This window comes from Crotalus tigris, unplaced genomic scaffold, assembly GCF_016545835.1.
Source record: "Crotalus tigris isolate CLP2741 ecotype Arizona unplaced genomic scaffold, ASM1654583v1 scf7180000018708.195815, whole genome shotgun sequence".
In the NCBI taxonomy this organism is placed as follows: Eukaryota; Metazoa; Chordata; class Lepidosauria; order Squamata; family Viperidae; genus Crotalus; species Crotalus tigris.
In genome coordinates this window covers 97,766-169,854 of record NW_024097159.1, presented here as the reverse complement: position 1 = coordinate 169,854, position 72,089 = coordinate 97,766, and the positions used below count along the sequence as shown (strand labels likewise).

The 72,089-nt window shown below is 38.7% G+C and overlaps 1 protein-coding gene across 2 annotated transcripts; it reads right to left on the bottom strand.

The window, feature by feature from the left end:
- Positions 1-18,496: 18,496 nt before the first annotated feature.
- LOC120313580 (cAMP-specific 3',5'-cyclic phosphodiesterase 4A-like) lies at positions 18,497-71,466 on the bottom strand. Of its 2 annotated transcripts, XM_039355637.1 has the most exons (3): positions 70,851-71,466; positions 57,679-57,731; positions 18,497-19,371 (listed from the first exon to the last, which is right to left on the bottom strand). In XM_039355637.1, exons 1-3 carry the CDS (start codon positions 71,147-71,149, stop codon positions 19,169-19,171), a joined length of 555 nt encoding a protein of 184 aa, XP_039211571.1. In that variant the 5' UTR covers positions 71,150-71,466; the 3' UTR covers positions 18,497-19,168. The 2 variants fall into 2 exon arrangements, 1 of the variants encoding a protein (XP_039211571.1); XR_005558181.1 differs by lacking the exons at positions 18,497-19,371; positions 57,679-57,731 and adding an exon at positions 37,884-40,285.
- Positions 71,467-72,089: the final 623 nt, after the last annotated feature.

Sequence of the window (72,089 nt, the reverse complement as noted above, 5' to 3'; positions counted from 1 at the left end):
CAATTTGATAATGCTGGAGATACCTCTCTTGTTAACTTCTTTAAAAAAAAGAGAGAGAAAACTTTTTTTTTCTTTAACTTTATTAATTTGGAAAAAAGACTTTATAATCCACTGAGGACATCTGGTGGTGAAAAGTAAAATTGTAACTGTACTTCTCCCTGTTATTTGAAGAGGGATTGGATTTTCATATGATAATAGAAAAGATAATTTGACAGCTGGGTGGTGAAGCTGGCTATTAGACCTTTAGAGGCGGACATTTGTAGATCTTTTTCAAATACAGTCTCTAATAAAGGAATAGGCTAGTCTACCACCAAAATGGATGAGAGTTATCCATATCTTGACTATGATTTAATACTGGAAAAAATATTAGAACTTACAGAAGATTTCAAAACTTATTGGAAATCTTGGAGAAAACCCAAAGATGCTACCTTGGAATCTTATATTGACCCTCCAATGATGAATCAAGTTATGGAGCAAGGAATAATAGAAGATGAACAGAGTAATCCCGAACAAGCCTCTACACATCAAGACATACAATTCAAAGAGACAGAGACACTATGCTTACAATCCAATTGTGAATCTATACTGGGAGAAAATGTGGAAACCACTGAGCCAACTAATTCTACACAACTTTACCTACAACTGATGGATAACTTTGATGACCAAGAAGTAACTGTAATTGACTTAGTAATTGACTTAGTTCAATTACCAAAAATAACAAAGATTGATATTCAGATACAACCCTCTGGAAAATACAAGAAAGCGGACAATTTACTTATAACCATAACATCGAGTAAAAGTCAATATAATACTCAGATGATATTGGCAGAAAGGGAAGGAAATTTTGTTCAGTTCGAATTGGTTAGAAATTTTTGTAATCAAATCTTGAGGTTTGATAACCGAAAAACTTTAATATGGGAACCAAGTTGGCATAGAAAGAAAGCTAGAGTCAGGTTTAAATGTGATACAAAATGTTACTTGGTGGGTTAAAAAGGCTTTAGAGATTTTGTCTGATTTAGTAATGAATGAAGGATGTGAATTTACTGTTATTATAGTTGATAATTATTTGAGGAAGTAAACCTTTTCAGGGGGTAAAAAGACTTTATAGCTGTAGATTGATGAAATGATAGAATATATTTTTAAAAATAGAAATGTATTATTTGGACTTACATTATTATTTTAAATATGATAATTATGTTGTAATAGAGTTTGTTTGATTTAATTATGAATGAAGGATGGGAATTTCCTGATATTATACTTGATAAGTATTTGAAGGGGTAAACTTTTTCAAGGGCTTAAAAAGATTTTCTATAGATGTAGATTGATGAAATGATAGAATATATTTTTAAAAAGAGAACTGTATCTGTTATATTATTATTTTAAATATGATAACTATGTTGTAATAGAGAGAGAGGAAGAGCTATTTGTGATGGAGAAAAAATCAGTTTCAATGGATGACCTATTATTAAGGATACCTGAAATCTCAACTATATGTTTACTAAAACATAATTGGAGTATGACAACTATAATTAGTAAAGCTTAAAAACAAGATATAAATTATTATAATTGCATGTGATTGATGATTTTTGTTTCATAGAACTTTATCTAAAACTGTATTAATTTTAATAAGCAATATTATATTTAGGAAACAGAGAGGAAATTTTTGATAATTAATTTGAGCTATACTTATATGACTTTGTTTTTGAATGATTTGACACCCTGACCACCACGTTGTGTCCTAAGCTGGAAAAAAAAATGGAAAAAACCAATAAAACTTTTTATTAAAAAAAAAATTACAAATGTAACTGCTTTAAGATGATTGGAAACCATTTCTTCTTTATACATTTTCTTTTTCTAATTTTTCTTTTCTACTTCTTCCTTTGCACTTTTTTCACTTACTTATTATGCTACTTTACTTTCCTTATCTTTTTCTTTAAGAATTTGTACTGTTTTTATTCTGTTAACAATTTCTTTTATACACACACGCACACACACACACAAATAGGAAAAGGGCACTTAAGGAATATAAAAATTCTAATAAACAAATGAACAAATATAAGGATATGTTATAAAGCAAGTAGAGAGAGACTCAAATATGTGTCACATGTTAAGCACATAATTAAGTGAAGAAATTCAGTGAAGAATAGTAGCAAATATGGTCTACAATGAGTAAAATATCAACCACTTTTTTCAACAAGAAATGAACATATCTCAATCGGTGCTAAACAAAGATTTGGATCCTAGGCCTGCTAGATATACATGCATATAGATTTACACTTTGCAGTTTTTCTTTTTTTATGCATTATTAATGCATTTTCTAGAATCTGCAATAAAATTATTTTATCAAGAGTTTTGTTTTTGTTCCTCTGGTTGCACCCTTCCTAGCTTAAAAATTGGTCTGGGTAAAGCCTCACGGAGAGAATGAATTGAGGGCTGAACTTCAAAACAAATATAAGAGGAAAGGGTGAAAACAAAGAAATAATGATTACCATATTTTCTGGCGTATAAGACGACTTGGCGTATAAGATGACCCCCGACTTCGGAGCCGATTTGCATGCTTAGAAAGTCGTCTTATACGCTGGAAATTACTATAATTTCTGGTGTATAAGACAACTCAGCATATAAGACAACCCCCGACTTTGGAGCCGATTTGCATGCTTTAGAAAGTTGTCTTATACTCCGGAAAATACGGTAGATAGATTTGATGAAATCCTGAAAGACAGCAAGGTGAAGCTTAAAGAACAGAATGCATTGTACGAAGCTGCACAGGGACATAACAGAAGCAAAAATAGCTTGTTAGGAAAGATGTGGAGAGATGTAGAGCTGGTATAAATTAGCCATAGTTATATTTCCTTATCTATCTATTTGTTCCATTTGTATGGCGCATATTTCAACAAGTGACTTTTTCTTATCTTGTGTCTCTAATCTCTTTGGCTTACTACAGTATTTTTTAACTCTCTACAGCCATGTTTCTCAATCTCAGTGGCTTGAAGATATGTGGACTGCAACTCCCAGAATTTCCCAGCCAGCACAGAATTCTGGGAATTGAGTCAACACATCTTCAAGCCACCAAGGTTGAGAAACACTGCTGTATTAAATATTGCCTACCCTGAAAAGGAATAGTGTGATGGCTATGCATGTTATGCGGTAAAGCTGATTTCAGTCACCTTCTGAATAGCGAGGCTTATTTGCAAATAAAACTTCCAACTCTGGAAGATCCATCATTTTATCTTCTATCAATCCCTCTTGTGTCTATAGAAATTCAGATTGTTCTTGGAACTGACATTTTGCTTTGTAGCCTGCTGATTTCCAAATATATACATTAGTTAGCAGCATGTATGTTTCTTACATTGCACTGCAAAAGTACTGCTCCTGGGAAACTAAATTGAGTCAAATGAAACATGCTTGCTCCATACTTGTTGTTTTTATGGAAGGAAAATATGAAGATGAAGAAATCCTAACCACTCAGTGATTTGGTCTTCCACAAATTGGAATGGCTTGGGCCTACAATATGTACTGAACATTCACTTCATTTCTGTTGGTCCCCTTTGAACTCTCATCTGCCTTTTCTTGACAGATGTTTCTTTGGCCACACTGTCAGTATTAATGAGATTTCTAGAATGCAATTTCCTTTCTCTGACTCAGACTCAGCATTTAATAAGTTCCTTATTACTCTAAATGTCAATGATTAGAGATAGCAAATTAACCCCAGACAGGATTGCCTGTCATGCTACATTTTAAAACTATTTTCTTCAATTAATGGATAGAATCTTCTAAATGAAGATTAAATAATTGCTTCTCAATTCTACAAACTTCCATGGAGCTAAGCAGCACTAACCAGTAATGTTAGACAGTAATGTACACAAAGCCAAAATTGGTGCATTGATTTCTGGGTTAAAAAGAAAAAAAAAGTGATGCTAACGTACACTATGGGGCACAAATATGGTTTATTTCAATAAAAAAATGCCTATTTATTGCATTGTTTACTGCTTTTCCTGGATTTGTTCAATATCCAAATATTCCTCACAGTCAACAGGCTATTATAACATAAAAAGACATCTTTCTTAGCTGAGGTTCCTGTATTCTGTACTCCATGTACATTTTATTGAGGTGCCAGGTGCTTAATACTTCAAGGTAGGTGCTTCTTTGTGGTGGCACTAATAACTTTTAATGTCTTCCCAAAGGAAACTTAGAAGAAGTCTGACACTGACACATTATCAAGCCTTTTCTTTTCTAGCAGTGTTTTAAATTTTATTTGGAGGAAAAACATTTATGGCTGATTAAATAATCCTTATAGATTTTTTGCATGAAACAGAAAAAAATGCACTTATAATTTGTGGATTTAATTATTAGAAAAAAACTTGGATAATAAAAAATTGAGCTTTACTTTTTGCAATCATAGAACAAGAGACCCTTTTGTAATTGTACTTATATTTGCTACAAAGAAAATCAGAAACTCCTCTGCTCTCCCTCTCCCCTTCCACCTCCATGTCCCCTTCCCTTTTGAAACTAGCTCAGCGGTTCTCAACCTATAGGTCGCGACCCCATTTGGGGTTGATCAACCATTTTGCGGGGGTCGCCAAAGGTGGCGATCCGCCATTTTCTCCCCTCCAGGGGCGCGCCGCGCATGCACGCTGCGCATGGGGGGGCGCCGCGCCTCTGGGGGCGCCGCCGCGCATGCGCGTCGCACATGGGGCCCCGCCCCCATGCGCGGCGCGCCACGCATGCGCATAACGGGGGTCGCCGTCACACAAACGTTGAGAACCGCTGAACTAGCTACTCTTGTTTTGTTTCTGATAGTCACATGATTTTCCACTTAGCAACTGTTTTGCTTAGTGACAGAGTTCCGGATCCCAATTAGGGTCATTAAGAGAGGCCTATAGTAATAGTTCATATCATATCATCAAATATCATATCACATCATATCCTATCCATACAAAAATCACAATACAGAAATAGTTTTAATATCTGAGTAAATTCAAGGTTTTTGTACTGCAATGTATTGCATTTGGAGTAGCATTTGAAGACTTCTAAGCTGAGAAAATAACTGCTGGACTGAAAATGTAAAATGACTCCAATGATAGTAACTTCTTATTCTTAAGCAATTGCACTGTTTTACTGGCCTACTGTACATAATTCCAAGCACTGGTATTTCAGTTTAAATTGATTAATTGATTCTGTGCCATCAAATCATTATTGACTTCTAGAGCTTTCTCTAGGGAGTTAGGTCTTCACACAATGTGCCTGAAATAGGAAAATTTGAGCCTTGCCCTTTGTTCCTCAAGTGAGTTGATTCGTTTGATGACCCATTTGTTTGCTTTATTGGTTGTCCATGGTATGCTCAGGAGTCTTCACCAACACCAAAGTTCAAAAATATCAATACTTTATTTATTTCTGAACCACCTATCTCCTTCAAAGAGGGACTCTGGGCATTGTACAATAAAATGTTAAAATATAAAACAGTATATAAAAAAGTTACAAATTTAGGAGGAAGCAAGAGTGGTTAAATACCGTTAAAATTAGTTAAAAGGCAGCGGGAGGGTTTTCTGAGAACTAATCAGCCCCATGGCTATATGTGCTCCTCTGGGATCCCCTTTCCTTCAAAAACCTTGACATCTGTTCTCCTAGGTATAGGTTCTGCACACTCACCCCTGCCTTCTTCAACATCAGAGGCGTTTGGGTTGGGGTCAGTACATTGTTTTTGAATGTCTTCTGCAGGAAGCTTCAGTTAGTATTGAGCTTGATGAATTTTTCTGTCTTTAGTTCCTATCAGACGATGCCAACAGGAGTTGGATAAACTGTAGAGATACTTCAGAATGTTTTTGTTGTATCCTTAAATAGAATATGTACAATACAAGCAACTATGGAACGAAACCTCTCTTCCTCTTGTATTTTTGAAGGGCACACATTATACATTTCAAAAGACAGAGGGGTACATGATTTTTAAAATGGATATATAAGCAGTATAGCTTCACCTTATAAAGTATGCTTATTTATTCCCTGTAAACTGAGTTCCATACTGTTCACTTGACTCAAGAGGCTATTATGCATGGAATAAAATGATAAATGTAAGCATTAACTGCTTGACTGAATAAGGTCTTCAAATATCCCCTAAAGATACTTATGTACCAGCTTCCCTCCTCCACTTGCACCAAAACTTGCATTAAAATAATAGAATTAAATTTATTCAATTATTTAATCATTAGGGCAGCACCTGAATGTAGCTTCTCCATTGTGCCTCAGAATTTCAATCAATAACAAATCCATTTACCATAGTCAAGATCTGGATTAATGCCACATTGTAACATCTGTTATAAAAAAAATTGATAGATGCAGAACACAGAAGATTTTGTATCTCCAGAAAGGCAACCCAACTATACACAGAATCGCAGAACAACCTGTCTTGGCACTTGCTTCAGTAAAGCAGATGGCTACTCAAATGTGAGTGCCTCTGCAAATGCCAGGACTAAGCTCAACATCTCCAACCTGGAAGCTTGAGAACCACTAGATCAGACATGTCAAACTCGTGACGTCACGTGATGTCGCACAACGTATCAGAGCTTTTTCGCCATTGCCGGCAATGGGGTGGGCGTGGCTCCGGTATGATGAAACTGGCCCGCGGGCCAGCAGTTTGACACTCCTGCACTAGATCACTTCCCAATCCACTCAGCTGATTCACATTAGTTATTTAAAAGAATCTTTTCATACATATATAGATATCCATCATGCTATTTCCCTATGAGACATGCACCATTATGAAAAGTGTGGAAAAGGAATAAAAAATAGGAAGTAGAAACAAGTATCTGTAGTTCAAGGCTGAACTGTAGAGTCCTTGGCTATATACTTGCAGATGTTTCGTTACCCCACTAGGTAGCATCACCAATGCAGCACTGATGATGTTACTTAGTTGGGTAATGAAACATCTTCAAACAGACAATCAATCTCAGCAAACATCAAGAACTCCTCAAAAAGGAAACAAGGCATGATTTTTTTTTAAAAAAAATGATTTCACTATACCCCTCCATATTTTCTTATCCTTGCTAACAAGTGTTGCTTTCACCACATCTATAAACTATTTCAAACATTTCCTTCTACTTTTAAAGCTTTCCACCATTCTCTTTTTCACTAACTCCATCCATACACTACTTTTTCAGTTTTCTCCTTCCTTATTACTCATTCCTTTTTCTTTCAAATATTTGTTTTGCAATCTGATCCTTCTTTGATTCTCTCTATATGAATAATCCTACTTTCAGTGTACTTTTTTGTACTGGTTACTCTTGTGTGCCACCCACATTCATTTAGCATCTATTCATTCTTGGCTGTATCTCTCTTTGCTTTACAGCATACACAACTTAAGGACCCTAATATTGCTGCATTCAACTTACTTTTATGTGTCTCCTGACATATTCAAATCCCACTTCCACACAACAATATAGGCAGAAGAATGCACTTATGTATAGCCATTTTTACTTCCTTCAACAAGCATTCATTCCTGAAACAGACCATAAACTATGCATTACCTTTTTACCACCATTATTCAATTACTCAATCCACTTTCCCATCTTCATTAAATATTCTACCAAAGAAAAAGATGCATCTTCTTGCTTTAGTTTTTCCTTATTTATGTATAATACATTGTTTCCCCTTTATGGATTACTGCCTTGTCGTGGCGAAGGGGCTTGCGTAACTCAATGAAGCTATAAGCTATGCCATGCAGGGCCACCCAAGACGGACAGGTTATAGCAGAGAGTTCTGACAAAATGTGATCCACTGGAGAAGGAAATGGCAAACCACTCCAGTATCTTTGCCATGAAAACCCCATGGACAGTACTAAAAGGCAAAAAGATATGACGCTGGAAGATGAGCCCCTCAGGTCGGAAGGTGTCCAATATGCTACTGGGGAAGAGCAGAGGGCTAGTACTAGTAGCGCCAGAAAGAATGAAGCGACTGGGCCAAAGCCGAAAGGACGCTCAGCTGTGGATATATCTGGTGGTGAAAGGAAAGTCCGATGCTGTAAAGATTTTTTCTCCATAGGAACCTGGAATGTAAGATCCATGAATCAAGGCAAGCTAGACGTAGTCAAAAAAGAGATGACAAGATGAACATCGACATCTTAGGAATCAGCGAACTAAAATGGACAGGAATGGGTGAATTTAACTCAGATGACCATCAGGTATACTACTGTGGGCAAGAATCCCTCAGAAGAAATGGAGTAGCCTTCATAGTCAATAAAAGAATAGGAAAAGCAATACTGGGATACAATCCCCAAAATGACAGAATGATCTCAATTCGAATCCAAGGCAAACCATTCAATATCACAGTAGTCCAAATCTATGCCCCAACCACTGGTGCTGAAGAGGATGAAATTGACCAGTTCTATGAAGCCCTACAGCACCTTATAGAATTAACACCAAAAAATGATGTCCTTATCATCATGGGGGACTGGAATGCTAAGGTAGGAAGCCAAAAGATAACCGGAATAACAGGCAAGTTTGGCCTTGGAGAACAAAATGAAGCAGGGCACAGGCTAATAGAATTTTGTCAAGAGAATACGATGGTCATAACAAACACTCTTTTCCAACAACCCAAGAGACGGCTCTACACATGGACATCACCAGACGGTCAACATAGAAATCAGATTGACTATGTACTCTGCAGCCAAAGATGGAGAAGCTCTATACAGTCAGTAAAAACAAGACCAGGAGCTGACTGTGGCTCAGATCATGAGCTTCTCGTTGCAAAATTTAGGCTTAAATTGAAAAAAGTAGGGAAAAGCACTAGGCCACTCAGGTATGAACTAAATCATATTCCTGATGAATATACAGTAGAGGTGACAAATAGATTTAAGGAACTGGATCTGATAGACAGAGTGCCTGAAGAACTATGGATGGAAGTTCGCAACATTGTACAAGAGGTAGCAACTAAAACCATCCCAAAGAAAAAGAAATGCAAGAAAGCAAAATGGCTGTCTGAGGAAGCTTTGCAAATAGCTGAGGAAAGAAGGGAAGCGAAAGGCAAAGGAGAAAGAGAAAGATACACCCAATTGAATGCAGAATTCCAGAGAGTAGCTAGAAGAGATAAGAATGCCTTCTTAAATGAACAGTGCAAAGAAATAGAAGAAAACAACAGAATAGGGAGGACCAGAGATCTCTTCAAGAAAATTGGAGATATGAAGGGAACGTTTCATGCAAAGATGGGCATGATAAAGGACCAAAATGGCAGAGACCTAACAGAGGCAGAAGAGATTAAGAAGAGATGGCAAAACTACACAGAAGAACTATACAAGAATGAGCTTAACATCCCAGATAACCACAATGAGATGGTCATTGACCTCGAACCAGACATCCTAGAATGTGAAGTGAAATGGGCCTTAGAAAATCTGAGCAACAACAAAGCTAGTGGAGGTGACAGTATTCCAGCTGAACTATTCAAAATCTTAAAAGAAGATGCAGTAAAAGTGCTACACTCAATTTACCAGCAAATTTGGAAAACTCAACAGTGGCCACAGGATTGGAAAAGGTCAGTTTACATTCCAATTCCAAAGAAAGGCAATGCCAAAGAATGTTCAAACTATCGCACCATTGCACTCATTTCACATGCTAGTAAAGTTATGCTTAAAATCCTACAAGCTAGACTCCAGCAGTATGTGGATCGAGAACTACCAGAAGTACAGGCAGGATTTCGAAGAGGCAGAGGAACTAGAGATCAAATTGCCAACATACGCTGGATCATGGAGAAAGCTAGGGAGTTCCAGAAAAACATCTACTTCTGCTTCATTGACTATGCAAAAGCCTTTGATTGTGTGGATCACAACAAATTGTGGCAAGTTCTTAAAGAGATGGGAGTACCAGACCATCTCATTTGTCTCTTGAGAAACCTATATGCGGGTCAAGAAGCAACAGTGAGAACCGAACACGGAACCACTGATTGGTTCAAAATTGGAAAAGGAGTCCGGCAAGGCTGTATACTGTCGCCCTGCCTATTTAACTTATATGCAGAGCACATCATGAGAAAGGCAGGGCTAGATGAATCAAAAGTTGGAATTAAGATTGCCGGGAGAAATATCAACAACCTAAGATATGCAGATGATACCACTCTAATGGCAGAAAGTGAAGAGGAACTAAAGAGCCTCTTGATGCGGGTGAAGAAGGAGAGTGCAAAAGTTGGCTTGAAACTCAACATTAAGAAAACCAAAATCATGGCATCCGGCCCTCTCAATTCCTGGCAAATAGATGGGGAAGAAATGGAGGTAGTGACAGATTTTATTTTTCTGGGCTCCAAGATCACCTCAGATGGGGACTGCAGCCAAGAAATTAAAAGACGCTTGCTCCTGGGGAGGAAAGCTATGGCAAATCTAGACAGCATACTAAAAAGCAGAGACATCACCCTGCCAACAAAAGTGCGTATAGTCCAGGCCATGGTTTTCCCAGTTGCAATGTATGGCTGTGAAAGTTGGACCATAAGAAAGGCTGAGCGCCAAAGAATTGAGGCCTTTGAACTATGGTGCTGGAGAAGACTCCTGCGAGTCCCTTGGACTGCAAGGCGTTCAAACCGGTCAGTCCTAGAAGAGATCAACCCCGACTGCTCTTTAGAAGGCCAGATCCTGAAGTTGAAACTCAAATACTTTGGCCACCTAATGAGAAGGAAGGACTCACTGGAGAAGAGCCTAATGCTGGGAAAGATTGAGGGCAATAGAAGAAGGGGACGACAGAGAATGAGATGGCTGGATGGAGTCACTGAAGCAGTAGGTGTGAATTTAAATGGACTCCAGAAGATGGTAGAGGACAGGAAGACCTGGAGGAATGTTGTCCATGGGGTCGCGATGGGTCGGACACGACTTCGCAATTAACAACAACAACAACAACACATTGTTTACTTCCTTGTTAAGCACAACTACTTTGGATATTGATATATTTAACTTTCCAATCCATACTCTTCATTGCATCATATAACCCAACATTTTCTGTAAATCATTTGTATTCTCTAACAACACAGCATCATCTGCATGCAAAACTACATATGCATTTCGTCCCAAGCCAGCACACTTCTAATATAACAAGCATTCTGTTCACATTTATACAGCACATGAAAACAATGAAAGGAACATCTCACATCTCTATCTGTATCTTCTGTTCAAATTGAACCATTCACTAGGCATTCCTTTATTCATACATACTTCGATATACTATCCTTATGGCAGCACCCAATTTTCAATTCCATGTTTGCATTAAATAATACCAAAATCTAATATATTAACTCTTATCATATACTTTCTGCAAATCATCAAACATAAAATAAACTTCACTGACCCCCCAATGACCTGCTAAAGGCCAAACATGTTTTCTGTGATTCTGTGCTTGGCATAAAACTACACTGCATTTCTCAAATGTTGTACATTATCCCTTGGTACCTTTTTGATCAAAATTCAGCCAAATATCTTCCCTCAAACTAACCACTGTAGTTTTGGCATTTACTCTTTCTACTTTTCCTTTGTACATGGGATAAATAATAGTATTCTTAAAATTGTTAGATAACTAGAGTTTTCACACACATTAAATGTTATACAGCTTGCCAAATGAATAGGAATCCATATTTTAGTATTTCCTCAATTGTAATATCTGCATCTATTCACAACTTCCTTCTAATCAAATTTTCTTGGATATCAGAATTTATAGTAGCCATTTCTATATTTTGGCATATCACTCTCATTCCCTTGCAGAATTCTTACTCTTCTATCTTTTTCTTGATATGCATATTATATAATATTAACACAGTTCATTTTAACTCTGTTTCATTTGTTCATTTTTCATTCATTCTATTGGGTGGCCAGTCTTCTAATACTTTTTCATACAGGACTCATTCTTTCTCTTCCTGAAGTTATTTTACTTTAGCTGCAGCTTCTTTCACTAAATAACATTTTATAGGTTCTCCTGTAAACATTCTCATTTATTCTTGAAGCTCCAAATGGCCCAATCACTTTTGGGGGACTCTCATCTTGTTCCCATCCATCAAATCATAATGCAAAGCAGAATAATTTCTTTCCATGGATTGCCTTGCAGTCTTTTTCCTGATTCTTTCATTATCACCATTCACAAGATATAACAAAAAAACAACAACAACCCATCACCAACTAGTTTCCTATATTCATATGTACCCACCATTTAGATGACACTAATTCATAATTTCTGATATAAATTTTATTCATAATCAAGCCTGCACCTTACACATACACACACACACACACACACAGAGCGAGAGAGCGAGAGAGAGAGAGAGAGAGAGAGAGAGAGAGAGAGAGAGAGTTTCAGAAACATATTGAAGGTGTTTCATTTCTTCAGTTCTTGATTTAAACTTGCATTTACTTTTATTATATGTCGAGCTGCAATATTTTGTATGATATAGCTGTCACAAGATTTATATATTTATTTATTTACAAATATTTATATGCCGCCCAATCCCAAAGGCTCATAGATGCTGACCTTTGCCACACATCCTACTTTTAGTCAATTGAGGATATTTGTATAACATTTTAATTGCCCTGCTAACAGTAAGGGCATTAACAATTAGTTTTAACACATTTGTACCAATATGCCACAAATGGGACCAAAAGCCAGATTAAGCCAAGTAAGCTTGAACTATTCTATTCTATTCTATTCCATTCCATTCCCATTCCCATTCTGTAGAAAGTGCATGCAGCACACTGGCATATACTCAGAATAAATTCACACTGATATTTAAATGCCACATCTATTTTTCCTCTGAGATTGCAACTATCTATTTGCAATTCTGAGCCTTATATTGGACATTTAAGGAATACTCCATATCAGTCAAAATCAAACTAGTCAATATGTTTGCAAATATGTTATACTTTATTACTATAACTAACTGCATCCACCAATCTTTATATATGATGCCATATTAAGCCTCTTCCTTTTTCCAGTTTACATGGATTCAGATATTTGCAACAACATTAGGCAAAATTGATTAGCAATCATTAGCATATAAATCTTTCTCAAGTCTGAGAATGCTTATCACTCATGAAGGACAGTTCAAAAAAGAATATATTTGAACTTCATTTTTTTTCTCTTTCACAGCTTTCAGATTCTTTTTTCTTCAAAAAAAAAAAAAAGATAAGATCTCAGGTTAGCCCTATGAGAAGTTATTTTTCCAGTCAGAATTGCTAAAAAGTGACTTTCATTTGCAATTCCTGGCCCTGTTGTAAGATGATAAGAAAAAAGTCAAGCAGAGTTTAATCATTAACAATGGAGAGGAGTCTTTTTAGTAGAAAAACATTCCCCCAAGCAACTGCTTCATAGAACAGTTATTTAAAGAAGAAAAAAACAGACAACAACCATCTTCTTATGACACCTCCATAAAAAAATGCTACTATATTTATGAATAAATTAGTTAAATGCATCTTATCAAGAACAATGGCAAATATAAATAGATCCTACCTTCTCCTTTATACCATTATTAAATAGCGAACAATTGCTGTACTTGAATAGAGTAATTCTTAGAATAAAATGTATCTAAATAAAGTGAAAAGTATAAAGTACAATTTCCTCAATAATACAAACTCGGGAAAATTAACTCCTCACATTCATAGACTTCTTTTCTAACCATTTTCCAGCACAATCTGGGAAAAACAAGCAGGCAAAACTTCATAAAATGCTAGAAGCCAACTTATTTCTGAATGAGTAACATCAGGAGCAATGCCAAGGTATTTCATGCTGATAGGAAGTTTTTTTTTAAAAAAAAAAAACAAAACAAAACAAAACCTGTGTTCTCTTATTTGAAGCTGCATTTTTTCCGGTGTTTGTCAAAGAAAAACAATGTCATTTGTATGAGACTAATGAACAGCTATTTATTGTGAGCCATAGAAGCTTGGGGCAATAAAGAGCAGCTGCCTCTGTGTTTTCTACTGCCAGTATGCTAGAGAATCATCTTTCACAACTTAGTATTCTCCAGATGTGATTTCTTCCCATAATTCCCTGCCAGCATGCATGCTTCTTCTGTCCAGAGCATGTATACCACTCATGAGATATGCTCCTAGCAAAAGATGTTCTATGCCACTTACGGCTTTTTCACTGCCTGGCTGAAGCTCTTCAGCATTTTAGTAGAGGTCTTCCACCTATTCCAGGGGTCTTCATACTTGGCCCTTTTATGACTTGTGGACTTCAACTCCCAGAATTCCTCAGTCAGGCACGCTGGCTGAGAAATTCTGGGAGTTGAAGTCCACATATCATAAAAGGGCCAAGTTTGAAGACCCCTGACCTATTTGTTGTTCCCACTCCTCTTTTAAAATGAGAAAAACCAGGGACTGAACCAGAGACCTTCTCTGTGTAAAACATCTGCTTAAACCAAGTTGGGTACCTTCCCCTTTAGAAGCAACTTTATGGAGCAGAATTTTTTCTATCCCTACAAGATTGTAGAGATAGAAAATAAATTAGAATTCCTCCTAGATAAAGTATATTTGTGCCTTTGGTGTAGAATTTTACACTATTCAACATAAGGATAGCTGAAACCAACTGCTGTTTCCAGAACTTCAAGAATCAATAAGTCTGGTTGATGTAGATGCAGAATGAAATCAGTACCAACTCAAGGCACACATTTGAGCTGCATGATGTAGTCACTAAGTGTGCAAGATCAGAATTCCCTGTTCCTCATTTTTCAGTTCTAATGCAAAAACCATATTTTAGTAAACCATCTCTCAGTCAATTTTAGCTGCCTCCTTGCCCTTACTTCCATTTACAGTTTGGAAATAATATTGACTTTCAACTTTTTGTTAAAAAATTATGGATGTGACTTATATGAAACTTTGATCTAAAATATATACATATTGCCTACTTCTACTTTACTTCCAAAATGCTTTCCAGAAGATGCTCTACTCTCTTGGAACTGAGCATACTGCTCAAATTGTTTTTAGAGAAAATAAAACTACCAAAATTGAACCAATGTTCTATGTGTGATACACAATACCAGGATTGTGAGCAGAGAATCACCATTAAATACCAAGTTTATCAAGGTAGCTAGTGGATATGCTGAAGCAGCTATCTAGAACAATTTAAATGGATGAAGTGCCCACCTGTGATGTAGGGAATACATCTACACAATGCTAGGAAAAAACATTATTTATCATTAATACTCAACACTGAGGTAGGAAAAAACATTGTTGTTGTTGTTGTTAATTGTGAAGTCGTGTCCGACCCATCGCGACCCCATGGACAACGTTCCTCCAGGTCTTCCTGTCCTCTACCATCTTCTGGAGTCCATTTAAGTTCACACCTACTGCTTCAGTGACTCCATCCAGCCATCTCATTCTCTGTCGTCCCCTTCTTCTATTGCCCTCAATCTTTCCCAGCATTAGGCCCTTCTCCAGTGAGTCCTTCCTTCTCATTAGGTGGCCAAAGTATTTGAGTTTCAACTTCAGGATCTGGCCTTCTAAAGAGCAGTCGGGGTTGATCTCTTCTAGGACTGACCGGTTTGAACGCCTTGCAGTCCACGGGACTCGCAGGAGTCTTCTCCAGCACCATAATTCAAAGGCCTCAATTCTTTTGCGCTCAGCCTTTCTTATGGTCCAACTTTCACAGCCATACATTGCAACTGGGAAAACCATAGCCTGGACTATACGCACTTTTGTTGGCAGGGTGGTGTCTCTGCTTTTTAGTATGCTGTCTAGATTTGCCATAGCTTTCCTCCCCAGGAGCAAGCGTCTTTTAATTTCTTGGCTGCAGTCCCCATCTGAGATGATCTTTGAGCCCAGAAAAATAAAATCTGTCACTACCTCCATTTCTTCCCCATCTATTTGCCAGGAATTGAGAGGGCCGGATGCCATGATTTTGGTTTTCTTAATGTTGAGTTTCAAGCCAACTTTTGCACTCTCCTTCTTCACCCGCATCAAGAGGCTCTTTAGTTCCTCTTCACTTTCTGCCATTAGAGTGGTATCATCTGCATATCTTAGGTTGTTGATATTTCTCCCGGCAATCTTAATTCCAACTTTTGATTCATCTAGCCCTGCCTTTCTCATGATGTGCTCTGCATATAAGTTAAATAGGCAGGGCGACAGTATACAGCCTTGCCGGACTCCTTTTCCAATTTTGAACCAATCAGTGGTTCCGTGTCCAGTTCTCACTGTTGCTTCTTGACCCGCATATAGGTTTCTCAAGAGACAAATGAGATGGTCTGGTACTCCCATCTCTTTAAGAACTTGCCACAATTTGTTGTGATCCACACAATCAAAGGCTTTTGCATAGTCAATGAAGCAGAAGTAGATGTTTTTCTGGAACTCCCTAGCTTTCTCCATGATCCAGTGTATGTTGGCAATTTGATCTCTAGTTCCTCTGCCTCTTCGAAATCCTGCCTGTACTTCTGGTAGTTCTCGATCCACATACTGCTGGAGTCTAGCTTGTAGGATTTTAAGCATAACTTTACTAGCATGTGAAATGAGTGCAATGGTGCGATAGTTTGAACATTCTTTGGCATTGCCTTTCTTTGGAATTGGAATGTAAACTGACCTTTTCCAATCCTGTGGCCACTGTTGAGTTTTCCAAATTTGCTGGCAAATTGAGTGTAGCACTTTTACTGCATCGTCTTTTAAGATTTTGAATAGCTCAGCTGGAATACTGTCACCTCCACTAGCTTTGTTGTTGCTCAGATTTTCTAAGGCCCATTTCACTTCACATTCTAGGATGTCTGGTTCGAGGTCAATGACCATCTCATTGTGGTTATCTGGGATGTTAAGCTCATTCTTGTATAGTTCTTCTGTGTAGTTTTGCCATCTCTTCTTAATCTCTTCTGCCTCTGTTAGGTCTCTGCCATTTTGGTCCTTTATCATGCCCATCTTTGCATGAAACGTTCCCTTCATATCTCCAATTTTCTTGAAGAGATCTCTGGTCCTCCCTATTCTGTTGTTTTCTTCTATTTCTTTGCACTGTTCATTTAAGAAGGCATTCTTATCTCTTCTAGCTACTCTCTGGAATTCTGCATTCAATTGGGTGTATCTTTCTCTTTCTCCTTTGCCTTTCGCTTCCCTTCTTTCCTCAGCTATTTGCAAAGCTTCCTCAGACAGCCATTTTGCTTTCTTGCATTTCTTTTTCTTTGGGATGGTTTTAGTTGCTACCTCTTGTACAATGTTGCGAACTTCCATCCATAGTTCTTCAGGCACTCTGTCTATCAGATCTAATTCCTTAAATCTATTTGTCACCTCTACTGTATATTCATCAGGAATATGATTTAGTTCATACCTGAGTGGCCTAGTGCTTTTCCCTACTTTTTTCAATTTAAGCCTAAATTTTGCAACGAAAAGCTCATGATCTGAGCCACAGTCAGCTCCTGGTCTTGTTTTTACTGACTGTATACAGCTTCTCTATCTTTGGCTGCAGAGCACATAGTCAATCTGATTTCTATGTTGACCGTCTGGTGATGTCCATGTGTAGAGCCGTCTCTTGGGTTGTTGGAAAAGAGTGTTTGTTATGACCATCGTATTCTCTTGACAAAATTCTATTAGCCTGTGCCCTGTTTCATTTTGTACTCCAAGGCCAAACTTGCCTGTTATTCCGGTTATCTTTTGGCTTCCTACCTTAGCATTCCAATCCCCCATGATGATAAGGACATCATTTTTTGGTGTTAATTCTATAAGGTGCTGTAGGGCTTCATAAAACTGGTCAATTTCATCCTCTTCAGCACCGGTGGTTGGGGCATAGATTTGGACTATTGTGATATTGAATGGTTTGCCTTGGATTCGAATTGAGATCATTCTGTCATTTTGGGGATTGTATCCCAGTATTGCTTTTCCTATTCTTTTATTGACTATGAAGGCTACTCCATTTCTTCTGAGGGATTCTTGCCCACAGTAGTATACCTGATGGTCATCTGAGTTAAATTCACCCATTCCTGTCCATTTTAGTTCGCTGATTCCTAAGATGTCGATGTTCAGTCTTGTCATCTCTTTTTTGACTACGTCTAGCTTGCCTTGATTCATGGATCTTACATTCCAGGTTCCTATGGAGAAAAAATCTTTACAGCATCGGACTTTCCTTTCACCACCAGATATATCCACAGCTGAGCGTCCTTTCGGCTTTGGCCCAGTCGCTTCATTCTTTCTGGCGCTACTAGTACTAGCCCTCTGCTCTTCCCCAGTAGCATATTGGACACCTTCCGACCTGAGGGGCTCATCTTCCAGCGTCATATCTTTTTTGCCTTTTAGTACTGTCCATGGGGTTTTCATGGCAAAGATACTGGAGTGGTTTGCCATTTCCTTCTCCAGTGGATCACATTTTGTCAGAACTCTCTGCTATAACCTGTCCATCTTGGGTGGCCCTGCACGGCATAGCTTATAGCTTCATTGAGTTACGCAAGCCCCTTCGCCACGACAAGGCAGTAATCCATAAAGGGGGAAAAAAACACAAAAAAACATTATTTATCATTAATACTCAACACTGAGCCGTCTTCCAGTGTTTTGGAAACAAACCTTAACAAAGCTGTGTGGGAGCAGAAGTTTGCTGGAAGACACGATAAGGCTAGGTATTATATGTCAATAGTGTGTTTCATTTCTTCTAGCACTTTACAAGACACAAAATTAATTACCTACTTACAAAATGCAAAGGTATATGCTTGAAAGCGAAATGTACATTCATTAGTGCTAAAGAATGGCAAAGTTGGAAAAGCAAAAAAGGAGCTGAAGCAAAAGATGCTGTGTCCGCATCCTGATTGTTCTCAAGATGCAATGCAATTTCATTTATTAAACTCCAAATGCTGCCCTTCAAACTTCATTAACTGCAACTCTTCCCATTCCACATAGTGGCCTCTCTGGGTCATATTTATCCCCTCACATTTAGGAACATCGGAATGCTTTTTTAAAAGTACATTTCTACTGTGATCCCAACCCAGACAGATAACCACCCAAGAATAAATTGGGAGTCATGATTAAAGGCCGCTAGTTTTCTCATTTACAAAAATTATAAGCAAAGTATTTTAAGCATGTTTAACTGGATGTTTAGTCCAGTGCTGCAGATTAGCAACACAGCAGGTATGGCCAGAAATATGTCATCTATAAATGTTGGGATAATGCTGGGCATGAAGGAAATCGTTTTTGACTTACTTAAATGAATTCACTTTTGAATTCATTTAAGTGTCACAAAATAATTAATTATTCAGACAGACTTATTTTCTACCTAGCAAGACAACATTCTAAGTACATTTTGTATTTGTAAATTGCCCTTGGATTATGTCCAGGTAGGTGCATGACAATGATGCGCTTTCTGGCTAATTCTTGGAACATGTCATAGCTGGAGTGTGCTTCCTTTTCAGAAGAGAGATTGCTTTTCCTTTGTTCCACCTCAGACCTGCTTATACTTTTATTCAACGTGCTTCCTAGAAAAGGGAAGAATCAGGATTAAGAATATAATACAATGCTTGGGGCAGCAATAATACAGTACCACTTAATTATTTCTGTCTTCAAATGGAAGTCATGGAGTTTGATGGAATTTCACTTCCTCATTAACTTAATTCTAGCACTGGAATGGGGTTCACCCTTTAAGCGTAGTGATGGTTAGGGCCTTTTTTCCCATAATATAATCTGGAAAAAAAATCCGTAGATTCTTCATAAATTTGTGATTCTGAAACTAGGTTTCTGCACCATCTTCACATAGCAAACTGCAAACGACTGCAGTTTTTTGTTCTTTTCAATGGTAATTATTGTTAGGGGGAAATTATATACAAGGAAAATACTATGAAAGATATCATGTAAACAATAGTTATTAAAGCTACCATAAAGCCTGTAATGTTAGATTTCTAAAGAATTCCAGAGGTCTACAGCTACTAAGATTGTAACCATATGGCACAATCTTCACAAAAGGCAGCTTTCCAAACACTGCAGCAGAAAGGAATAAGTAAAAGTTACCATTTATACAACTCCCTCCCAATCTGAAATGCTTTATTTCTCTCTGCCCCAAATCCGATGAACCTTATTTTCTAAAGTCTTCACAACAGCCTCCAATCCACACGCTGTCACGATGCTGTTAAGTGTTACTAGCAGTCTGTAATCAGTTTCAAAAACATAGCAATGGGAATGGATGAAGGGAATGGATGAGTTCAATTTATATTCTGGTATGAAAAAGGGCAGTGCCAAATAATGTTCAAACTATTAAATAACTGCATTTATCTTACTAGTAAGAAAATGTCCAGGATTTTGTATAGGTTTAATGATACATGGAGCAAGAACTGCCAGATGTACATGGTAGATAGAAAAGGCACTACAGACTCTCTAAGATTGCTAACTTACACAGTAATATGAAAATGCGTTTAACTGCACAACATTCCCTTCCAACTGTTGCTTCCTGATCATCATTATACTGATAAGTGACATGGTCATTACGTGAGTCATCCCAAGACCGTGCCTCTGATTGTACTATCTTCTTTGTTGTGGTACTAAGTGAATCAGGGCTTCACCCTTGACTTTGCTTGCCAGAAGCAGGCTGGGAAAGTTGCAGATGTGACCCCAGGACACTGCAGCTGCAGTAAATGCATGCCAGTTGCCAAGTACCCACATTGTGACCACCTTCCAGAGACTCTGCAATGATCCTAAGTGGAAGGGCTGCCTGTAAATCATTTTTTCAGTGTTGTCGTAACTTTGAACATAAGCCAAACAAATAGTCATAAATGAGAACTACCTGTACATCCATTTTTAAGAGCTATGCATAATTTATTATGATTTATCCTAACAACAACAACAATAATAGAGTTGGAAGGGACCTTGGAGGTCTTCTAGTCCAAACCCCTGCTCAGGCAGAAACCCCTACACCATTTCAGATATTGACTGTCCAGTCTCTTCTTAAAAACTTCCAGAGTTGGAGCATTTCAGAGGGGAGAATTTTCTATAAGGTGGACACCACAGTAGAGAAGGCCCATGCCAAGAAGGGCTTTAGAGATTTAAACCAGTATCATGAATAGGACTCAGACTGGCAACCAATGCAACTTATGGAGCAGAGGCACAACTTGTGCTATTTTAGAAGCACACAGCTGCCCACGTTATTGCATTTTGCACCAGCTGAACCTTCTGGATTCTATTCTATTCTATTCTATTCTATTCTATTCTATTCTATTCTATTCTATTCTATTCTTCAAAGGCAACCCCATGTAGAAAGCATTATAGTAATCCAGCCGAGAGGTGATAAGGGCATGAGTAACTGTCCAATCCAGGAACAGGTATAACAGGCACATAGCAAAAAGCTATGCAAAGACCCTCCTAGCCATGACTGCTAACTGCTGTTTAAGCAGGAGTCATGAGTCCAGGGGTACACCCAGATTGCACATCGGGTCCTGCACAGTGTGTAAAAGCTTTCCTTGATTTCTATGATTTTCTTAAATAAATCTCTTGCCCTTATCTTCAATTATTTTGCTTCACCAATATAGATACAACTCCCCGTCTCTTCTTGCTCTTCTCTAGGACACAACATTTAAATTGGGGAAAATGTCTTTTGCCTCTATTGCCTTTTGCTTTCTGGCATTCTTTAACTATTATCAATGAATTAACAAATAGTCATTTGGTATTCTTTTCTTGCTGCATTATTTTATTTGCTTCATCATTGATGAGGCCACAAAATTCAGTTGAGTTCTTCAGACATTTCACTGACCGATCTGATATATTAAATTTATTACTTTCACTGCATAATTGTGCGTGCAATACTGTTATAGTTTTACCTTGTTAGTTTGGTTTGGTTTTCTTCAGTTGTCATTTTTCAAGGAGTCCATGGTTAGCACCTACTCCTGTTTTTGCTAACTAGAAATGGTTTTTCCATCTTTGCTTCCAAGGTTTATTTGATTTTGGTGATCTCCCTGTGTAGAGTTGTGTCCTAGATTGTTGGAAGAAAGCATTTCTTATAAATACTGGATTTTCTTGGCAGAACTCTATCAGTCTGTCTCTTGCTTCGTCTAGCAAATTTTCCCATTTTTCCAGATGCTATTTCCCTTCCAACTTTAATATTCCAGTCTCCAAAAATTAATGTAATCATCTTGTTTTGTTCTTGTGTCAACAAGATGTTAACGTTCATCACAGAATTGTCCAGTTTCTTTCTGCATTTGTGATTGGAGAATACAAATGAATCATCATAATTGATTGGTTTGCCTTGGACTCCCATTGGGGTTGTTCTATCATTTTGTGGCTTGTATACAAGTAATGACTTTGACAACCTTTTACTAATGATGATGATTGCTTCATTTTTTGCTATAATTTTCTTGACTACAATAAATCATAGGCTCCCTTGATTTGATGTGACCCATTCCAGTCCATTTATTCTTAGAATGTCAGTGTTCAGTCGTGACATTTCTTCTCAGACAACATCAAGTTTGCTTTGGTATATGGTTCTGACATTCCATCTATTAATAGTATACATATATTTGCAGTATCAGACTTCCTTTTTGTATTTTTTGTATTAATCCAACTTTACAATAAGCACCAAGGTTATTTAAACTTGCCCGCTGGTCTTTCCCAGTAGCTTGCTGGAAATTTTCCAACACCCAGGGGAACTTATCTTCAAGAACAAGTGAGCATTATTCTGTTTGCAAAACTCCAGTTGGTTTTCTTGGTGGAATACTAAAAGTCAGTTGCCATTTCCTTCTCCAGTGAATTGGTCTGAGATCTTGCCTAGGATCTGCTCCTCATGGTGAATACTCAATATACACTCTGAATGGCTCAGAAAGTCATTGGGATGGCAAATGCCTTCACTGCTATATAGTTAACAATCCATTTGTTGTTGTTATTAATTGCGAAATCGTGTCCGACCCATCGCGACCCCATGGACAACGTTCCTCCAGGTCTTCCTGTCCTCTACCATCTTCTGGAGTCCATTTAAGTTCATGCCTACTGCTTCAGTGACTGCATCCAGCCACCTCATTCTCTGTCGTCCCTTTCTTCTATTGCCCTCAATCTTTCCTACCATTAGGCCCTTCTCCAGTGAGTCCTTCCTTCTCATTAGATGGCCAAAGTATTTGAATTTTAACTTCAGGATCTGGCCTTCTAAAGAGCAGTCGGGGTTGATCTCTTCTAGGACTGACCGGTTTGAACGCCTTGCAGTCCAAGGGACTCGCAGGAGTCTTCTCCAGCACCATAGTTCAAAGGCCTCAATTCTTTGGCGCTCAGCCTTTCTTATGGTCCAACTTTCACAGCCATACATTGCAACTGGGAAAACCATGGCCTGGACTATACGCACTTTTGTTGGCAGGGTGATGTCTCTGCTTTTTAGTATGCTGTCTAGATTTGCCATAGCTTTCCTCCCCAGGAGCGTCTTTTAATTTCTTGGCTGCAGTCCCCACCTGAGGTGATCTTGGAGCCCAGAAAAATAAAATCTGTCACTACTTCCCCATCTATTTGCCAGGAATTGAGAGGGCCGGATGCCATGATTTTGGTTTTCTTAATGTTGAGTTTCAAGCCAACTTTTGCACTCTCCTTCTTCACCCACATCAAGAGGCTCTTTAGTTCCTCTTCACTTTCGTGACTACGTCTAGCTTGCCTTGATTCATGGATCCATAAGGAGCTTAATTGGGATAGCCTTCACTAATGACTGGAAGGTGACTGCCATAATCTAGCACATCTGGAAAAATCAGTTTGCAGAAAACAACATTGCATTTCTTCTTGCTGGATGACTTTTTTAAACAAGGGTCACGAGTACAGACCTAACTTCTTCTTCTTCTTCTTGTTCAGTTCCTCCTGAAAGTACCCTCTAAGATTAAGGTTCTTGATAAGCTTAAATTTGTTTTATTTCTAACAACTCCCTTTTTTTTTTACTCTTCTCTGCATGATTCTTTATTAAATGCAATGAACTGAAAGCAGGAATTAATTTAATCCTTTGGCTACCCTTCTTACCCTGGTGCCAGACAAAACGATTAACAGATTTACCTCATTCTTAAGAAGATTAAAAGAAGGCTATTTAGGTCTGGATTCTCATATGTCCTGGCTAAGATTTATTAATTATTATAAAACATGTGAATGGCAATAGCATATCTACTTTTGAAATTGTATGAGAAAGTGAGTCTTCTAGTAGCCTGTCCTGCTTTGCAGGTTAGTAGTGCACATGGTTCTCCAAATCCCTCGCAAGGCAACTCAGAGGAGAAAAACATACTACATAAAATGAAGCACTGTTCATTTGGTCAATGACCAGCAAAATTTGAACAAAAAATTGAGCTATAGTTCCAGCTCTTTGCATTTCCCCTCCTGCTGCAATCTCAGTCATTTGGCAGATGCCTCAGACTGGGATTACATCTCTTGAAGATGAAGAATAGCAAGGTACAAAGAGATCTAAGGCAATTTCTAAGACTGGGATATTCATTCACAACACAAAACAAACCGGAGGTCTCTTTTTTCCATTGGATTTCATCCTATCTATTTTTAGTTTATTCCACAGGCTGCTGCTGATAATATCTGTGGGAAGTGAGGCTACTAGCTGGCAAATCTGTTGGCAGACAAAAAAAAAAAATCTAATGTTTATGATCACCCATTTTCTTTTCCTGTCCAACTTAAAATTGGACGAATTCCTTTTCATAAATGACTAAATAGTCTGAAGAATGGTAGAGCTTAAATTGAGGGCATAAAAATAATGCCATCCCATCTATGCCAGAGCAAATCAGAATGGTCCAACATCTATGGGTGCCAGGCAGCCAATTGCCTTTAGGAACCCAAACAGTTTAATTTTCCAAAAGCTGTTAATCCTTCAAAAGGAAATAATGTTTTTCATCCATATTTTTTCTCAGCAACTGTAATTATTTATGCCTGCCCAGACACACATACACACAACATTCTGGCTTAAACTTAAATAAGCTTTTATTGAGAATATACTGTAAGCTGTTATTTTTTTTCATTGCTGTGTGTTCTCTATATTCAATTTCCCAGTCTTATTATCATTGACAAATTGTCTCTTTTCCTGTTGTGCCATGTTTATATATATTTTTGTTTATACATTTTGGAAAAATTCTTTGTAGAAATATTTGATGTTTCACTTCAAATTTTACTCTCTCTCTCTCTCTCTCTCTCTCTCTCTCTGTGTGTGTGTGTGTGTGTGTGTCTCTCTCTGTGTGTGATGTTGCATATTTCTCTCTGATAGATAGATATAGATATAGATAGATACAGATAGATATATTACAAAAGTACCATTTACTGGAAATGTGATAAAGAAGGAACATTCTAACATTTTAATTGTATGATTTATCTATTTTTGAGATTATTGATGGAGTAAGTACCATCTTTTCTATTATACCAACTAGTATACCAACTTTCCCCTAAATTATAACTTGAGGTAAACTTTACTGATTTTTTTAATGATTCCCATTGTTACACTGTAATAAATACAAATTTGGACCTTAGATTTCATTCATGTCTCCAAGAACAAGTATTCACCCCTAAACTTATCCAATCATTTGAAAAAAGTACTTTATTAAAAATTGCTATTTATTTTTGTTTGGGGTATACAGTAGATGGAGGCCAGCTTTATAATTTTATCTTCTTAATTTCAGAATTAGAAATCTGCCTGCTTTATTTTTAATTTATTGCTTCTGTGCTGGTGCTAGATGTGGAAAAGCACCTTCAGTCATGCTTTCTTACCCTAAAATGACTAGGAGTGCTAGAAAAAACCCAAAAACAGAGGACAGAAAAAAAACTTGTGTTGCAGCTGCTACTGCCCTACCATACTTCCTATCCCATTTTGCTTAAGTCTTTCTGTAGCTAAGTATTCTTGTCCTATTTTTTTTCCTGTTTTAACAAACTAAGTTGATCTGTTTTTACATGTATTTCTGGTAAGCAAACAACATCACCATTTTCTTTTCTGGGCTTGCTGAAGATCCCCCCCCTTTTTTTTTATTTGTTGAATTTAGTCCATTTGCATTTAGTGACATCAGTGCTGTCTCCATTAGGAACTCAGCTCAATGCTGCTATGTTTAATTACCCTTCTTCTTTGTTTGCATTGTCTTTTTGTTCCTTGTCCAAAGAGTCCTGAGAAATTAGTTCTTTATATGAAACTTTTGAGGTTATCTTTATAATTATGTTTTTTTGCTTCCAAGGCAAATGAAATTTTCCATTGGTGTTTTATTTGTTTGTTTCTTAATATGGCTGTCAGAGATGCAAATTCTTTTCATTTTTTTTAAAAAAAACAACCTTGGGGATACATCTTGAATATTTGGATTCAGTTTCTTTCAATATTCAGAGAGGTCACAATCTGCTGTTTTAAAACAGCATTCTTGTACTTTTGTGCAAAAATCCAAGTAGGATGTCCTGAGGCATTTTCTTCTTTGTAATTATTATCCTGACTTTAGAAATCCAGAAATTAGAAGCAAGTCCCAATGCTTATAAATATATTGACTGCGATTACTATATCAATTGTGGCACAATGGATGGGAAGTGTATAATTTGGAACCAAGTAGTTTCTTAATACTGTAAGGTTTTATTGATTTTTATTTTTATCCATTTTGTGTAAATCAATCCTTTTGCTTTGTAATTATCTATATTTACTTTCCAAATAATAAAAATAAATGAATAAAAGAAAAGAATGCAAGCAGTCTCTTGATAAACAAAATATTCTGATTAAGTTATTCAAGACATTGTTTTGATTATTTGTTTATAGAGCATCATTTATGAGACTGACACCTTGCAAACAACAAGTGTAACAGATCCCTTCCCCAGGAGGGTTACAGTCTAAAATCAGGGAACAGACGTAGGATAATGGAGGAATGAATAAGCAAAGAAAGACTACATTGATTGCATCAATTAACATTATTTTTATTTTAATACATCTTTACCAATTCAGCACAAATGGAAAGGAGAGAGTCAGAATTAGTTGGATTTCAGGAGGAAAGACAGTTTACACAATAGCAGAGAGTGTCTGTGGAGATTCTCAGTCATCCAGGTCACAGTTGGTTGGAAACTGACCAAAGAGAGAAGCAACCTGGAATTAAGGAGAAACTTCCTAACAGTGAGGACAATTAACCAGTGGAACAGCTTGCCTCCAGAAATTGTGGGCGCTCCATCACTGGAGGTTTTTAAGGAGAGACTAGATAGTCACTTGTCTGCAATGGTATAGGTTTTCCTGCTTGAGCAGGGGCTGGACTAGAAGATCTCCAAGGTCCCTTCCAGATTCTATTCTATTCTATTCTATTCTACTCTACTCTACTCTACTCTACTCTACTCTACTCTACTCTACTCTACTCTACTCTACTCTAGACCCAAAAATGCTTTTTCAAAAGGAAACTGGACTTTGTTTTTCCCTTGAGGAAGAAGATGACATTTCACTTCTCATCCAAGAAGCTTCATCAGTTCTGGAAAGATGGCCAGACATAAATGGCCTTTTTTACCTCTCTTTCAAACCAATGGTCTCTCTTTGGACTTTCCAAATCACAATATATTACCCTTCAATTCATAAACTTTCCCTCAATTTGCAGTGCCAAAACCTAGGCAAGCACCTAATATTTCTCACACACAAACAGAGATATATCACGTATGCAAAGCAGTGGAGCTGACCAATAGCTTATTTCATAATCTTCAGAAACCATCTCAGCAAGGCATCCCAGCAAGCTGCAGAGAAGTACAAAATAAGCAAATGAAATTGCCACTTAGTTGGCTACTTGAGTGGTAAGGGGATACTGTAAAAATATCACAAATATAATCTAAACTGGGATGTTTATTGCTCAGTGCTGCAATATATGCTTTGCCTACAGAAGAGTTCTCGCATCTCCAGAAGTGCTATTAAAAACATCAGTCCCAAGACCAATTGACAACAGCTCACCAGTGATGTAGAGTACTAGGAAGATATATACAGTCTACTTACCAAGTTAAATATAAATACTAGCATATAAAATAAGATGTGAGAAATGAAGAGGTAATATTCTAACATGAGCACAGCAAACGGAAGAGAAGAAAACTGTATTTCTTTTTTGCCCAGTAGTTTCCATGATTGCCCCACTGATATCATAAGTCACAGAATTAAAGAACCAGAAACAGACTCCTCCTCTATATTTTCTCTGCATGCTAATGGCCATCAATGAAAATGGAAGCTAATCTTCTTTGGGGTTTACAAGATTGTAGCTTATTTATCTCACACAAGCAAGTACTGTGAAATAAGGGACTCCTCAACTAAATTTCCAGCTGATAAGGCTTATAAGCCAACATGCTGAAGGAGAGCTGGAGGATAACATAGATGCTTCTCCAACATCCTAGGAACCAATCAAGAAGTCCTAAAAGATTAAACTATGCAGGTGTTATCATTTGCCGGAGCACAAAAAGGCCTTAAAAGGACCATTGCAAGGAATCTCTATCACTCTGATAATCATACACCAAAACAATGGTGTCCATTGAAATCACTGTACTGTACAGGACTTCAAGGAGAGAAGCAACCTAGAACTAAGAAGAAATTTCCTAACAGTGAGAACAGTTAACCAGTGGAACGTATTGCCTTCAGAAGTTGTGGGTGCATCATCACTGGAGGCTTTTAAGTGGATAGCCATTTGCCTGAAATGGTATAGGGCAGTGTTGGCGAAACTTTTAGAGACCGAGTGCCCAAACTGCAACCCCAAACCCACTTTTATATCGTCGGGTGCCAGGTGGGTGTGGCTCATTGGGTGAGTGTGGCCCATTGGGTGGGCGTGGCTGCGGTGGTAACAGCAGACTGGGTGGGACTAAAAAGTTCAATCAATCAATTCCAACTTTGCAAGATCTTTTTTTTCCCGTGAGAAGTTGAAAGTGATTGATTGATTGAACCTTTTTTTTTTCTTTGCACACGGCGGCAGAGGCCTAAAGCGAAAAGGTTTTATAAAACGCAGCTGAAGGCCTAGGACTGGGGCGATGGCGCACATGCCCAAAGAGAGGGCTCTGCGTGCCACCTGTGGCACGCGTGCCATAGGTTCACCACCACGGGTATAGGGTCTCCTCTTGAAAAGGGGGTTGCACTAGAAGACCTCCAAGGTCCCTTCCAACTTAGTTATTCTACTCCCTCCTTCAGTGGAGGTCAGTTTCAATACCTGCACTTAATGCTGAATGATTACTATGATAAATACTGAGTAACAGATCTAATATCATCTACATGTTCATCTTGGTATCTGCATTATAAACACCATAGAAACCTGTCTCAGGCCAAGGTTAACATAATCAGTGCTTTACTGAGAAGGACTTTAACATCTTTTTGCCTGCAGGCCATGCCCTCTGCGTATCTCACAGGGAGATTTTGTAAGTTCGCTGTTGAACAATGAACAACCTCCTGTCCTTGTGGTCTTGGTCAAATAGACAACATTATCTATTATGTCCTCCACTGAACCATTTTCAATGAGATCAGGGCTACCTTTTTAATGGTAGATGAACTCAAGGCCTTTGACCCTAAAAAACTGAACTATCTTCTTGGGGATGTGTTTTCAACTGTCAGCAACTAAGTTAATAGTTTTGCTCTGCTGTTATTTATACTTAGAAAGAAATGCTCAAGTTCTTAATTGTAGCTTTGGCTTTACTTAGTTGTAACCTTTTTATATATAATACTTCTATTTCTTATAATTTCGCTGTTTCATTCTTTTATATTATGGCATTCCTATATTATGACCTGTGGTTACATCAATAAACTTATTTACTTACTTACACAGATTTAAGTTTGATTCTTTTTCTGTAATAAAAGCTTACAGTTGAACTGCAGTTTAAAAATAATGGGCAAGTTTGTGTTCTGAGGAAACTGGACATCAACTAATTCCTAATATTACTTTTTGGGAACAATTCAATGAGAAAGTTATTTTTAAAACTTTTGTAGAACTAAAAAATTGATTTTGTCTCAAGAGTGCTTGTTAATAATTTATTCAATTCAAATGTTTGAAATTTGATAGGGACTGAGAGTTATATATAGGTGTGTGTGTGTAAGAGAGAGAGAAAGAGAAAGAGAAAGAGATAGATAGATAGATAGATAGATAGATAGATAGATAGATAGATAGATAGATAGATAGATAGATAGATAGATGTGCTCCAGATGCCATTGCTGTTTTTAAAGTTGCATGTTGTTGGCGTTTTTGGAAACATCAATTGCAGATCCTAAGCCAATACACAGACTTAAGAGGAAGGTGATGGAATTGACTCTTTATAAGATTACTGGCACAACAAGCTTGAATATTTGATTCTCATGGACCAATGAATGATTGATTTCAATAATGTAAAATTAGTTTTCTTCTAACTTAAATTGACATTAATACAAAAGCAAAGTTTTGTGTGCATTGGAGGGTATGTTTAATGAGAACTGGTTGCAATCCCTGGAGCTAGAAACCAAAATCATTAGATTCAGATTTAATGCAAAATGAGGCAATAATAGGTTAAGAGCAACAGGATTGTTAAACTGAATCTGGATAAATCTGATTTAAAGATACTTTAAATTCTTTAGTATATGTATATATACATTTAATATATGTAATTCTTTTAGTTGGCTTGATGTCTTGATAAATTGTAGTAAGAGATGTGCCCCCAAACAACCTGATTTAACTACAATTTATCAAGATATCGACTAAAAGAATTACATATACTAAAAGACAGACATTTACACTGACCTACAGCAAGGCATTGTCAATATCTATTATTTGTCAGTTTATGAATTAAGGTTGAAGCAGTGATGCAGTTTGACAAAAGTCCAAGAAATAAATATTTCAAATAATATAATCAAACTTGGGGAGGTTGTTTTATGCATATGACAGATTTTCCAGACTTGTTTTCCCCCTCTATTTTATTACATTGCTGCAAAATTACTACTGCACGTATGTATACTTTTTGTTAATTAGTTTGTTACATCTATAGCTAGAGAGATAAATATAGCAAACAGCGCTAAGCCTTGGCACTATCAGTTAATCAAAAGCTACATTCTCTGTCATGTTTGTTTTCCTACCAGTCCAACAAATGAGGAAACTCGAAGGAAGAACTTTTATTCTGCTGCTAACAGCAAACTAATCTTAGAGTTTCTTAATGTGTGTCTTTCATCAAACACACTAATTACCATGTAATCAGGTATTTAATATGTATCTGCTGCTAAGCAAGACATATCCTGCAACAGGGATATTCAATTAAAACAGAAATGACATGGCACCCTTCATTACTGAATCACGAGAGCACCAAACTCATCTCAAACATGGTTTATGTTTATCTTGTCCTTCCTTCCCCATCAAAAATGGCCACATAGTTCCAACCCTGGGAGCAAGAAGTGATTTGCCAGTTTCAGCTAAGAGAAGAAATAATACCCCTTGACACACAAGGCATTAATGGAAAGCATGGTCAGAACCATCATAAATTTTTGGCATCATCTTCCCAAATGCAACCCACAAAGTTAAGTAAAAAAACAGATGCAGTGCCTCCAAGGATGGGAGAAGCAATTGTTGAAGTCTTCACTGAACATTTTCAGACCACAACAGGAAATCAACAATATAGAACAGTGGTGGTGAACCTATGGCATGCATGCCAGAGGCGGCACTCAGAGCCCTCTCTGTGGGCACGCGTGCCATGCCCCAGAGATGGCAACCGTCCCTCTTCAACCAGCTGCCCGCTAACTTGCCAAGGTCCCACGTGGCTGGATGCATCCCAGCACGGCTGGTTTTCCTCCCCCTGTCTCATCCCTCCTGGCCTTGCATGCTCTCCTTTTCCCAGGCATGACCCACTGCATCTCCTCCTCAGCTGTGGGCCGTCTGTCCAGCTCAGAGGCAGCTTCTCTGAACTGCTGGCAGTTCAGAGCTGTGGAGCCCGAGAGTGTGCCGGTCAAGGGGCTGGGCAAACTGTGGCTGCTGACGGACACCGTTGACCCCCATGCGCTCGCTGGCCTCTGTGTGTGGGGGCCGATGGTGTCAGACAGTAGCCGCCCCGGCCCCTGCCTCGCCTTGCCCTGTGACAATGGCACCACTGCCCTGCCTCGCCTTGCCTCGCCTCACCCCACAGGACGAGCCTCCTGCCCACCGCCCCACCTGCCAGAGACCCCCTGGATCTCGCCCAACCCTGCCCAGCCCCCACAGGCATCCCTCCCCATGAGAAACATCGAGATGACCATGCCCACCTTGGCCGCACCTACCCAGTCTGCCATGACCACCACAGCCACGCCCATCCAGTGGGCCACGCCCATCTGGCACCCAGTGATAAATAAGTGAGTTTTGGGTTGCAGTTGGGCACTTGGTTTCTAAAAGGTTCACCATCACTGGTATAGAACCTGCTTTTGATAGTCTGCCAACACAACACAGTACTTATGCCAATCCATGAGACAGAATAAAAAGGCTCAATTACACTATCAGAATAATAGTAGATATTATCAGGATCAGGATATAGCAAAACATAGCTAAACTACTGCAGAAACAAAGAACACTCACAACTTTAGGGACAGAATTTTATCACCTTGGTAATTCCCAGCTGTGAAGAGAGACTGACACCAACAATGGTTGTTAGGAACAATACATCTGTTACCCTGGATACATCAACTACTCATCAGAACAAGGAGAGGCCAAACAGCATTGATCCCTTCCTTCTCAAAGGTGGAAAGAGCTACACATTATGAGACTGGAATGCAAGCATTGCTATGGCTAAGAGAAAAAGAAAAATTTCAGGAACACCCCACTCCAGACTGACTGGGAATGTGCACCGGATTGGGAAAAAGCATGGGAGTACTTCACAATCTAGAAAAAGTGCATGTATGTTTGTTTCTTTTTTAAAGTGCAACTTGCCCTGACTTTAGTCAACCGAAAAAAAAAAATACACATACCAAATTGCAAAAAGGCCGAGTTAGGGTACCAGCCATTGCAACAAGCAATTTCTAATAAGAAAATCAGATATTTTGTATACATCAATAGTACTAAGAATTGTAATTGTTTAACAAGGGGAAAAGGGAAAAAATATGGGGAAGAAAGGAAGATCAAGGAAAAAATATTGTACAGTACTGAATAGATTTATATTAAAGAAGTTTACATATTAAATATGTAAACCCAGACAATATGTTGTTTACTAAGCTTTAAAGACTGTAATTTTTAGAAATCAATAAAACTTACTAAAAGAAAAAAGAAAAAAGAAAATCAGATATGCAAAGTAGCTTAGTGGCTCCTCCTCCAGTCTTTCATGTCTTACCCTTCACTTCCTGGCAGGCAATAGCATGTGAGTTTTCCCCTGCAACCCAAAATAGATTTCCATTAGTAAATCCAACTGAGGCATAGGGTGAAATCCTTATTGGCATTCTCTGACCTCAAAGCAATCCAGCTGATGCCGTTGGGGGCAGATGAAAGGAGGAACGGTAAGCAACACAGAATTTTCAGGTTTCATTAAAAGTTCAGGGACCTCACTTGACTTCCTTCCCTTAGGACCCTTCCTTCTAGTTCTGTGATCAGAGTGCTCGAGTTAGGAAGGAAATTTAATAATCAGCTTCAGAGTGGCTGTTTCACTCATGTTAAACCTTTATTTACCCAGACATAAAACAGCCTGGATTACATTCTTTCTTTGCTAGCTTGACCCAAATTACTGGCTCATATGGAACAGGAATATGAATATAAATATGAATATGAGCCGAGGTGGTGCAGCAGTTAGAGTGCAGTACTGCAGGCCACTTTAGCTGACTGTGTTCAGCAGGTCAGCGGTTCAAATCTCACCGGCTCAAGGTTGACTCAGCCTTCCATCCTTCCGGGGTAGGTAAATGAGGACCCAGATTGTTGGGGGCAATGTAAATATATATATATATATATATATATATATATATATATATATATATATATATATATATATATACACACACATTGCTTACTGGTGTACACCGCTTAGAGAGTGCTTGCACTTAAAGCGGTATATAAGTCTCGTAAATAAACAAACAAACAAACAAACAAACAGATAATGTCTGCATGCTACTCTTTGTTTTGCCTTACAAGTTATGCGTTTTTTCCCTTTTGATTGTTCTCTTATTATTTCAAGAGGATTGCTGGGGTTCAGCAAGAAAGAATTATGAAAATCCAATTAAATAAGGAAGAAAAAATAATACCTTTCACAAATAAGATCAACAACATTAACTATTAACTAAGTGAGAGAGATGCATGTCAGGGTGTAGGGGAAGACCATTTCATTTATCAGGCAATATATGATTATTTTCCAGGCTTATCTGAAAACATTTTTCCTGAATAAAATTTTCGGCTGTTAAATCTCAAAATTCACATTTCATGCTTTTTCCAACCCATCTTAAGGGCTACGAGAGTCTAGCTTTTTGCCTTAACTATCTATTTTGGATTATAGGGAGACCTTGTAGAAAGGGTACATTATTCTGGCATTTTTTAAAAAATATAAATTTTTCCGGCTCATATCTCTTTTCACTCATTATTTTGTTACCAAGCCATGTCAAAAACACAATGGCCAATGCTATCTAGTTTAGTCAATATCTAAAAAGAGGATGTTCATGAAACTCAATTCCCCCGTGCCATTGGGGAAAGTGGCAGATTAAAAAAATAACTGAATTGGCCTGAGTCTGTCTGCCTTCAATACAAAAAATACCAACTAAGTCACTTTTGCTGGTTTTTAAATCAGGCCAGACTGATTTATTGGAAAGGTATATTTGAAATCTTTGTGAAGATTATCACCTGAAATTTGGGCAAGAACCTCCTGGACTGTCCCTTCTCTTGTGATAGTCATTGTTATAGAGCAGGGCTCTATAAATTTGGCAATTTTAAGACTTGTAGACTTCAATTCCCAGAATCCCCCAGCCAGGCTATAATTCTTAAAATTGCCAAGTTTGGAGACCCCTGTTGCAGAGGGTAGGAAGAATATGATAGAAATGTCATTGTTTCCAGAGTCCAGTACAGCTCCACCCCGTAATATCCTGGGATCTGGGCATGATCCTGCACCTAAGTCTGATTTAACAGTCACTTGAAATTTCATAGTACTATCAGGGTCCTCAAAGCACTCTGAAGACAAACTTTATTTTTCTACAGTACATCCTTTGAATTGCAGGCTAGAGTAGAACACTTCATATAATGGAAAATTCCCATATCAAAAAAGAGACTGAGCTGGAACTGTCATCCTTGACATGCTCAACTGACACATGAAGGGTTTTATGTTTTTTTCCGTCGAATATGACAAAACAAAACTCATTTCTTTCACAAAAAAACTAATAATGTGCTGACTTCTTCATGGGAGTCATGGACATATTCAATCATTTCAAAGAAATATATCCCTGAGGCATAAAGAACCCTATTATGCAGTAATAAAATTTGTAAGTGAAAAATATAACACCATCATGTTTCTAATGGTTTGAAGTTCATTAGCTTTTATACAAACTGCAAAAAAGGTAAAAAATATATCTGATACAAATCTTACCTCTTAATATTATGCCTCTCTTTCCAAATCACTCTATTTCCATTCAACAACAGTTCCTAACTCCTCCAACTTCCATTATGAATACATTAAAAGGGTGGACTCCGTTGAATCATGCTCGACTCTCAGTGATTTCATGCATATACACCTCTAGTTTTCTTGGTAACCACACAATGTTGGTTTGCCATTTGTTCTTCTGCATTTTTTTTTTTAAATTCCCAGTCTAATTTACAAGTTTGGGAATTCTAAGTACTAACCACAGGAAACCTGCTATAAGGGAACTTGCTGAGGAAGGAGAAAGAAAGAGTATTTCAAAGCATCACGACAAAATATCACTGACAGATATTTCTGTATCAGATCCCCTTGGAAAAGGTGCCCTCAGTCCTTTAGTGGGGAAAAAGAGGTTAAAACAATGCACAGACCCATCTTAATGAACTTGCTCCTAAATGAAGGCAGGGGGACTGCGCACTCAGTTTCCAAGATTCTGGTTCCTAGTACCTTATTTCTTGATATTAAACCTAATTGAACAAACTCTGTGACTCTTGCTTCCCTGACTGCCTTTTGCTGCAAAGAGATTGACACCTCCTTAGTTTCTGAAAATCAGACAAGTGCTGCTACTTAGTTGATCATCAATAAATAAAGATCACATCAGAAGCTGTCCATTCACATTATTCAACCACTTCTCATCTATCAACATGTAGGATTCTGTCCTGCTAATAATAAAAACAAGAAACAGGTTTTTAGCCCCAGTGGCGCACTGGGTGTGTGTACAAAACCTGTTTCTAGTGGTTCTGAGGACACATAAGGGGAGAGGAAAAAAATCAGATAAACGGGGAATTTAATGGAGAACTTTCAAATCAGAAAAAGAAGCAGGTTTGAAGGTAAACAAGTAAAGGTTTTAAGATGAAGCTTAAGAGGAAAAACAGTGCTAGTAAGAAGACGAGATAACAAAGGTAAGATCCGCAAAGGTGAGAGATTTGTTAAACTGGGTCCCAGAATATTTAGTTCCAAAAATATAATCCACAGAACTTTATTCCTTGTGTATTTGGTTCTAGTGACAGCCAAGTTGAGAAGCATTACTCCCAACTGATGTCATTTTGCAGAGCTGGAAGGAGAAAAACTGGCTCTTTGCTTGATCATTCAAAGCTTATTAAATCGACTTCATCGTGCCTGGTGTCCGGCTGGAGCTAATTCAAGCAGTTTCTAAGATCAAGTCTGGCAAGCAAGAGAGATGAGTCACAGGGAAAACTGAGTACAGGTATTTTACAGAAAATTAACAAATGGTGCCAATCCCCATCCTAAATAAATAAGGTTTCCCTCAACCCCCTGATCCAACAGGTTGGGAAGATAAATTTTAGCCATTGTACACACCCTTCAGCAACACTGTATCGGGGGTTCAATATAAAGCAGTGCAAAAGAGTTATCATCAGTGACTATTCTTGTGACTACTGCCATTTGGTTTCTGTTGCAAGCAAGAGCACAGTGCCAGAAGAAAAGAGGCTGTTTATTCATGGGGGAAGTGGTGCTGCTGAGAGTGGGCAGGGGGAGGAAAAAGACAGAAAACATTTCCTTGGATCTCACATAACTTTTGTTTGCCTGTGGCAAAGACAGAGATCTCTTGTCTGCTTTTCTTTTCAATAGCTAGCTTGTCTGTTTCAGAAGATCTGGATGCCAAATAGATTTTTCAAGGCTTCTGTAGGTGGGAAAAGGTGCGCCTAAATGTGCTATGGAAGTGCATTTAGCATTCAAACACAGGAGCCTTGCATGTGCATTTATCAGAGTTTACATGATTACACCGAAGGAGGGATATGTTTATACTGCATATGTACATGCAAATAATGCCTATATGAAGACTGGGCATGAATGTAAACATCTACAAAATGTAAACCAGGCATCCTGAATGTTTCTCCCACTCCCAGCTTATTATTGGAGGAAAACCATTTCTGATTAGAACTGAATCTCTGACATCTGGGAATTGCAGCAAGAGATTAATTGATAATTAAGAAATGCATGACTGTACAATTAGAACCAGAGGTTTTTTTCATTAGGTCTGATGGACAAATGGGGGGGGGGAAGAATTTTGTTCTCAAAAATAGTTAGCAGCGGCAAGGCTTCTTTATGTGCAAAAATGGAAGGACTCACAAATACCAACAATGGAAGAATGGATGGTGAAGTTAATGGCTGCTTTGACTGCAAAATTGACTGCTGTGATTAAAGAAAAGACTATCTGGCTTCATTTCTACTTGGAAACCACTTTTGGACTTTTTACTAAACTGAAATAGATGAAATTTTAACCTTGGGATTTGATGATTAGAATTATTTATGACTACAGAGGTGCTATGTGGCATGGTATACTTTAGTTTAAAGGGTAATTGTAATTTCTAGCTCTTTCTTCTGTGTCACAATAGATATGATGAATTAACTTCCCCATTCATTTATTCTGCTTGTCTCTCTGTATGTAGAGTTTTATCTTGCCCTTTATTTGAAGAACTGTTTTTCAAAAGAAGAGCAAGATTAAACTCTACATAATGAGCAACACAATTGGTGGCCTCAGGTTGAAAGTGGTATGTTAGTTATCTTTAGGGCTTGCTACATTTGCAAGCAAGAATCTGAAAAACTTTATTAAATAGTTGGCTGCTGTATTTAGACTTTATAACAGGGTTGTTGAAATAGTCCCTTTACAATAAAAATACTTTATGCCTCCATTTCCTTTGCCTCCATCAAACTTTAAAATGCCAGAATGAAGCCACCTTCTTGGCTGTTGGCCAAAAAGAATAATCATTATCAGTACACGTTTCCAGGTTGGGCTCTGTGTCTCTCCACATTCACATAGTGGTTGTTATCCACTAAGAGCCTCCACTTGAGCATATTGGTTTTACATTTAGGCATTCCAACTCTCAACCTATTCAGAGTCCTCCAAGTAGTATAAGAGAAGTCAGATCCTTCAGCCATATCCTCCTTTAATGTTATTCCTTGCTCGATGGTCTCCTTCTTCCATCTTTTAATTCGATTTCATTCTTGCGTACCCTCAAAACATTTGTTCTTGCCATAAAGCTGTTCCTAATTTGAGTTGGCAGCCTTGAGGTATATGCCAACTCTGCCATCCATTCTTATAAGTAACTTTGTAAGGGAATACCGTTTGAAGAATGCTATCCGGTTATGAAGCTGTCTTATATTGTACAGGCCTGGCTAATCCTCATGCTTGGGGTAGATGGTGATGAGTTTCTAGGCATAACAGGAGGTGGCAATGAGCATCCAAGTCTAACAGAAAATGTTGCAGAGGTAACTTTGTCAAAGCTCATATATTCTCCCTCATTCTCATACACAGGGGAGCTCCATATCCCTTGCGGATTGGTTCCAGACCTGATCTATCTCATTGTCTATTTGGGAGAAAGGAATCAATTTATTTATCTACTACAGTTTATTTGAAACATAGCAAAGTTGGTCTTTTTTTTTTTTTGCATTAGTTCTGCAGAATATGTGTTTATACACAGGCAGAAAGACTTGCTTCTGTCCCTCTCTTGGATTCAAGCCAGTCATTACTCCCCCAATGTCTCAGAAATGTTCAGCATCCTGTTATAACTTACCTAGTTTTACCTTTATCATCAGGAGCTTACTTTTTCCCATTCCATCATCTATCCAAGCAACATGCAATTATTTTCATAATTACTGGGGAAAGCACTCCATTGCAAAATTGCTGGCATGCTAGCAATTCTCCTTTACAACTTACACAAACACTTAAATGCAACTGACAATGGCAGCAAAATAACTGGAGAGTCTTTGGAGGATGATAATGTTTTTTGTTTATGCTTTTATAATCAATCTTCTCTATTACAACAGGTTTTGTTTGCAAACTACCAGACAAATTTATATTTATGTGAAAAACATGGAGGAAGGACAGATTAGACATTTGTTTTATTTCTTTTGAGTCCAGATGGATTGTTGTTATTCTACAACAAGAGAAAGAGGGAGAGGGGGCATTGACTGGATGATGTTGCTTCTTCTAATGGTTCCATTCTTCATAACTCAGCTGAATGGAAAGGAGGTGTGCATTGGTGGCTGAAGATGTTTTTTGCAGGCTCTCAGTGTTTTAAGATTAATGTAAGCGACTGCAGCTTGATCAATTTTTACACTTGAAAGGCATCTAATGAATCCCAGTGAAAAGAATAATCCTTTTCAAATTCAACTCAACAATTGTGTCCTCCCAATGCAACCACACATGGAAAATATTTGATTCATGCTTTTGAAGTCTCTTCCAAATCTTGACACAGTTTGAAAATCTCCACTGAAGGAGAACCTAATGGGACAGCTTTTTCCACTAGTTGACAGTTTTTGTAACTTCCAGTCATTAACTCCTCCTGGTGACTGCCTGGATTAGTCTCTGCAGTTTTCTTGGCATTTTTTTTTTTGGGGGGGGGAGAGAGAAGTGGTTTGCCCTTGCCAGTTTCTCAGGGTTGAGAGAGGGGGACTGGCCCAAGATCACCGAGCTGGCTTCATGTCTAAGATGGGACTAGAACTCACACTCTTCCCGTTTCTAGCCTGGTGCCTTAAACACTACATCACATTTGTGTTATTATTCAAGTGTTCGTAAACATGCTGTTTAATAATCTGTTTGAGGCTCTTTAATAGTTTATTAAATGTATATGCTGCCCATCTCTCCAATAGGGCAATTCTTGTCCAGTATAGATGCCAAACTGACAGGTCTGTAACTTCCTCATTTCTCTGCCTTTCTTTTTTTTATATTGAAAATTGGGATGGCGTTTTCTCTCTTTTAATCTTCTGAGATATTGCCAATTCTCCAAGATCTCTCAAAGATTATATGGCTCTGCTAGTTACTTTGGTACTCTAAGGTGTAATTCATCTGACCCTGGAGCCCTCATTTAAATTAGCAAAGTTGCCCTTACCTGATCTATCTTGAACTCCAGTTCCCTCTTCTAATGGTGGTACAGTGATGGCCAGCTAGGGCTTTTAGTTTCCTTTCTGAGAGAAGAAAAACAAATTATGAGTCAACACATTCTGCCTTTTCCTTATCATCTGTTGAACAATTCACCCTTTCTCTTTGCAAAAGACTTACATTCCCTTGCTTTCCCCTTTGTTTCTGGCACACCTGAAAAAGTCTTTTTTTCCCCCTTGCTTTGGGCATTTCTTAGAAGCCTCAGTACTTAATCTTTATTTTTTTTTCTTTACCAGTGACATCTTCTATGTACCCCTTTGTTTACTTTCAGGATCCCTTTCTCTTTTCTTGCAAGATAAGCCCTCAGCTAGGACTGGTGAAGTACTCTCATTTCCTTCACTTTCTTCCCGAGTCCTCATAGTTTCTTCCAGTATCATTTGTCCCACCTGAATCAGGAGGAAGGGACAGTTATTGGAAGGTCTGAAGAGTCTTGGCAGTCTATCCTGCATATGAGGTCTTGGAAGATAACCCACTTCTCTCTTGATGTCATATTGAGTCTATACACTGAAAGCACTGTTCCTCCTCCACAACCAGCTACCTCTTCCTCAAAAGGGTTATTGGGTTTCTTTGGTTCGTGGATACTTCAGTATCTTCCATTCCATTCCATGAAGTTGATGTTCACAAGGCTTGCTCAGACGGCTTAAAATTATCTTCTACAAAGAGAGTTTGAATTCCACAAGCAGCGTTTGATCCACTTGCTTCCACTCATCTTTCTCTTTGTATTATCTGGCCCTCACTTCTCTGTCCCTCCTGAGGAGCTTCAGTTATCCTGTTCAGGAACATCTTACCTTCCCTGATGTTTTACAGTGTAGTAACATTCTCCTTGAGCCCTTTTTAATTCCACTCCTTTCTCCTTCTCTTCCTGAAAGACAATCCAAGTAAGATAAGCATGGTACATCCACTGTAGATGATGAGATGACTTTCCTCCCATTCCTGTGTTCTCAGTTTTATGAACAAAAGATTTCAAACTCTTGTTGGCTCTCCCTGTTCATTCACTCATGCCGTTTAGCCTTTTATACCGACAGCATTAATTTGTCATAAAAATCTACAAGAATATTTTTGCTTGGTAGAAAGTCTGAAGATATCAATAAGCTTGGTCTTAAAGGCTGATGACTGTGCTCCTCCACCAACTAGGGATGGGAAGAACCACAGATTGCCTTAGGTATTTAAATTAATGTTACTGTTTTTATCAAGCACTAACCAAAGGAGCAGAATCTAAGAGCCACATAGAGCAGACATGTCAAACTCGCGACATCACGTGACGCCGTGCAACTTATCAGAGCTTTTCCCCCCATTGCTGGCAATGGGGTGGGCGCGGTTTCTCGGTGATGCGTCCGGCCTGTGGGCTGGCAGTTTCACACCCCTGCCATAGAGCCACTTGATCCACTGCTTCAAATCAAGAACTGCCACCAAACAGCCTGAATCAAAGTAATGTCCTAAAGACCTAAACCAGTGGTGGTGAACCTATGGCACACGTGCCAGAGGCAGCACTCGGAGCCCTCTCTGTAGGCACATGCACCATTGCCCCAGCCCCATTTCCTCCCACGGCCCCCTCTTCACCAGCAGCCCCCCCTAGAGGAGAGTCGTCCCCGGGCACAGCCCATGCGAAGCAGCGCAGCCGAGGACATGGTAGCTGGGCAGCGGGGACAAGACTCCACCCTTGCACCCTGTCGCGCGCAGATGATGCTGCGGGGCATGGGGTGCAGGGCGTGGCCGCCATGGCTCTGCTGGGCTGCCTGGGTGATCTGTGACGGGTCATGGAGTTGGTGGGTGCCCAGCGGGCAGGGCGGAGCAGGGACAGGGATGGGGAGGCGGGTTTTGGGCACTCGGTCTCTAAAATGTTCACCATCACTGACCTAAACAATACTATTAACATCTTCCTTTCTTACTCAGAAGATGTGAAAACACCGAATGTCTTCAATTTGAAAGGAAATTCAGAGGGACCATCTGTCCAGAAATAAGCAACTGAAGAAAAACCCTTTAAATGTCTTGTTGCAAAGTACCCCTTATGTTTGCCCAAAATTTTTTATTATACAATCATGAGGAATTACTTGCCACCAAAATGGGCACTTTGCAATGCTGTTTACATTTGCAACTTTTAAAAATTGCTCTAATATTGAAATTTTTGTAAAATAGGATAAGGGTACAGATTACAATCACAGGAAAGGGGGTTTAAAATTAAACCCTCCTGGGTTTAATTTAATGCACTCTTGTGTGCAAAGTGGACACAGCCTCAGTAGCACTCCTCAACTCCATGTGCATTATTGCAGCTCCTCATCCTCATGTTACCATGGTTCTTCCCAAGGTATCCAAACACCTGGTCACAACATCAGCCAAGCACAGATGCCAAGACAACTATCCTTTACATTCCTAATGCCAGTTCCCTCAAAGCTTGTGCCAAATCCAATCTTGAAAGTCTTTCCCCATAATTTTGAATGGTTTCTCACATGGCACCCACTGTGACATTATTCTTTTTACAGAACTCGCATCCTTCACATACACCCCACTCAGTGTTTTTCAAGAAACAAGTAGATAAAAGTATTGTGCCCATAATGCCTTTTCTAATCCTTTAGATTAAGTATATCTTATTGCAATCTTCACTTTTTACACATACAGGGAGAGACATGAATCAATCCATTCTGCCCACTTATGATGGGTGAATGGAAATGCCTACTGAAGGCCCCCTCCTCTCATGAGGTACAATGTGAAGGGAGGCAGAGGCCTGTGTTCTCTGTGCCCTACTCTCTTCCTTCAAGGCAGCTAACCCCTGAGGGAAAATATCCCCCTCTTACAGCTTTCTAGATTTATGAGCCTGGATTTTCTGGAAGGCCTTTGGTGATTAAGCGGCTAGAAGAAAATCTGTGCCATTATTTTCTGTTTGTGCTTAAAATTGTGTTTTTATTGTATTTAACACTGAGTTTGATTTTGAGCCTCTGGCATGAGGGGGTTGATAAATCTCATAAACAAATCTGTTCCAAAGATGAACTATCACATTAAGCCATCATGTGATTAATTGGTTTTAGTTTAGCATGACTTATGAATCCAAAAAAATGTGGCTTATAAACTAGCCTTCAGTGCCTAGCATTATGAACTAATCACTGTCACCTATTCAAGAATTTTGTCCAAGTGCTGCATAGGAACCCAATCTGCAGCTTTCCTGGAGAATATTCTGGAAGAGGGGGACAGAAAACGTGTTAAAACATTCATGTTTGCCATTGCTCTTCTCAAGCGCCCCTTTGATTCACGCTTGGAGAATCCACAATAGAGAAATGCTATTATGGGGAAACAGAATTTAGGTAGCTGAAATTGAATTTATGTATATTTACAGTATATTCTGAAGTTGATGCTACTTTATTTCACCTAGTACAGGTAGTCCTAGACTTATGACCACAATTGAGCCCAAAATTCCTGTTGTTAAGTGAGACATTTGTTAACTGAATTTTGCCCCATTTTATGACCTCTTGCCACACTTGTTAAGTGAATCAGTGCAGTTGTTAAATTAGTAACATGGTTGTTAAGTGAATCTGGCTTCTCCATTGACTTTGCTTACCAGAAGGTCGTAAAAGGTGATCACATGGCCCCAGGATACTGCAACTTTCATAAATATGAATTGGTTGCCCAGAATCTGAATTTCAATCACATGACCATGGGGAATGCTGCAATAGTTGTAAGTATGAAAACTGGTCATAAGTCACTTTTTTTCAGTGCCATTGTATCATTGAATGGTCACTAAATGAACTGTTGTAAGTTGAGGACTACCTGTAAACTCTGCTGCAATTAGCTTGTCCAGAAAAACAAAAAACCCAAATAGCTATGCTGAAGCCTGATGGCTACATTCAGAATCCCAATAATGCATTGGTGAATTAACATCCTATGGCTTAAAGTTAGGCAAAAACAGCTATGCGGCTATTGATGTTCTTTCTTATATAGTATATGCCCAACATTGCTGGCTAGAATCATTAGCTGGAATTATAGCTATACCCTAGTCATCCCCAGTTCTGTTTTATGACTAAAAGTCTAACATTTGAATTCTTCCAACATGTTTTTATCTAAGGAACAGTAATAAATCTCAATCTGTATTTTATTAATCATTGAAAGGAATCTAGGGAGCTATGTAAAATCCAAAGGTAGTTTGTACCTGCTAGAGAAAATCTAGCTTCCTTCTGATCACCATCGTGTTTCATACAAATATATGGCAGGGACAGCAGCAATATTGTAAGGCTTAAAGGTGGCACTGAGGACACTTAGATTAAAACCACACAGATAAAAGCATTAGATGCAGGACATCCATTGAGAAGCCGAGCTTCCTAAGAGAGGAATGCTGAAAAGGTCAATAAACAACATTAGCCACCTAACGCAGGGCAAAAGATGGGGAGGGAAAGACACCAAAATTAAACCCAGGAGGATGTAAAATGGGTGCAGCAGCCTTAAATTAAACCCAGGAGGATGTAAAATGGGTGCAGCAATCAACTATCTTCCGTTCTGATGATACAATAAAGGTTTGTTACTAGTTGCACACTGTTGGGTATCTGAGGAGCCTCACTGGCACTGGAACCAACCAAAGGGAGTCCAACTTTAAAGTGGCCTTCACCAACTTGGCATCCTCAACATTAGGTGTCACCAGAATGTTCAGCCAGCAAGTACAATGTATTGGAAGGGTATCAGGCTGACAAAAATCATATCAGGCACCCCAAAACAAATCTATTGACTAAATTAGATATGTAGCGTTAAATTAAATACAGAACTCAAAAAATTACTTAAAATGTAGGTTAGTGGATATTATATTTTGGATTAACTAGGTACTTCTAAAGCATGCTGATAGGAAATAATTTCAATATACTAGAAAAGGGGTCTCCAAACTTGGCAACTGGCTGAGGAATTCTGGGAGTTGAATTCCACAAGTCTAAAGTTGCCAAGTTTGGAGACCCCTGTACTAGAAAAACACCAAGTTGGAAGGCCTTATTGAAGCAATAAAGAAATCTGGTTACATCAGTCCCGGACTCCAATAAGTACTGGGTACAACTCACTCAACCTCTCCAAAGCTTGCAATTAAATTGCAAGTTTTAAAATGCCTGGAAGGGAGTAATACATGGAATGGAATCATAACTTAATTATAAAGTTATTGTCAACTCTACAATGAGCCTGGCTACAGCCATCTTTCTCCTCATTCTAGGTTGCCACATAGAACAGAGGGAGGAGAGGGTTGCCCAGGTGCTTCACTAGTCAAAATAATCTTCTGTCCCGTGGGAACCAAGTTCATCTACGGCTCCCGTAATCAGGGACTGGGTGTTGTATAAGAAAGCCTGCAAAATGAATGTATTGGGGAACATAGTGATGGCATAGTTTTGTGGGTGGGACATTATACTTTGTAACTGGGAAATTTTTAGTGGGAATATCAGACTTGGTTTCACTTTTGATTGTGCCAATACTTTTTAACTAATAAACATGTTCTTTGAGGAATTTCCAAGCCTCAGAGTTTTACATTATTTGTCTCTGTCAGAACCATGACATTTATATTATAATAAATATATTAAATTATAAAAATCAAATTTCTCCTGATATCATTTACTTCTTTTGAATAGGTTCTTCCTGCCTTCATCTCCAATTTATGGCCAATTATGACTCCTGGCCTTCAAAGTATTACACACCTGTTCTAAGAGTTATAATTGTATTGAAGGAATAATGAATAATATGTAATTCATTAGTTTCTAACCAAACGTTTTCTTGGTTCATTTCAATGTATCCCATAGAATTAAATTTTTATGAGGTGAGGGATTATAACAACAGGATGTACCAAGTATTAAAATATACAATTTCTATCCAAAACATACAACTGTCAGATGCATAGATAGAAGAATGGCTTTGATGGTGCAGTTCCTAATGGCCTAATTATGCAATCGGAGTTAGGAAGAATCACTGAATTATGAAGAATATCTTGTCTTGGAAGACCTTCGAAGGATAGAAAAGGCACCCCAAGAACAAAAGCAATGCTGAAGTACCATCTGAACAAAGATTTCTCTGACAAAAGAAATCAAGGATAAAATGTGTAGGACAGTTCTGTTTCTAATATATTACTTTTAAAATGTCATAACTAAAAGGTTATATAACTAAATGGAATATTTTCTTTTTAAAAAAACAAAACAAAATGAAACGGCTAATGCTTACCAAAAGTGCAAGGAATTTTCTAGCTTTTGGAATATTTAATTAAAACTACTTATTCTATCAGTTTAAACTTTCAACAGAGAAGAAACAAGTTAAGATTACTAGGGTGTTTGTGGGATACTAAAGATGACAGTTTTCTTTCCCCAATAATTGCCCATGAATTGTGGGGGTAGGTGGGTGAAGTGATCCTCTTACACTCCCACATAAGAATGGAAGACATTTTGAAAAGAAATAAATAGGTTGGAGCAAACTACTTTGGATACAATTGCTATAAACTATGGATGAATCTGCAGATAAAACATACCTTGCGAAGCCTTGCTTCCCTAACTTTTTAAAAAATTTCTAACATCCCTCTTCTTCCTTCCTTCATTTTATCTCCATCCAGTTTTGTTCCCTCTTTCTCTTATTTTCCCAGAGCAGAAACCCTTCAAACTATCTCCATCTTGGTTTTTATTTCTTATTTCCTGAAGTTTTTACTAGAAAGAGCCAGGAGAGTGTGCCTGTGTGTTTATGGGCACACATGTATTAGCATTTGCTTCTGCATTTAAGAGTAGCTTGTCTGATGGAAATGCTGGTATGTGCAGTTGGGGGATCAATCCTTTTTTAAAAAAAAAAAACTAGGTGCATTATTTTACAGAAAATTGATTTCTGTGTTGTTTTAATTAGTGTTTAATATTCTTTGTGTTTCCGTCTCTCTCACAAACACATACCAACTTCGCCTTTTTTTTAAATGTGGGTTCTAATACCTGTATATAGGTCTTTGGTTGTTCGGGTTTTCTCCCGCGTAAAATTGGAAGTGTCTTGGCAACGTTTCGACGAAGTCACATTCGTCATCTTCAGGCTGGTGTTTTTAGCTTCTTGCTTTGAGCAGCAATGTGTGGTTTTAGCTGTTTCTTCCTTTTAACTGCCAGTGAGGGTATGAACTGATTGGATGGGAGCTTGGCTGTGTTCTGATTGGGTGGAGGTGTGTTCTGAATGGTTAGGGGCTTGGCTGTGCTCTGATTGGCTGGGGGAGTGTTCTGTTTGGTTGTGCTCAGGTTAGTCTGAGTTGCAGAGGGGTTTAAGATTTTGGGGTTAGGGAGTCGTTTGTCAATAATTATTGACAAACGACTCCCTAACCCCAAAATCTTAAACCCCTCTGCAACTCAGACTAACCTGAGCACAACCAAACAGAACACTCCCCCAGCCAATCAGAGCACAGCCAAGCCCCTAACCATTCAGAACACACCTCCACCCAATCAGAACACAGCCAAGCTCCCATCCAATCAGTTCATACCCTCACTGGCAGTTAAAAGGAAGAAACAGCTAAAACCACACATTGCTGCTCAAAGCAAGAAGCTAAAAACACCAGCCTGAAGATGACGAATGTGACTTCGTCAAAACGTTGCCAAGACACTTCCAATTTTACGCGGGAGAAAACCCGAACAACCAAAAACCTATATACAAATACCCGCGAAAACCTCAGAAAACTAATACCTGTATGTATATATACATACATAGATGGATACATTCATCCCTCCCCCCCAAAAAGGGGGAATATCTAACTTTTTACTAAAGCTTCAGCAAGAGTAATTATATCAAGAGATTTCCCTTCCCCAAAAGAAGACATGTAACACACTCATATATGTGTTACATGTCTTTTTTGGGGTAAGGGAAATCTCATGATATAATTACTCTAGCTCAGTGGTGGCGAACCTATGGCATGGTGCCAGAGGCAGCACTCAGAGCCCTCTCTGTGGGCACACGTGCTATTGCCCCAGCCTTGCCTCCCCTCGCGACCCCCTCCTCTCCAGCAGCCCCCCTGAAGGAGAGTCACCCCTGAGCATGGCCCACACGGAGCAGCGCAGCCAAGGACATGGCAGCCAGGCAGTACACACAAGACTCTGCCCTCACGTCCCATTATGCACAGCTGATGCTGTGGGGCACAGGCAGAGGGCGTGGCTGCCATGGCGCTGCTAGGCTGCCTGGGCAATCTGCGGCAGGCCTTGGAGGCGATGAGTGGCCAGGGTGGGGTGGAGTGGGGGCGTGGCAGGGGCTGGAACGGGGCGGGCAGGGGCTGGAGCGGGGCGGGGCCAGTTTTTGGGCACTCGGTCTCTAAAAGGTTCGCCATCACTGCTCTAGCTGAAGCTTTAGACTAAAAATTTAGATATCCTCCCCTTTTGGGGGACAGAATGTCTTTAAATTTATTTTCTTTTTTTCAGAGGATTGTCTTCTTTAGACTCATAATCTTTTTGTGTAAAAAAGAGAAAATAAACATAAAGTTTATAAGCAGGTTATTCCAGGCTTTAGAAACTCGGTGACTCCTCAACTCTGGAGAAAAGCCAGCAGTCTAAACCGCCTCATTCAAGAATAGTTCAATGTTTCATTTTGTTCAGTCTGCGTTCTATTTTATTCTTTTATCATCACAGATTAGAGAACAAAGATGCAAGAAGTTAGCCTTTTCAGTCCTACATTGGGAAGAAGCATGGATAGAGGGAAAATGAAGTGTGACTTCTGACTTTGTCTCGTGCTTTTGGTACTTCAGAAGGAAAGCAGCACAGAGTACTGTATATAGGAATTGGCCCTGGTCCTATGACTTACTGGATCACTGATTAGCTGTTGCACATGCAAATGTTTGGGATTCCTAAAGGTAGAATGTAGCATTGGTCATGAAATGAATGATCTGCAAGCACTTTTCCTATATTCACTATAAAGGGCTTTTGTTCATCCCAAGGACGAGGCTCAGTGCCGGCAGTAAGGGAAGCACAGGCGCATAAAATCTCACGAAAACCCAACTCTGAATAGTGCTCGTAATCAAAATATCCCTGCAAACTTCTTAAAAATCTCCTTCAAATAAATCATTGTAAATACCAGCATTTTCAAAAAGGAAGGCAGTGTAGAAGCTTACAACAGGGCAGGGAAAGCTATGGCTCCAGAAGTCACTGAGCTGTGATATGCAGCAATCTGTTACCAGCACTGGTGGAGCTGCTGGAAACAGTATAAGTTATATATACCCCAGGCACTGGAGAAGGGAAGAGGCTGTGCCAACATTATTGCTATGCATATCTGCCATACAAATTGGGAAAGGAGGAGTCAACCAGGGTTCCGGATATTCCTAGAATTTCTTGATCTGAAGTTGTGGCCCTTCTTCATTGCAACCTTCGAAGCATTAGAATCACAAAACTGACCTACTGGCTGCTGCTGAGCTGGTCATCTTTCTAGAATAATATTGATTTTCAATCCACAAATCCTACCAGAAGCTTCTAATAAAGCCACTAAGATTTACTAGTACTCTGCACGTTTTGTAAAAAAACAATTTTAAACCAACTGCCTCTCTGGTGGCTCTTTCACTTCAATGTTATTTAACAGCAAATATTTTCCATTTAAACTCCTCTCCCAAAATATTAAAAAGCCCTAATCTTCATTTTGAAGGCTGCATGGCAGCTCACAACTCATTTTTTTATATCAGCAGGATTGTATTTTTTTTAAAAGAAACCTTTTGTTGATAAATCCAATTTTATTTCCATCCATCCATTTTGAGAGAGCAAGTAGGATGATGCTTAGAGCTCCTTTTTGTTGATCATTTGTATCGAATCTGTTCTTGCTGTTGAGCAGCCCTGGAACAATCTGGACAAAAGAGGCCTTTCATTGGTATCTCAGCTTGAGGGAAATGTGACAATCTACATATCAGCATGTCTGAAAAGGAAGAGGACTAAGAGAATCAGTGAGACCCAAGCAATTTATAGTGAGATGGCATGAAGAATTGACATTATGGGATTCTATAGGAAAGGAAGCTCTTAGCTTTGCTATTCCTGCCTTCTGTACCCCTTGAGCATGTGGGGTACAGCAGCGGCCGGAGCAGGATCTTCCCTCTTGCCTTGCTTCCTTTCCAGTGTGTCCTCAGAAATCCACAGCTAAACATCCCCATCAGCTAAGAAATCCTTTCACACAAAACTCCACATAAGTGAATCTATAGGCAAGGGATCTGACTGCAGTACAAGCAACCTCTCTCCCTTGCACCCTACAACTAACAGAGGCCACTTTCAGTGTTGGCCCCATAGCATCTACTAACTACCTCAAATATTTCTTCCAAATTTAGAAAAATCCCATCCTCTTTTTGAGGCTGAATTTAATTCATGCCAATTTGCTCTATTATACATGTAAGCCATCCGATGCCAAGGGGACACTCATCACATGGTGGTTGGTAATAGCTCTGATGGCTTTTTGCAAGTGTTGATGAAATCCTGAAACATTAATGCTCATGATGGGAGAGGACAAAAAAAAAAAAAAAACCCAGAAAGATCTAAAACTGTTTTAAAGGTCATCTTGAAGTTTATTTGTTAGCAAAAGGTGAAAACACTGTCAACCAGCACTGTGCTATGGTTTGCCAGCTTTGTTGGTGCTAAACATTTCATCAATACAAGCAATCACAAGCCAAATTGACAAAATGCACTCAGCCGTCCATTTGAAACAGCAAATCCCCTCCCTTAGGAGGCAGAGAGAAAGAAGAACACCACAAGGGTTCAGATAAGGGGAATTCTGAAGGCCAAATGATCCTTGCAGGTGCAAAGCCCTTCTTTGTTCATAAGACTTGCAGAACCTGCTACTGTACCTTCCTCTGTTTCTCTAATCCCATCTCCATAGCCACTGTTTCAATTTGCATGGGATTTTATACAAAGGCAAAGGTTTATCCTTTTTCTTTTTTAAAGCACTGGCCATTTTAAGCCTAGAATTCAATTATCTTCCATAAGTTGTGTTATCTTTCTTCTGCAGCTCTTGCTAATTTCTGCACTATAAAGCCAACTCACAAGAAAAATATGTATTACTCCAGTGATATACTGCTGAATTATATTATGGATGTACAATTACTTTTTCTATGATGAAATATACTTATCATTTCCCATTTCCCCAAGGCAAGAAGCAGCATTCCTTTCTAGCTGTTTATTTACCCAGCAAAATTAGCTGCACATGTGTACCTTTTAAAAATCAAACTCCAAAATTACTGGTTAGAAGACAAGGAAAAGTGAGTTGTCTATGAAGATTGTGAACCAACTAGAGGTAGTTCCTGACTTGCATTCATTTAGCAACTGTTCAAAGTTACAATGGCACTGAAAAGGTCCTGCTCCTCACATTTATGACCGTTGCAGCATCTCCATGGTGTGATCAAAATTTGGGCATTTGGCATGTATTTATGATAGTTGCAGTACCCCAGGGTCATGTGAACGCCATTTGTAATACTCCCAGTGGGCTTCCAACAAGCAAAGCCAATGGAAGAAACTAGTTTTGCTTAATGACCAAAGGTTGTAAAATCAGGCACAACTCAGCAACAGAAATTTTGGTCCTAATTGTGGTTGTAAGTCGGTGATGACATGTACCATGTAAGATACCAGAAAGTAGGGCCTGTATGGAAACAGTCTTTCAGATCGTAAGTCTGGGTGAGGTCTCTGTCCCAACCTGTAAGGCAATGAAACACAATTTCTACAGCCAAATTGTAAGTTCTAAGGCATGGGTGTCAAACTTGCCGCGTCATGTGACATGTCGCAACGTATCACAACTTTTTTTGCATTGCTGGAGCTGGGGTGGGCACAGCCTCCATATGATGCAACCGGCCCGTGGGCCGGCAGTTTGACACCCCTGTTCTAAGGGATCTGATCTGCTTAGGTCTTTCTATGTGTGAGAGAGAAAAAAGCCAATCTCCTTTTAAAAAAGAAAGAAAGAAAGAAAGATAGTTATAGCATACTCAGAATTTCATGACATGCAAGTGATTACACTATTGGCACTGAGGATTAAATCAGTCAGGGTTCGAATTTGGTTTAATAAATGCTCTATCAGATAAAAGAACATAAGCAATAGGGAGAAATGATCTGGTAGCGGCTTGTGCTTCTTAATGCTTATACTTAATCCAACCCTGAGTCTTCAGAGGGTTTTCAGAATGAGTATGACTAATCACCAACTATTGTGCAGCTCTTCTTCCTTTTCCCTCTGAAAAGGTTTTTAGAGAGAGCGCATAGCCCAAGCCCACCCCAAAATGAAAAACATGATATTATTTTACCTATCAATTCTTCACCTCCAATAAAATTCTGAGTCTGAGGCAGAGGAACAGCACAATTAAAGTTTTTCTGAAAGTTTCCATCCAGATCTTATATAAAAGGCTGTGTTGCTTTGATTTTTAATTCCATAGCTATTACTTTAATGAAAAGTACAGCAGTATATCAAAGCAAAATAAATCTGCTTGGCATTTTCAGCCAAGAAGCATAGCCTAAGGCTACAAAAAGGAAAAGGTAAATGGAACTAGGAAACATTTTGTTTGATATATTGCATCTCTTAATGAGTAGATCTCACTGAACAATTTGCAGTGCTTCTCACCTATGCAAGAACAAGTCTTCTGTGCTTTTGGCAAAACTGGCACGTCTGGTGCTATGGCAGACACCACAAGATGGTGCTGTCTTATAATTAGTTTTATTTATAATTGGCCTCATAATTATTTTAAATTCAGAAAGGGTTTTTTTTTTTATCCAAAACCACAAATCTCTCTGCCTGCAACCAGAAATCTCCCTGGTTGGAATTTAGCTATAAATTCTTTCTTTTCCGTGGATAATATAGGTACTCCCCGACTTAATAACCATATCTTTAGTGACCGTTCAAAATTACAATGGCACTGAAAAAAGTGTCCTTTCACTTTCAAACAATTCAAGATATGAATGCCATTTGTGACGTTCCTAGCCGCCTTCTGGCAAGCAATGGGGGGGGAGCTGGATTTACTTAATGACGGCATGATTCAATTAATGACTGCAGTGATTGGTTTAACAATCATGTAAAAAAAAAAGTCGTAAGATTAGGTACAATTCAATCACCTTGCTTAACAACAGAAATTTTGGTCTCAGTTATACATAATATATACAATACATAATTCCATTACTACACCCATTCATGAATAAAGTCGTGATTACCAACAGAAAAACAACGGTGACTCCAGTGGATACCACTCTCACCTGGTCTGATAGATAAGGCTCCGTACCTGAATTCTTCCCAAATCTGACACCCCTGAGATGTACTGGGCTTCAGTTCCTGTAACCCAGCCTTCTCAACTTGTTCTATAGACCTCAGTTCCCACAACTCCCCAGCCAGCACAAAGTTTACCTTTGATGAATACCTCTGAAGAGCACTACGGTAGGACTGAGGAAGGCAATTCCTAAATTCTCAGGAAAATTGTTAAATTTATCGTTTCCAAATGATATTGCAAGACAGGTTCCTTAAAGCCTGTTCAGGATATTCTTCATTGAAAATAATAGCAGACATATGGGATTATTGGGTTGCAAAAAAGGGAGGGGTTTTTTATTCTAAATGATGTCTTTGAGGGGAGCCAATTAACACTTGTGCCCATTGAGCCATCAATTAGAAAAATGCGCAAACTCCAGCTCAGATGTACTCCTGAGCCAACATTATAAAAAAGAGATGCAAAAAATCTTAGGTTAAAATGTATGATGAATCACAGCTGCCAGTATCCATAGCTAGCATAATCAAAGTGGGGGAGATGCTGCAAATTCTATAGTATTTCAGAAATCTATCATTCCTTGTTAAAAACAAGCATCAAAGGATGCAGTTCTACAGCCACTGAAATATTGGTGAAACATCATTCTAAGCCTTGGTTTTTAAATAATCCACAGTTTGGATTATTCACACTTTATGTTGAGCTAAGGGTTGACAACATGGCATTTATGAGTATCCCTGAATAAGGGGTCCTTGGTGCTCTCAGAGCTTGGTTGTTTTCTTGCAGATGTTTCATTACCCAAACTAGGTAACATCATCAGTGCCAGTCTGATGATGCTCTCTAGTTTGGGTATTTAAAAGTTTGTAAGAAAACAACTAAGCTCAAGGAGCACCAAGGATCCTCTTTTCAAGGAACCTTGCTGGGGTACAAATATTCTCTTTTATGGGTATCCCTGCATGCATGACAACCCCAAGTGGTGTTTATGGAAAGCCCAACATTAGTTTTTTTCCCTTAAATCTAAAGAGGTCTTTGGGGGGGGGTGTTAATAGCATTGTGTAAAATTGCCCAATATCTTTGAAATCCCTGACTTGTATCCAAACTTATACATATCATGATGAACCACGCTATTGCAATAGCATGTGGCAGTGATTCTCAATCTTTTTTTCACAATATCTTTTGTAGCCACAGATCATGGCCATGGACCACCAAGACTTAATTCAAGATTTAAATCGCAACATTTCTTCAAGCCTCTGTGATGACACCATAGATCCCCAGGGGTCTATGGACCACAGGTTGAGAACCACTAGCATATGCTATTTCCCCCCAACCAAATCACATTATGACATATGATGTGCATATACAGTAGGACTGGAGAGACATTTCTCTCTCATCTCAGGGGGGCAAAACATCAGATTTGCAATGTCATCCCCTGCCAGCTTCCACATCTGGCTGCTCTAAATTGGGAGAGTCCTCCAAGAAGACAGAGTGGGAAATACAGAGAGTTGTTATTATATGCAGCTTTGGATCTCTACAACATCAAGTTTTAAGAATCCCCTCTCATGCCTATCCCCCAGCCTCAGTTACTGAGCTTGCAATGGGGAGAAAAATTCCTAAACCAAATAACATAAATCTAGAAGAGGGTAATACGCAATCTTTTCTGACATTTGTCCTGATGATATTCAGTGGACTCCTCTTATGGAACACTTAGGCTGTTCTACAATGTTCTTATGTTACATAAAGCACATGTCTTTGATCTGCATAAGGACAACATTAAGCAAATCTGGGCTGGGTTTAAGAATGTTGGGAACGATTTGTAGATGGAGTAGATGGTAGTGTGGTGGAGTTCAACATATCTAATATGCCTCATTTCACATTTGGCTGGCTGAGTGGAAAATAATGTTTATTTGTTTTCACATTATTTTTGACAGAATGAAGGACTATCTTTAAAAAAAACATCAGGATGAGAGAAAGTCAGAAGCAGATGTTCTCTGCTGAGCATTGTTCAAGGTTTTGAAGTATTTTTATAGCTTTTCCATCTGATTCTTGAAACACACAATTTTGCATTCATTTGCCATGGCTAGACCATAGGTTCCCACTCCAGCTAGCAAGAAATTTTTAAGAAAAGATTGGACAGCTATTTTGCCCAGAATAATTGTGCAGGAGGTTGGACTGGAAGACCTACAAGGTCCTATCCAACTCTTTTATTCTGTTACCACCTCTAAACCTAATTAAGAGTAATGGCTGTTTGCTGAGTCTATGCACATTAAGCCACAATGCTATTCATCTGCTGTAGTGTACTGCATAGAGACAATCATATGTTTATCAATCATGGCTTATGACTTAGTACATTGTGAACATAGCCCATCTGGTGTTAATTTAATAAATTAAGAATAAATCAAATCATAGCTTAGTATGCGTCAATCTAAACCATATTTCCTTTTTCAACTAGGCCAGAGACAGTTCAGGAAGTATGCAAGTTAGAGATGATTGTATTTTATGTTTATTCAATTGAGCCAATTCATTATACACCAGCACTCAGATAAGCAGGACCCAGCACCACATAAACAGGAACTAGGAAGGAAAAACAAGGCCTCCTTCAAAGAGCAATTAAAGATGAAACAATAGCCTAATCCAGGATGAGTTATCATGTATAAAATGTCAGCAAACTACACCACAAAGCCTAGTAATAAAACCTCTGCAAGAAGAGCAAGTTCAGAGGACACAGTGAACCTAACATTTCAGTCCTGAGCTACATGTATTCCACTATTGTAACCAAACTCAATTACCAAAGGGCCTCAAAGGATTATATTTTTCAAGCTCATTTTTCTTTTCAAGTAGAACTTCGCATGCATGAAATAGATATTGGTTTCTGGGAAACAGACTCCATCTATTCTCTTCTTGTTGTATCATGTCCCTTCTGGCATCTGCAATCAATATTGCTCTAAGTACTGACCTCATTATGAGGCATTCTATAGAATTCAACTACTTTTTTTCTACTCTCTGGGGTTGCATCAGTTTTTCCCCGTATCAAGACTGCAGAAGCAGCCTTGTGGACTTGAAGAAAAGCCTAACTAGGCCTGTGATCTCTTTCTCGTGGCGAATGGGTAAAGGCCTCAATGTATTAAGAACTGGCAATGTTCCTCAATTCTGGTGCCTGCTACAGTTCAGCCCTGCAAGAGGTTTAAGGTGCGAAGGCGGAAAACCTTGATTATGCTTTTAAGAATTTTAAGCTGCATTTGTAGCTTTACTTGATTTATTTATTATTAAACTTTATCCCTCCCATCTTGCTGAGGTGAGTCTGGGTGGCTTATAGTCATATAATTAAAGCATAACATAAAATGTTAAATAAAAATATAAATTTAAGATTCAGTTAAAATTAAATTAACCAACATGGGAGGAAGAGAGCAAAGGGCACATGGGGAAGAGGTGGGATCTGCCCAATGCATTAACCACCTCTAAGATGCCACTCACCCATTAGAGCTCCAGGCCAGCTGGCAGAGCCAGGTCTTCAAGCTTTTTGGGAAGGCCAGAAGGGTGAGTCTCAACCTGGGGGGCAGAATGTTCCAGGGGGCAGGCACCACAGCAAAAAAAGGTTCTTCTTGTGGATCCTGCCAGCTAGAATCCTTGGTTGATGGAGTCCGCAACAGGCCTCTTCTGCCAGGTGGGGCAGACTAGTTCCATTGGGATGAGATGGTTTCTCAAATAGCCTGGAACCATGCCATGCAGGGCTTTAGAGGTGATAACCGACATCCTGGACTCGGAAGAAAACCGGCAACTAGTGCAGCTCGTGGAACAGCAGTGTAACATGGGCCACCCTAGGGGCCTCAAAGAACTGTCTATACAGCTGTGTTCTTTAGCCTAGTTCAGCTGTTAAAACCAGGATATAATTTATGGGCTGTAGATTTCCAGATAACCACTAGGACCAGATGATAGCAAGAGATACAGAAATTTCTAATATGTTGCTACCATCTAGTGGTCAGACAGATTTCTGCAACTCAGGTGTAACTCTTAAAATATTTTGTTTTAATATTCAGGAAAGAAAAAAAATGATTTCTTTAAAATTGTGTTGAATTATTTTTATACTGAATATGTGAAAGCAAGACTAGAGCTCCACCTTCCTATGAAGGCAAGATTTAGCCTTCTTTGGCCAATTATGGTCCAGACACAATACAAGGAAGTTGAAAGAGATGGAGAACTTTAAACACTTAGCAATAATATAGCAAATTTATGTTCTCCTCAGCAACCTTACCCTTATTACAATTTTAAAAATGTGTTCCTGTCACTCACCAGAGACAGGAAACATTCTTGTCTGTATTTTGTGACCTTTGCAAGAAAAGCACCTGGAGAAGCAAAAAAAATAAATAAAAATCCCACCCCATAATTAAAGAATGCAAAACAGTCAGAACTTGAAACAATTACCAAATTCTTTTCCTATATCCAGGAAGAAAGGGTCAATTTGTCCTAAGAGTCAAGAGGTTTTTAAAATAGCCTTATTATTCTTGTTCTGCAGTCTATTGTTCACAAAATCAATAAAGATCCAAGAACTGTGAATGACCCCAACTTAAAATATTACTTTGCCATCATGCCAAAACTTAGTGAAATGGGCAGAACAAAAAGGCCTAAGACAACGTCTATCCCTGCAGATGTAATGAGGCAAATATCTTGCTGAAATGCAGTTTGCTACTTTGTTTTTAAATAGGATTACGGTCTGCAGAACCCTTGCAATCAAAGACAGTTAGCTTGCCACCTTGTTTACTTCTCTGTAACATATTCATTTAGAAATGGTCTGTAGGAACACATAAGAGCAAGATCCAAGACATGTTGGTATGTCACTTTGCAATAAGTACAAGATCAGGATGAATACTATACAGAGACCCACTTTACAATGAACAAGATTTATAATACATTCATATGGAAAGTATTCCATAAAATAAACATTAGTTAAACCTCAAAATATTAAGTGCTTTCCTAAATAGCAAACACCAGCTTAGATCTATACTATAAAAGCATGTATGGAAAACATGTAAAGGATAGGAGAGCTGTCCCATTTAGTTTTACATTGTGATTGATCATTACATATTGAGTTTCACTGTTAAGCATATACTAAAAGCACAAATCTATAAATATAGATGTATGCAGAAAACAAAAATAAAAATTAAGAAATTGCATATTAACATTCATGTCTTCTGTAAAATAACAAACAGATGAACAGCATCTTCAAACCTAAGGATTTATGTTGTTGAAAAATATAGCTGCGTTTTTCTATAAATTATATTTAATTTTGTAGGAATCAATAAATGTAGTCAATTTTTTCTTAACTTGTTCCATTTTATCCCATTGTACGACCTTTCTTGCCATACTTAAGTGAGTTACTGCAGTTTTTAACTTAGTAACACAATTGGTAAGTGAAGCTGGCTTTCCCATTGACATTGCTTATCGTAAAAAAAACCCACAACCCTTGTCATGTCATGTTGCCAAGTTGCCAAGCATCCGAATTTTGATCACAGAGATGTTGCAATAATCCTAAGTGTGAAAAACGGTCTTAAAACACTTTTTCCAGTGACATTGTAACTTCGAAAAGTCACTAAAGGAATGGTTGTAAGTCTAGGACTACCTGTATTGTTCTTTCATGCTCCCTCAGATTTGCAGTTCTAGTGGTCATTTGGAAAAAGTCCAAAAAAAGTCCATCTGCATTTCTGATACCTTATTTTGAGGCTGCAGAAAGAGCTCCAGTATCCAAAGAGGAAAGTCGATGTTGCACATCTTCCTTTTAGCAATCCTCAATAATGGTTTGCCCAGGATGGAACAGTGGATTCAGAGTTCTCCCCATTCCTGAACATACCCCAAAGTGGAGAAACTTTAGTTCATTCCCAGACCTGATTCTAGGTTCCGTATTTTCTCTCTCCTGATAAAGAAATAGGACGATCAAACTCAAAAGTTCTGAAGTCAGAAGACAACCTGATTATATTCCATGTTCCAGAGTACCTTTATTAGAAATTTATCTGATTTTTATCCTCTGTCAAATAAAATCATATTAACTTTGTTTTTAATAACATTATTCTGATACAAAATGCCTTTCTACACAAGTCATTTCTTTTAATTCCAGATTACTCCATTAAATTCTCTCCTGGGTCTGTTTCAGAAATCAGTCTAGAATCTGGCTGAGGAACATTCCAATGAAGAGGAAAATTAACTCCTAATCAACTCCCTTTTAACTTTAAAAGTAAAAAATTGTGGGCGTTTCCCCACAAAAATCACTACCTTTGGTTCTTAATCACCTTGACAGTTCACGGCTATCAAGATTTCCATTCTTTCTCCTTTTATTTTGTTTTGCCAATTTAACCTTAAATATAACCTAACTAAAAATGCTTTGGATAGGAATCATTACATCTAGAAAAATATATACCCTAAGAGGGCAGTGATTTGTTTTGTTTTGAGGGCTGGGAAGGAATGGATAAGGTGGTGTCCACAGGGATTTTAATTATAGCTGTCTTCCTATCCAAAGAGATATCATGAGAAATGTAATCTGTAAGAATGGATAGGCACTCAAGTTTCTAGGTGCCTTCCCCAACATTACTATACTCATCTTACAACATTTGAATATTAACCTGAAGCCAACAGTATATACAAGACCCATTCTGACATATACAATTATCAATAAAGTGTTTAATTAGAGTTCATTGATTCAGCCTCAGAAAATTCACTATTTGCAGAATGAGACTTATTGGTGAATGACAGCAATTAAGAAGCTGTTATGTTAGAGTGTCAGAGGCGACTTCAGTTACTAAAATATGGATTCATAGGAAACAAAATAGAAAAAAAGCTACTAGGAGTAATGACTAGGGAAAGAGATATTAAAATTAACTTGTAGAATTAAAATATCCTATCGAAAAGTATGATAGCCTTTGAACTCTGTCACATTTTAGTCGCTACAAATCCAAATTCTTAATTGTGAATACCAAAAAGACTATACATATACAACCTTTCTTTAAAATCAAGGATGGAAGAAATCACATCATCTCTGTATTGATATAGCAAAGAAAGCAGTACCATATGATATTGGATACAATTACATTGAAAATATAATACATTATTATTTTGTCCACTATTCACTGCTAAAATCAGTTATTACTCTATATTGTAGTGTCTGGTTAAAATGCCAAAATACATCATAGCAAAATTATTAGATGTAGTTTTATCAAATTATCAATCTTATCCATTTATAGCAAACAAGAAATTACATGAATTATTATGACTCTTCTACTTATGGTCTTAAATTGAAATAGATTTTAATTACAGCAGGCTTGTGTATATATTAAGGTGCATTTTTAAAAAATGGGTGTGATATAAATGGACAGATATGAAGTTTATTCAGTTCCATGACTACTTTAGGAAGAACAGATTTGGTAGCTTGAATTCATTTTTTAATTTGTGGCCCTGTGCAACTTTTCACATTGGAGGGCTTAGGGTTAGGTTAGTCATGGCTAATAGCTTTTACATAAGGGAATTGGAGTAAGACACCCAACATTGCAATACTTCCCACTAGAAGGATTCTGAAAGCCATGTAAGCAGCTAACCTACAGCAACAGTTTTGATGGCAATGCTTTGTAATCATAAGGGGCACAATATCTTGGAAACTAGAAATGATTCACTGCTCCTGAATCTAGAAATGGCTTGACCAGCTGGATTTGATTTCTGTGAAATTTGAATAAATTCTAATAATAATGTCTAAATCTGCAAATGTCACACAAATTTATGTCTTGCAAGCCTGAAACCTCAGTCCTAAATACCAAACAAAGTCTTTACACAGAATCAATTTCTTATCTTCCTTCTAGCTTCAGTTCATGTGTTGTTGTCATTTTCCTTCAACCATACAGCTTTGTCACCTAATTATCTCTTTCCACACTGATTGCCTATGTCCTGGCGAGTGTCAAATTTCCATAGCTGGAGAGAAAATGAGTATATGGCAGTAGGAAAAAAAAAATATCATTCCATATTAAAGATTCAACACAGGGAATCTTTACGAAGAAGGTTGGCATAAACTATTTTAGGGTCTAAGGCAGGAAATCAAATAGTTTTTCTTCTAATCATTTACCTGAAATCCTTCAAACAAAAAACACCAGTGAAGCACCAGCATACTCCCAGCCTTTGATCCAAGGATTGGTCATTCCAATTAATCCCTTGCTAAGTAACCTGTTAAGGAACCAGTTTTCTTTTACTGTATCACACTTAGAAATGATTTATATCCAGTACTGGGAAGATACCTCCACACTCAATTAAGTATATTGCTGTATTTTATAACTTAGTAATGCAAACAATGATATTCCCTGTGACACTCTATGGATGTGAAATTTGGACTTTGAAGAAGCAAGATGAGTATTCTTGCTTTTGAGCTCTGGAATGCTAGAAAACCATGGAATATCATGGAAACAAACAAATTCATAACTGAACAAATCAATCCGGAGTTTTCACTTGAGGCACACATGACTAGGCTTAAGTTATCCTTATACTATGATCTTGCTTACAGTGGCGATGGTGCACCATTAAAAAACTTGAAGAATTAGGGTAGAGACAGATTATCATAGAGAAAATCTATCTGTGATTACTAAGAGTCAACACCAACTTGATGGCACATAACCAATCAATAATTAAAAATTCACACAGAGTGATTTACTATTGATTAGGCAATGTAATATAACAAAGCAATGCCACAGAGGCAGGGGTAATAAAAATGGAAGAACCCACCACTTTTTCAATCTCCCCAGGTTTAAGCTAACAAGAAAAGAAAAACAGCAGGTTCAACGCCATATTATTTTTCCCCTCAGTTTCTTCAGCAATTGTTTTTGTCTGCTTAGTTTTTCCAACATTCACACAGCTACCCAATCCAAGGACTGTTAACTGTTTCTATATTCCATAAAACACTTTTAAGTAAATACATATTTTCCAACTCAAGGACTAAAGTAACAGACTATTCCAGGCTCTTTTTATTGTTTTGTAAAATATTGGAATCAAGCAACAGCTTCTGAATTTGCATGTGAGAATACTACAATTTTTGCAAGCAGAACCGTGGATTCTTCAAAGTCCTTAGAGTGTCACAAAAAATGCTTTGCCATTGGCAATCACCGGCTAGGTTTATAAAATATCTGATGTTCTCTTTTTCCCCACAGGCCAAAGTATTAAAATAGTCTTCATCCATGCATGAATCATACTTTATATAACAATGCAATGAAAAGCTGCAGCCTCTGAAGACCAACAAATAATCCGTCAAGATATTGTGCAATATTGATAGATAACCAGGTAAGATGCCTTACCAAGGGATCTCCACTTTCTATTGCAATAAAGCCGACCAGAAGTTGTATCTTAAATATGAGAACTGAGAAGTCCAATTCAATTATGTGAATGTTATAGCTTTTAGTCACTTTCAGTCCTCATTTACAAATACAGGGGCAATACAAAAGTCTCTTATCATACTGCTGCAGATATTTTTTAAGTAATTATGCCATTCCTTGATTACTTTAAGCATGCTTCGTAAAGGACATACTGTACATTGCTGGAAGACATGTTCTCCATACAACATCTCTGTCTTCAGAGCTCCATTTTGAATGAATACATTTCTCATTACAGCCAAAGGCTGGAAATTTACATATCCTACAAGAAAAAAAAAGGCCCAGAAAATTGGATATGTGATAAAACATTTAAAAAGTTGAAGAATATATATAGGTAGTTCTCGGCTTGTGCCATAATTCCCCCCTGCCCCATGATCTTAATAATCCTGCTAATCTTTATGAAAGTCCTGAGGACCAGGTTCTTCTCCTTGGACCAGGATGGTCTGTGAGCCTGCTGTAATGCTATGAGATCTTTGTGTGATCCTAGTGCAGTTTATTTTATTGCTTTCTTCTTTTTTTCCATATTGTCATATTTTGAACATTTGTTAGCTACTCATAATTAGGCCATCACATGAACTGAACAAATGGTTAAGTAAATAATATGCCCCAAGAATTTAGATAAGGAAAGCTGTAAAATACCATAATAACAGAATTATTAGCTGGAAGAAGATCTTAGACCAGTGATGGCGAACCTTTTAGAGACTGAGTGCCCAAACTGCAACCCAAAACCCCGTTATGCATCGTCGAGTGCCAGGTGGATGTGGCTCATGGCTGGGTGTGGCCCATTGGCTGGGTGTTGCCAATTGGGTGGGCGTGGCTGCGGTGGTTGAACCTTTTTTTTTGTTTGCATATGGCAGTGGAGGCCTAAAGCAAAAAAGGTTTTATAAAACCCAGCTGAAGGCCTAGGACTGGGGCAATGGTGCATGTGCCCACAGAGAGGGCTCTGAGTGCGCCTCTGGCACCCGTGCCATAGGTTTGCCACCAGTGTCTTAGACTAAAGACAGCTGATGAACAAGGTCAGTAGATCTCTTAGAGCATTTCACAGCTGAAAAAGCTACTCCAAGAAAGGCTTTTTTCAGGGTAACCTCCTGCCATGTTATTATGAGCAGCAACATCTCAAGAAAAGCTTCAAAAAGCATCTTGGGAGTTTTGCAGATAGTATTAAGATCAAAATCAGGCTTCCGGTTCATCACACAGCTGCCATGGATGGTTGGGAGACTTGTTCTCTCTCCCTCGTTCAGTTTTGCATCGCTGGGGGGCCTTGAAAAGGGGCGAAAGTCACCCCGAAGAGGCAACCAGCAAGGAGGGGCTTTTGCTGGATCCCAGAAGAGCAGCAACTCTTCCGTCAAATCAGGCAATTCCTCCAAACTGGCAGACGAAAAGACCGGCCATAGAAATATGGCTTGTCCCTAGGTTGCAAACAGCCAAAGTCACACTATCATCTGGCAACTTCAAAGCAGCTTGGACAGGACTGGGTGAGGTTTGCCTCTCTTACATCCTAACTATTTAATTACCTGCATAAGTACTTTCCCCCTGTGGTGAGGGAAGGGGGATTCTAGCCCTCTCTCCAGAAACAGCAGCTATCAACCACTTGGGAGTTTAAAACATTGGAAAAATACTGAGATCTTAATTGGAATCCTATTTCCTAAAATTGGTGGATTATAAGATTTGCAACTTTCTGCTCTCTCTATATATATTTCTTCCTTGATTTTTATTCTAATTACTATTGAAGATTTGGGTTTTTTCCCCCTTTAGAATAGAGCGGGGGGAAAAAACCCTAAAAAGATCCAACTAACTCTAAGACCTAACCTGCTATTCTCTAAGAGACTTGTTGACAGCTTTGAAAATAGATAACATATAAAATAACCTTGAAACACCATCTGCAAAATTCAGCTCACTCCCCATTTGGTGGACTTTCTGTCTGTCAGTTTCTTTTTCTTGAGTTTAATATATTACAATGGAAGGAGAACAGGAAAGCATTTCTTGTACAGAGGAAGTACAGGAACAAATTCTTTGTATGTTAAAAGCGATGATGCAAACTCTACATATGCAAGCTCTGGATATACAAACTCAAACTATGACTTCAATCAAAGAATTATCTATACAAAATTCTATAGAGAAACAACCAAATGTTATGACAGAAGATTTAGATACTCAACAAATACAGGCAATAGAAAACACAAAAAAGAAATTGATAATAGAGAACAAGGAAAGGATGTTTCTTATAAACCAGAAGGAATTTGAAGATAAACAAGAAAAACAGATGACAGAGAAGATAAATACTTTGGGACAACTGCATCGAACTGGAAAAATAAAGAGACTACCGGCTAAATCAATTAGTCCTCTTAAAAAAACATCAACTGGACGTTCTTATCAACATCAAACAATAGCCACAACAATACAAGGAGATTTTTTTGATTATTTAATGGCAAAAATACGAAAAATGACCTGGCAGAGGAAAAAAGCCAGAATAAGATTGAAAAAGATTGGAGTTCTGATCTATATATGAGATCTAAAATAGAATATATCTAAATAGATAGAATATGTATTCTGAACACAAGACATTGTAACGATTTGAGATAAAGAAAATTTTGGTCATATAAAATCTAGAAATATGTTGAAATAAGAATGTTATATTGCCATTAGATGGGTAAGATAGATGGCAGAATTTATATATAAGGTGTGTATTTTAAATATTAGAATGTATGAGCAATCGGGATAAAGGAATTGTGTTTAATTAAAAATTTGGAAAAATTAAATACTAAATGTAATCTGAATGTCTACAAATAATTAAGATTTGAATTTAAGATATTGTTATGAGTTGAGACAAAGGTTAAGGAAAACTTAAAAGTATAAATACTAATAATTAAATTTGTATATGGGTTTGTGATATAAATGTTGGTTTATTTTTAGTTTTTTTTCTCTTTCTGGAAAGGAAGAAAGGAGGGAGTGGAAGGAAGAAAAGAAAAAAAATTATTAGCTCCAAATGTGAGATAGGAGACTTAGAAATTGGGATCATTTAAAACCTGGAAATGATAAAGATTAAAAGTTAAACTTAAATATCAATGGCAAATTAAAGTTAAAAAAAACTTACTAGGTTATTGTCTAAAAGGTGGAATGTCAAATTAATTAAGATATGTATAGACTGAAGATTATTGATGAATATTAGAAAGGTATTTTTTGTTTGATTAATAGAATAAGAACTGTATTGGTTTGAACATGACAGTAAATATTATGGGGGAAAGAGAGGGAATTAGTTTGTTGTAATAATTTGAGATTTGTACTAATGATATTCAAATGTAACAGAATTACTATGCTCAGCCGCCACGCTACTTTTCAAATGTAAATGTAATATTGTAAAATCAATAAAAAACTTGAAACTGAAAAAAAAATAAGATCAAAATTAACAGCTTTCTGAATTTAGTTACGGATGCCCATCTGACAACAGATAATTCTGGGCAGCTTGCAAGGACTGGAACAGCAGCTACAAAACTGATTTGTGACACTTGAGATAAACAACAAGTCCTAATCATAAAAAAAAAAAATCACATCAGCATCCCAGCTCACTTAATCTCTTGTCCCAAACACTGGAGGAAACAAATAGGTCTTACGAAAGACTAACTGGATTCCCATTATTCCCTATACATCGTAAGGAAGGGCAATGATATTCTAGCCATTTCATGTTCCTATGTAGCTCTTTTCCTGACTGCAGGGGTTGGAAGAAGTTTTGTTAAATCTCTGTTTGGAATACATCAGCATTGGTGACAGCTTTAATTAATCCTTTAAAAATAAACTGCAATTTCATGAACTGCAGTTTTATTGTATGATTCAGCCAAGGTGTCGCATGGTTAAAAAGTTTCATCAGTAGTAAATGTGCTCAGCAACTCTCTCTCTTTCTCTATCTATCTATACCAGTATTAAAAAATAGAGAATAAAGCAAGGATTTGCAAAACCCATATGACAACCATACTGATTTTCTCAAGTTTTATTTTGGTTTTATACATATTTCTTTCTATGTATCAATTTGCCAGTTTATACAGATCAGATACCTAGAAAGCTATTCAAGAAATCTTATTTTGGGAATTTTGAATGCTAAACCTTAGTATGACAAAAAAGGGTGAACATTTCAGAGAGCTGTACTTTGCCCAAATTCTTTAAAATGGTGGCGCCATGCTAGAAAAGAACATATTAATTACAGAAAAAATATTAATCAACGGTTATTAAAGATAGTGGAATGAGAACACTCTTGATAGGCTTCATTTGAGATCTAAAGAGATTGAAAAGATACTTAGAGGATTTTTAATTTCCCTTTACTCTGACAGCCACACATTTAAAATGCCAGTGCTGTTCTATTAAAGCTAATGATTATCTCTGGGCAGTGGATGTCTGATGTTAGCTGCCCCAAAGGCAGTCTGCTTCAAAAGACCTTGCATATACCCCCCAAAAAGAGCATACTGTTCCCCCCTTCCCACTCCCACCCCCCAGGTAGATGAGAGATATACCAGCAGAGGTGGGTAGCTTAAAAGGATATTGGAAAGATATAGGAGAAAGGGGAAAAAATAGATTTCTGCTTGAGGAGGGCAATAGAAAGATAGGACAGAACCACAAACAAAAAAAAACAGTTATTAAGTTTTATTTCCAAGCTTGCAAAGTCTAGCAAAATGCCTAAGGCAACCCAAAATATAAGCGAAGCAATTGCAGCCTAATATCATACTGTGATACGTGACCTGTTGTATGTATAATGCTAAAAAATAAGTTATGTACTCAGTCAATCCACATTAAAAAAAGCTGGATTTTAGTAACCAATTTGCACATGTCTGAATTACATTTTGAACAATATAATTATTTTGCTAATGGGGGGGGGGAGGGAGACTTACATAGAACACTGAACTCCATCCACTAATGGCTGATGAATTTTATTCACCTACTCTGGGCCACATTAACATTGTCTTTGTATATTCAGGCGTATCTCTGTAAACATAAGGACTACCCGTAGAACTTTTTTACAAGCGAACGCTAGTATTCAAACTTACTGTTACCTGTTATTAGAGTCTATCCTTTCTATATGCTTACAAAAATTTTGCCGAAATACCACAATAGAGAAAAATAACCTTTGTGGCATCGTGCTTTTTTCATATACTGGCACAGGCATGCCAATAATGCCCAAGACAATTTATCTCTTTTTAAAATATTATTTAATTTTGGAGCAGTAACTGACTTAACGAGAGCCAGTTTGGCGTAGTGGCTAAGGCACCAGGCTAGAAACCAGGAGATGTGACTTCTAGTCCTGCCTTAGCCATCAAACCAATTGGGTGACTTGGGCCAATCACTCTCTCTCAGCCCTGAGAAGAAGGCAAGGGCAAACCTCTTCCAAAATCCTGCCAAAGAAACTGCAGGGAATTGTAGTTGGCAGCAGTCACCACTAACTCAAAGGCAAACAAGCACAAACACTGTCTTAAAGGCAGAATAAACACGCAGTAAATATTTTCAATAAGAAATTCAAGAAAGAAAGGAAGCATGGAAATCCATGGAACACTTTTCTTGGGCTTTTTACAGGGAGCAAAATTATGTCTTATCTCCCACTATTAGTGAGACAAATTCATCAGTTTGACTTTTGCATTCAGATTACCGTATTTTCTGGCGTATAAGGCAACCAGGCGTATAAGACGACCCCCGACTTTGACGCTGATTTCCGCGCTTTAGAAAGTCATCTTATACGCCGGAAAATACGGTATATAGAAGTTAGCATTTGGGTGCATGCTTGGCTGGTGACCTCTTTGTCCCACTGGAACTAAAGCCCATGGAACTCCAGAAGCTTTTATTTGCCTGTATAGAAAAGATGTCTGAGCATGTTTAAGAAGTCCTTAGATCACCGACTCTTTGAAGCAGCAGTCTCTATGAGAAACCCATCAGACTTATGCAAATTATGCATGTTTTGCTTATATATTAGGAGAAGGCAACTGTCTTTAGAGTATTGAGGAGAAATAGGTTGGGAGAACTCTCTCCAAGACTTATGTTTAAATGTATGTCTCTACAGAAATATGGTAGTTCTCTTATTTTACTACCAGACCTTGGCCATAAAAATTGAGATAACCACTAGATTTCAAGAAAGAAAAAACACTACTTCTTTACCACCATTTAGTGGGTGCCTGGAATTTTGCAGCTCAGATGTAGCAGTAAGTCCTAATTGAAACATGGAACTTAGTGGGTAAATTTTGGCCAGTTATTCTTTCTCAACATAAACTGCTCACAGGCCTGCTTTTGTGGGAATATAAATGGAACTCCTATGCATACCAGCTTACAGGATAGGAATGCATAAAATAAAATAATAAATAAAATAAAATAATAATAAAATAATGCATGCTATAAGTCAAATAACTGTTGTTTTGGTTACCTGGTGCTTACACTACACTTGAGCAACATTACTCCAGCTTGTTAGTTTATAGCTAATCAGAAAAGGGCAAGCCTAGCCTAGGCTTTTGAAGTTTCTATCTTTTACCTTTTCTATATACATCCACATGCTGAAGAATTCTTCAGTATTAGCCACAGAAACCCAAGGACTTGTAAAGAAGTCTGGAGTATGTTTTAAAGACCACTGGTGAGTAAGTGTGCCTTAGTAATCCCCAAAGCCTCCAAAAATGACTAGAAAACAAAACTGACTTGGATAGGGTTTTTAATTACCTGCACCTATGATCTTTACAGATGTTCAATCTATGGAGATTCGCATGTTGAAATGAAGTGAAAAGATGCTTGCTTTCTGAGTGCAGCACAACAGTAAGCCAAGCAATACATCTACTTATACTTACTTGATCAGCACACTTACATTCAATTTAGTAACACTAATAGTCAACTTATTATAAACCTTCTATAAAGCTGAAAACACCACATAATGCTTCAACTAACAGTAGTACCAACTTGTTCCTTCAGATTTAAATTTTGTTTAACAGCATTCTTCTCCTCCCCACTCTTCTGCTTACAAAATGTTAATTAGAGTTTAAAAGGAAACAGCATATTGCGGGAGAGGGCAGTCAGTGAAGCAAACCAGCAAGAATTCTGACACATACATAAAGGCAGGATTTAGCATATTATCTTCTAAAAGTCAGAACACTAGAAGACAAAAATTGAAAAAAACCCAAACTTGATATGCATTTAACATTCCCGTAAGGCATTTAAAATGACCCATCACAGGATGCTTCAATACATAGAAAAAAAGGCAGTAAGGTACTGGTTAATAACTGGGAAGCACCATTTCAATAATACCCACACTTCTCTCTAAAAATCAGAGTTACAGGTTTGATGTTGCTACACTATTCTCTCTCCCTTTGCATTTCACAGTCAAATCATGAACTTGGGCTTATAAGATGTATTATAACCGAAAACAGCAATCCTTTGCCTTCCAAGCCTCAACAGGCAATTTTCTACTGAAAATCCTTATCAAACAGCACCTTATTGTTCTTATGAACTGCTGGACCCTGAATAGATGAGAGATTGAGAACCCAGAGGGCCTGTGTTAAAATAGCCAAATGGGAAACATCTTGTTTGCTCTGAGTGGGAACCTCAAGTACCAGACCACTCTGGGCCACTCTGGCAAACTCCAAAGCAAAACAGGTTGCTAACTTCAGAGAGGGCTAAGCTCACTCAGGCCATGCAAACTGTCCTATAGGTGTCTTTCCCAGCAACTAGAGAGTGCTTTCTCTGCCTCAATAAGCAATTCCATTGTTTGCTCTGCCCGCAGCAGCTGTGAGGACTGTGGGTGTCAAGAGGAGGGAGGGAAGGCGGCCGGGCCAGCTCTCCAGGTAGAGGGAAGGGCGCACCTTACAGTTGCCAAGCAAGCTGCAGGACTGAGGAAACAGCGTCCTGGCTATACCTGGAAGGCTGCGAGCGGTGGAGGGAACGGCATCGGCAAGCGAAGGCAACTGTACCGCTTTAGTTATAAAGGGCAGCAAAAGGCATCTCAATCCGGATACAAACCCCACAGCGTGGCGCACTCTTTGGGCGCAGCCCTTGACTATGCCCAAGTACCTGGGCTCCTTCCCCGCCACCCCCGCACGTGGTAAAGAGCTTTGAACCCACCGCTTGCCCCCGTGGCTGTGGCCGACGCCGATGCTGGTGGTCCCGTGGAACGAAGACGGCCAGGACATGCGAGACTTCTTCAGGCCGGGACGGTCGCTCGTGTCCATGGCGTCCGCTCTCTCGATCTGCCGGTGGGGGTGCCGCTCCGTGTCCGAGTAGCCGCGATGCTTGATTTTGATGGGCGTCCGGGGCTGCCTCCAAAGGTGCTGGGGCGGCTTGAGGGTGGCCTGTCCCTCCCGCGGCACCGGCAGCGAGAGGGACAGGCTCTTCTTGGAGCAGGGCGGCGGCGGTGCCTCCATCCTCTTCGTAGGCTTCGGACCGAGCCAAGAACCGCGCCCGGGACAGGCAGAAGGCAGTCTAGCCGCGGCTGCAGATCCCGGCCAAGGACTGACAGCGAGTGGCCGCCCTTTCCCTCAAGCGACGCGGGAGGTTACAAACTCCGCCAGAATATCGTCTTCATGCCTAGTTGGGCTCCCCAAGAGAGTCCCGAGCAGCTCTCGAGTCCTGCCCGGACGCCCGCTTCATAGCGAGCAACTCGCAGCCTTTCCGGAGCGACTTCTACAGCCGGAGCGGCCGCGGCGGTGGCAAAAGACGCTCGCGCGCCTAGAGCCGACGGAGCGTCCCCGCCCCCGCCCCCCCTTCCCCGCGCGCGACTACGCCACCAACGAGAGCCTTCGAGAGGGGAAGGGGAAGCGCGCCGCCGGTGGGGCTGTGGGGCTTGCAGGCTGTGGGAGGAACTAGCGAAGGAGGAGGAGGAAGCACCCCGGGGGTCGGAGAGCAGCCTGTCGCCCGCGCTGCCCTGCCCGCCTGGAAAAGCAGCGGCGCAGCTAAAGAGGCGTGGGCGTGCGCTTTATTAGACGCCCGCAATTCCCTAAGAAAGTACTGTGGTTCTTGGCCGAGGAGCTCTCGCCCAGCCTTTAACCCAAAAAGCAAATCGTCACCCCCTCTCCTCCCTGGTTGCCTCATAAGTTAGGACTTTTTGGCAGTGAAATATTTGAAAGAACAAGAGCGTCTGCAGGCAGTGTTTAACTGCAGACTCCCCATCCCAAACGCTAACGCATCTCCGCAGCTGTAAAACTGCATTTGCCTTCCAAATGTGTTTGGGACTACAACTACCAGCATTCCCAGCACAATTCTAGTACCTGTACTCCTGAGGCACCAAGTTGAGGAAAATCTGTTCTACCAAATAAAGACAGGAGAGGGCGACAGAGGGCAAGCTGCCCATTTACATTCCATTTT

What these genes read in the sequence shown, in the direction of transcription:
- LOC120313580 (XM_039355637.1), bottom strand. Translation starts at nt 71,149, where the DNA reads ATGGAGGCACCGCCGCCGCCCTGCTCCAAGAAGAGCCTGTCCCTCTCG. An exon ending in CACAGCCACGGGGGCAAGCG is followed by an intron (nt 57,732 to 70,850) that starts GTGGGTTCAAAG and finishes TTGCTTCTCCAG; the next exon opens with GTGCTTTTCTTGCAAAGGTC. An exon ending in AAGAATGTTTCCTGTCTCTG is followed by an intron (nt 19,372 to 57,678) that starts GTGAGTGACAGG and finishes TCCCTTTTCTAG; the next exon opens with GAAGCACGTTGAATAAAAGT.